At 43.6% G+C, this 72,089-nt stretch overlaps 2 protein-coding genes across 2 annotated transcripts in view; both read left to right on the top strand.

The window, feature by feature from the left end:
* LOC147884081 (putative membrane protein At4g09580) overlaps positions 1-9,941 on the top strand; it is an 18,190-nt gene extending 8,249 nt beyond the window's left edge. Inside the window, exons 3-4 of the mRNA XM_087398952.1 lie at positions 9,213-9,383; positions 9,712-9,941. Coding sequence (XP_087255078.1) covers positions 9,213-9,383; positions 9,712-9,846 — 306 coding nt within the window. The 3' untranslated portion in view covers positions 9,847-9,941. The remainder of the gene's footprint in view (positions 1-9,212; positions 9,384-9,711) is intronic.
* A 14,914-nt stretch (positions 9,942-24,855) lies between these two features.
* Positions 24,856-51,561, top strand: TRO (histone H3K4 methyltransferase TRAUCO). The gene is made up of 2 exons (XM_087398787.1): positions 24,856-26,839; positions 51,015-51,561. Exons 1-2 carry the CDS (start codon positions 25,276-25,278, stop codon positions 51,341-51,343), a joined length of 1,893 nt encoding a protein of 630 aa, XP_087254913.1. The 5' UTR covers positions 24,856-25,275; the 3' UTR covers positions 51,344-51,561.
* Positions 51,562-72,089: the final 20,528 nt, after the last annotated feature.

The raw sequence follows: 72,089 nt of genomic DNA, 5'->3' as shown, positions 1-72,089 counted from the left end.
GAGCAATAGTAGTAGTAGTAGTTTGTATATACTTCGACATGTATATGCTTTTGTATGTCGGCTTGTTTGAGTCATTTTGATTACACCCAGAGGTTTTGGGATGTTCTACTGCCATTGAGCTCTTACAGGCATGTTTCTTTGAAAGAGCAAATAGAGAGGTACTGTTGTGGATTGCCTAGTGAGCTACGTGATTATTGAATCAAAACCAAGGTGGGTTCTATGACTCGATTAATTGCGAATGCAAGGATAGCAGATGCATGGATGTAGGAGAAGAATTTGGGCTTTATGGACAGCAAGAAAGAAGACAGCAATCGGGCTGCCAAACACTAGGATAAGAAGGACATCAAATCTGAAAATAAAAATTATGGCAAACGACTATTTTAAAAGGGAGGAAAAGCCCAATTCAAAGGTTGGTCAAAGGCGTGGACAGCCTAATAAACAGCCCCGTACCAAGTTATCTGATGAAGAGAAAAAGTCACTCATGGAGCAAAACAAATGTTTTATATGCAAAGGAGAGGGACACCGCTCTTATGATTGCCCATCCAAGAAAAGAGACAGGTCACTCATTATAAAGATTGCAATACCCCTTTTTTGGGACTTTTTACCCTTTAGATAAACCATATAAAGGGGATAAGTATTGCACTTCTTTTCAATTAGTACTTACTGATGTGGACAAATGTTGGAAAACTTCTCACATATGCATAAATAAATCATATCATTTCTAGTTTAAAATATAAACATTTTGTTTTTAAATACATTTATAATTTAAAACATAGATATCATTTTTAAAAGTGCTTTCTATTGAGCTACAGACAGGAGATGCTCTAAATGCTCACACCCCCTTTCAGGAGATGCTCTAAATGCTCACACCCCCTCTCAGCTCCTGGACGAAGCAACAATGCACATGCACATGATGAAGAGGAAACGAAAAAGACTGAGATGTGCAGTGCATGGGGAAAAATCAGAAACCATAATTGTTTATTTTTCTTTGATTCTGGAGCAAAGGCGAATTTCATGACTCCTGATAGGGCAGGAAGGCTTGGCATCAAGCCTGAGGAAATGGGGCCATCCGGCATGTGTGATATGGCCAACCCTGAACTCAACATACCTGTCACTCCTATCATTGGCAAGTTGAGGATGCATATCCAGGGATATCAGGATGTAGAGGACTTCTACATTATGCCTTTGCCAGAGTGTGATGCTTTGCTTGGGATGCCTTGGATGTACAGGGTGGGGGCTGATATAGAGAAACGATAGGGTTTGCAGTGGAGCGATCAGAAAATAGACAATACTTAGACACAACTGAAGAACGAAACTCAGAAAACATAGTGCCTGTCGGTAATATGAAAAACTGAATACAAGAACCTCAAGCCGGTGTGTCTCAAGGACCGTGGCTGAGGTGAATCAAAAAGATGATTCTATGTAGAGAAATAGTAGGAAAGATAGCAGCAAAGGGAGCGAAGCGCGGTCCTCCATGTAGCTTGATGATGACAAAGAAGATGAAGGGCTAGAGCTGTCCTAGGAAATGGCTGAAAACCAGCATGCTTTGAGAAAGGAACCTTCAGGCTATCTGGAATAGCAACATGATGAAGAAAAGGACAGATCTGGAGCAGAAGGGACAGAGCTGAAGCAGAGGAGCAGATTTGGAGCAGAGGAGCAGATCTGGAGCAGAAGTTGGGGCAGATCTGGAGGAGAAGATGGAGCAGCCAGGAGGCAAGAAGGAGAGGCAGCAGCCAGGAGGCAGAGAGGAGTAGATCTGAAGAGGAGAGGTAGAAGTGGAGCAGGCGGGGCTGCAGCAAAGCATGGAGGAGAAGAGGAGCAGTTGCAGGTCCTGTCGTGTCTTGTCCTGTCCTGTCAAGAGGAGTGTGGGGGCTTGTGCCTTTATAGGCCAGACCTAGCTGGTCGGCCAGCTGGTCGGTGAGCCTGCCAGCTGGTCGGTGGGCGTGCCAGCTGGTCGGCCAACTGGTCGGCTAGTTCTGGTCGGCGAGACCAGCTGGGCTTTCTGGCCACTTGTTTGGCTGGCCTGTAAGCTGAATTGGCTGATGTTGATAGGCTGGTAGATTGCCCCAGAAATTGGGGATTGTTAGTTGCTTAACACCCCCTCTCAATTGCCAATTTGGAGGGGCAGACATTGTGTGCTTGGAGCTTCGTGTAGGGATGTCGACGATGGTGGTGGCTATCCCTGCGAAATGCCCTAGAGATGAAATGCAAAAAATGCAGAGGTCACAAGAAGAGTGCTCTTGCAAGGGAATTGTTCCTCAAGTGCCTGAGTTACACGTATGATACCATATAGAACTAAGAACACTGTGAAGCTTGAGAGAATAAGCCACCCTCTCTCAACGCCGAAAGGTGGAGGGAAAAACAAATATGTCGTAGCAGCACTGACAATCCAGAGATGGTAGGATTCCGTCAAAGGAAGAGGTCATAGCTGAACAAGGAGCCAGTGTGTGCCCGATCTTGGACCTCGGGAGAGAAGAGTCTATCCCCGCCTCCATGAGTGTAGAAGAATCGAAACAACAGTCATCAAGACACATCTGAACAGAAAAAGGGTCTCGCCTAGGGAGAACTTGTAGATCCTGGAAGTCGATGCTGATGGAGATCTGGTAGAGGTGAAGGATCATGACCTCCTTGTTCGAAGGAATGGGGAGTGTCAAGCCTGAAACCGAAAAAGGAGGGAGGGATGGGTGTAGAAGATGGAGGTAAGAAAGGGAGGGAGGGATGGGAGTAGAAGATGGAGTTCTGAAAGGGAGGGAGGGATGGGAGTAGAAGATGGAGTTCTCTCCCTTAGTGCGCAGCGGAATGAAGAGGAAACTGCTATGTTCATAGGAGTGATGCTTCCCGTACCTATGGCCTCCTTGAAGAAGCAGGATCTTTAGATCACCAGAGATCTGGGGTCTTTAGATCACCATGGCTCTGATACCATATAGAGAAACGATAGGGTTTGCAGTGGAGCGATTAGAAAATAGACAATACTCAGAGACAACTGAAGAACGGAACTCAGAAAACATAGTGCCTGTCGGTAATATGAAAAACTGAATACAAGAACCTCAAGCCGGTGTGTCTCAAGGACCGTGGCTGAGGTGAATCAGAAAGATGATTCTATGTAGAGAAATAGTAGGAAAGATAGCAGCAAAGGGAGCGAAGCGCAGTCCTCTGTGTAGCTTGATGATGACGAAGAAGATGAAGGGCTAGAGCTGCCCTAGGAAATGGCTGAAAACCAGCATGCTCTGAGAAAGGAACCTTCAGGCTATCTGGAATAGCAACATGATGAAGAAAAGGACAGATCAGGAGCAGAAGGGACAGAGCTGAAGCAGAGGAGCAGATCTAGAGCAGAAGTTGGGGCAGATCTGGAGAAGATGGAGCAGCCAGGAGGCAGGAAGGAGAGGCATAGAGGAGGCAGCAGTTAGGAGGTAGAGAGGAGCAGATCTGAAGAGGAGAGGTAGAAGTGGAGCAGACTAGGAAAAAGGCATTGATTAGCCTTGTATCATCTTAACGAGAGCGATTGTTACACACGTTTGTTCTTTTAAAGCTCTCATTGCTCTTATCTTTCTCTCAATCAATCGTGATTCTGTAGCCCTTTCCCTACGATTTCACATCCCTTTTGCAGCTAGAATCACTTGATTTCACATCTTCTACCAATTGGGCAGTTGATACAGACGGGCTCATCGTTATTTCATGAGGTCGCTTGATGACATTCTATGTTTCATCCGAGATACTGAGCTGACAGTATTTCTGCTGTAAACGTGGCATGGTGCCTAGCACATAAGCGTAATTAATCCCTAGGCCCAAAGGCATTCCAAGGAATTAAAAGAGTGGTTGTTGGAAAATGATGACGTGGCATTTTTAATGGGCCCCCTAGAGGGCCATGTACCTTCAGTGGCTCCCCTAGAGTTCCAAGTGACTCTAGTGTCTTCTACATGCTCCTTTGCCATTCGTGGACCTTCTTGGGCCTTCTAAACTTCACATGTGTGGTTTTCTCTCTCATCTTCTCCCTTTGTTGAGATTTTGGACTGGTTTTTCCGCCTCCTTTAGCTGAATTCCGTTTTTCTTCATACTCACCCGTTTGGATTCCTCGACTTCCTTTTGGCCCGATGGCTTCCCCTCTCTCTCCCCTTCGCAGTGATATGCTTTTCCTCCGTGCGTTTGGTAGAACGTGCAGAGCTGAGCACTTCTTTTGCTGGTCAAATTTGCAAAAGTGGCTTTTTTTGGACCTTTTTCAGCCTCTCGGGCTTCTCCTCTTGCAAAGCTACAGCTTTTTGTTGAATTTCGAGTGGTCCCACGCGCTGGTTGACTGGTTTTTCTCAGTTTTGGAGGACTTTTCAGCGATGAAACTTCTCTAAAACCTTCTCAATGCATTCCTCTCTGAAGCGCGCTTCTTTTGAGCCCAAGAACTCCAACTTCTTCGCGACAGAAGTGCTTCTTTTCGCATTTTTCAGTCGGCGATGAAACTTCTCCAAAACCTTCTCAATGCATTCCTCTCTGAAGCACGCTTCTTTTGAGCCCAAGAACTCCAACTTCTTCGCGACAAAAGTGCTTCTTTTCGCATTTTTCAGTCGGTGATGAAACTTCTCCAAAACCTTCTCAATGCATTCCTCTCTGAAGCACGCTTCTCAATGCTGGTCGGCTCTTGTAAATGCTCTTTCTTTATGCCTTTGCACTCCTCTTTGGTTGAGAATGCAATTGGGCATTGGCCACTATGTCCTCTTGGCGATTGAGGACTTAGTTCTAGTTTTTAGGGCTTGGTGAGTTGTGATTTTGCTGTTGTAATTTCTTTTTGCCATAAGCTATTGGTTGGCCTCGTGTGCCGCCTGTTTCTTGGTTCACAGGTGCACGGGCAGTGCTACATGAGTCATTCTTTGGTTGGGTACTTTGCTGATTTAGAAACCCAGTATAGTTGCTTATGCTTGGGCACTAATGACGACATAAGTTCGTTTTGCTTGCTAAGTATGTCTTCCTTTTGTTTTTCATAAAAGTTTTTGTTTACCTCGTTTTTCTTCTCTTTCATTTTCTCTTTTATTTTCTTTGTAGATTTTTGATCTTTAATACAACAAAAATTCTAAATTTGTATGATTGGACTTATTCTAGTCTTACAAAGGTATGCATACTTTGCTGATTTTATTTTGGAGCTTTGAAAAGCTTTGTGAATGCCATCTGGAAACCACTCAAAGAGAGTGCAGTTAGGGTGCAGTGTGATTGCGTTTGGACAGCCAATGGAATTGCACTCGGAAAAGAGAAAGCCTTTGGATTGAGACTATGGGTTAAGTGCACTTATGTGATGGTGTTCTATGCTTGAAAGCCTTGCGAAGGCTCAGTGAATTGGGGCTGCATGCTCAGTTGCAGAGAAGGTCTCCCAGATGCAACTTGTAATCATTTCACTGTTTGGGGCCAATTGGGTGCACTTGTCTATGTTTGTTGAGCAGGGGTATTCTAGCCTCCATCCCTTTGTCAGTGGTTTTGTTTGTGAACAAATGGGTAAATGCCAAATGGTGATCATGCAATGGTTAATGGTTGTGAGATATGTTTTGTGAGCTGTAAATAAGTGCTGAAGTGATTAAAGGTTTAGTTCCACTTCCCTCTGAGTGATTAGAGGCCGGTTTCATCCCCCCTCAGACGATATTGATCGAGCATTCTCGTCTCATTGCACTGATCGAATGTGGGCTGAGGGCATACCTAGAGAGGACCACTTTTGTACTCTATGTGATCACGCTTCGCTTTTAGATTCCTTGTCTACTAGGAGATCCGAGTTTTAACCATTGTCTCTTCAGGGATAGGTTCGGCGGATCCTTGTCCAGTTTCCTATCTTACCCAAACCAGAGATGCCCAGCGACTTTCATTCATGATGCCTTCCGAGTCCCGACACAAAGACCATTTGCTTAGGACACATAGGCGAGATTATGTGCACAGCCAGACTACACTCATAGTATGATCACTGAGTTTTTTCAGCCCAGGCCCTAGGGAGACATGGAGTGAGGCCTGTAGAGCAAGACTCGATAGTCATTGAGCTCCCTTTTGGACTTGACCCCTTTGTTAGCTTCCAGAGGATCATTGAAGTGAGCCACACTACAACTTACGTCCTCTCCATGGGCTTAGAGATTTTGGCGTTTTGTGATTATGTTGTGTTTGTCTTGGGCGCAGATGCCCACTTAGAGGATCATTGTATTTGGCTCTTTTCAGTCTCATGGACCCTTCGGTCTTCCAAAGACTTTAACAAACTCTCTTTCTTTCTTTCTTTGTCTCTATCTTGGTTGGGCTATGTATATACCAGATTGAATCAATTTTGATGGCATTTACGCAGGTTGAAGAGGTTATTAGTCCCACTTTGTGAAAGTAATTTTTATTTTCTACGTAAGATGATGTGGCATTGTTATCGCCCATGTGCTTATGAACGTACTTGACCAGCTTTACCAGTATAGTTGGCTGATGGTGAATGTAGAGAAGATAAAGATTAGGCTTGCTAAAGCTCTAAAGCAAATGAGGAACGGTACTTGCCATTGTTGCATATAGATGACTAGGATACAATTTTTGGATGCTGGATGGAGGATCTGGCAATGCTTAGTCTATCTATGTTTATGGGGGGATGGTAGCTTGGTTGACGAAGGATAGCACCCCCTCTCCTTAGAAAAGGTTCTCCTTGCCTACTTGGTAAGTCATGAGATAGTCATATGCCTAGAGATTCATGAGGCCACGTCACCCTCTAGCTCCTCGAGGGATAGTGTCTTTGAGACTGTTGCTAGCACAACGGCCTGGAAAAAATGGGTAGCAGGCTCTAGCATTTACGAGGGTTCCAAGAAGAGACCATTGACCGTGATGACGCTTGGCTTGCAAGTACCTTTTATATATTTTAAGATTGAGGAATCTATTTGTTGTATATTTCACAACATTGACGGGTGGAACCTACTCCCAGGTTAGGCTCACTAGCCAGGACCTGTTAGAAGCAGTCTGCAAGGCCACCTAGAGCTCCTGCTGATCAGCGGCTTCAGCGCGTATATTTCTCTCACAGACAGTATATTTGATATCCTTTATAGCTTATCTTAGGGCCATTTCTCGATACTTACCGGTCCTCGGATATATCTCTAGAAAAATCTGGGTAAAGTTTCTAAAAAATAGTCCGGTGCATTCGACAGATTGAAACAGTGGCCTGCAATGGTGGAGAATGAAACTGGAAAGAAACTGAAGCTAATCCATTCTGCAGCAGAATCAGGTAGCAGAACTCAAGAACAGGTCAAGTTGGATGGTGAATGGAATCCCAAACGTTTTTGGACTGAAGCAGTACATACTGTAGTGTACTTACTGAACAGCCTTTTGACAGTGACAGTAAAAGGAAAGACTTCACATGAAGCCTATCTGGTGAACTGCCATGTAAACATTTTAAAGCTTTCGGTTTTAAATGCTATGTGCACGACAGGAGGACAAAACTTGATGATAAGAGTCGAGGATGTATCTTCATCGATACAGTGCTGGAGACAAAGGATCCTAGTGAACCAGGTCCAGATGATTACTGATTCTTTATTCTTTGAAGCTCTCGGTATTGGCCCAAAGCAATTGTCAATGTGTGGGCATTGAGAGAGGGAAGGGGTTGGCACAACGCTCCACCCTTGGTTACCCTTGACTATAGCTTAGTTGCTCACCTCTAAGGCCATGAGCATGTAGTTTAGGTGAAGATGAGATGCATGAGCTGATTCAGTATGCAGCCATTCATCATCCTGATGAGATGGGTTGCATGTTTAGGACAGCGTAAGACTGTCCAGAACATCTCCATACATTTAGAAGGATGCGGAGGTGGCACATAGCCTCCCGAGATGATTAGGAGGCATCTTCACCACATGAACAGCTCCCTGAGGTGCTGATGTGGCCCACGGGTTAAGTGGTACTGTACGGAAGAGTACAGTGCGGATGTGGCATCAATCGTAGGCTGTTGATGTCCGCATGGACTGTATTTGTTTGATGTGTCAGCTGACATGACAGCATAGACTGATGTGCCAACAGGTGCTGACATGTCATGCCACTCGTCTCTTCCCTGAAGAGAGCCTTCCTTGTGCAAGGAAGGCTAATGACATCCAGTAGAGAGGAGTGTGGTTTCCAGGATTTGTTCTCTTGGTGGAGCTCCATTTTCACCCTGTTTGAGCTGTGTTAATATAGATCTACTTTCTCTCTCTCTCTCTCTCTCTCACTCATAGACCCATGCGGTCTTCCGAAGACTTTAATAAACTTCTTTCTTCTTTCTCATGTATGAGCTATTCTTGGTGAAGGATTGCTTCTGCTGTTGTGCATTACATGCATGTTCAATTCTCTCTTCAGGCAGATATATTTTAAGTACAATTAATGGAAATTATGTGATTAATTTTGTCCAAAACTGTCTGGAAAGTGAGCCCTCATTATGCTCAATGTTCCGTTGATCATGAAGCGGCTTTTATGGTCTTTGCTCTCCTTGTTAAAGTTGTGCTTATGTGGAACACCTTTCTTCTTTCTGGGCTTGAGCTTTTAGCTTTATGGCTTTATCTTGGCAGTTGAGCTAGCTTTGCAGGTCTCTACCTCAAAGCCTTCCTACCTTCTCTTTCACCCATATAGTATGAGGGCTGGCAGAACTTGCTAAGCTCTGCTCTGTTTTGAAATGCTGACAGCTTTAGTCACCAACACCATAGCATGGGCCTAAGAGTTTGACAGGAGGTTGAGGCTGAATTTGTTGACCTTTTTGTCTGGGTTGCTCTGAAGTCATATTCCACCCCATGGATGTGTGGCGACTCGTCCCTGTGGATGTGTGGTGAGTCGTAAGGCAAGGCCTATACAGACTAGCCTCTGGGCTGTGGAAGGGCGCTGATCTTCAATCCTTGCTTGGTATCCAGTATTCTTTATTTGCTGTACTATTTGTTCTGTTAGGCATAAAGAGCAAACTGTTGAATCTTGTGTCTGGTGTATAAATTTTCAACTGTGAATAACAACAAAGATATTGTATTATGACTTCTTTAAAGCTTTATATGAGTGCAAAATTGGAGGTGTAGTCATTACAAATTTAGCATAACGATGTGCTTGTGGACATGCACACATGAGTGCATAGCATATGGAGGCTAGTATGCGAACCCTCTTTGTCGTGTGATTTCCACAAGCCTTGTGATGCTGTCTTTCAAGCTGCATGATGTAAGAAATATATAATAAGACTGGCCGCTCTTCTATCCACTTTTTGCAGTTCACTGATACATGGGTGTTTTGCACAGGTATCTAAACGGAAGGGGAAATTGCTCAACTATATGCTCTTTTTACGAGTCACACCTACTTTGCCGAATACCTTTATTAATTTTGCATCTCCCATTGTTGGTATACCATATCACATTTTCTTCTTTGCAACACTCTTTGGCCTCATTCCAGCTTCTATTTTGTCAGTTCGAGTAAGTGTCTTACCTCTTACATTTTCAGTTGTGGAATCTGAAAAAAGTTTGATGTTCAAAGCATATTTAATCCATATTCGGGTAAAGTGTGCTTTCTTTGCTTTGCACCTTCGATTTTTAAGAACAATATTGAATCATGGACTGTTCTACAATTTGGCCTTTTTTTGGGGGGCCTAGGGTTAGGGTGGTACTGAAGCTTTTAGTGATACTGATTTTGTTGCAATCTCCAAATTATTGTCTTTTTATTGTTTAATGTCAGTAGAAGAAGTCACCTGTTTGATTTATCCCAATATTGCTGTAGTAAGGATGCTAATGAGAGGGTTTGCAGGCTGGACTCACACTTGGGCAGTTAGAATCGTTGGGAGACCTGTATGATACAAAGACAATACTACTACTTTTTATCATTGGCCTCATTTTTATTCTGCCGACAGTGTTGAATAGGCCTAAGCAAAGGTCTGTGTAACTCGGGGAGATTGCTTTTTTCCCTGAAATAAGCTTTCCTACCACCTGTACATACCTCTGTATATGAAGTATATAACTGATTCCATTATGAATTAATACCACTGCTGTGAACCGTGATTGCTACAACCCATGTTGCGTTGATCTTTGGGGATCAATTGCACATCAAGTCTCTCTTTTGGCATGGCATTATTTGCTGCTGTGAAAGCGCCACACTTGGATAGTTGTATTTTTTATACTCACACATTGCTAAAGAATTATCCTCATAACTTTGAAATCCTGCCACTCTGCACATTACAATGTTGTTTCAGTTTTAGAGGATGGCACCTGATATTGTTATTCACCCGCACATGAGTGAGTTTACGTACAGGCTATTCGGTCTTCTCTAATCTTGAAAGACATGGAGTGGATAATGCTAATATGGTGTGGCCCATATTTAAAGATGTCACTCTCCAAAGAAATTCATACATATGATAAAAACCACTTCATTAAATGAAAATGGCCTGTCAAATAAAAAATAAGTAATTTATTAAGCTCTTTTCTTTTTGACATTTTAATAGATTTTCTTCCCCAAAAGTTTAAAAGCAAGATGAACTGTAGTACAGCCTTATGATGCCACTCATGCATGCATGTACTCACACATGTGATCAATTGCCACAAAAAGTATCTTGTCCATGCTCAATTCTCTTCATGAACATTTCCACGATAGTAAGCATTTTCATAGGCAACTGTGGTCATGCAAAGCTTTGATGATTTGCCAACTTTTTGCATTCATAAACTCTCAAGCGGCAAGATTTTACAAAGTTGGCATTCCCTCCATCCAACAATGCGTGCATGATGTGCTTCCCTTGACACACACACAAGTACTTGTCTTGTTTTCTTGTCGTGTTTAAGATTTCTATTAATCTTGTACTACTCCATTAGTCCTCGTAATATATGTGAAAGATGTGCCCCCCCCCCCCCCCCCCCCCTCTCCCTCTTCTCCATGCTATAATTTGGTGGAGTTCCACGCCAATGTAGAGGTCCTTGCGATTGTTCCTCTTTTTTTGACAGATGAACTAATGAAAAAGGTGCATTCCTTATTTTGCATTACAATAGGCCTTGGGGAGAGTACTTATGAAGTAGAACACAAGTGGGGGTGCTTTTTATTTTGAGCAGATAGTTTTTTATCCTTTGCACCTTCAGTTTCTACCCCATTAGTAACTTAGGGTAACCGTGCAATGGGCAACTTCATGTGACTGCAATACGAAGTCACATTGTTTTAGTGATTGCATCAAGTCTTGCAATGATTATAGAAACATATTATGATGATTGCATTTGAGTGTGTGATCATGAATTAAGTTTTGGCATTTGCAAGGTTACGATATGATGGTTGGAAGAACATGGCATAAGGGAGTGTTGTGGCAAGAGCCCTATGCTTCTTTCTTCTCCATCTGTCCCATTTTTCCTTTTTACGGCAGGCAACCTAGGGGGAAGTTTTGGATTTTTGAGTTGTCCTTGAGCCACTTGTCTTAATTATAGGCCCTTGATTTAACTTTGATCTAAAGGCTTAGAGAGCACCTTCGAAAATTGATCCAAAATCAAATGCTTCTGAGAGTAAAAGCATGCTTTTGTTTGCTTTCTTCTTGTTCTTTCTCAAATATTGGTTTCCCATGGCTTCGTTATCACTTTTGACAACACTATGAGACAACATCTAGACATCTGCATCATTGGAGTCGATGATGGTTTGCCTCTATCAAAGTTCTATGTTACTCAATTATACCTGTTTGGGACAGAGATCGAGAATTTGAGTCCACCCATGACGTAATAGAAGAACCTAGAGATAAGGCAATGTGGCTCCATAACTTATTTGAAACTCCTACGCTTGTAGTCTCTCAGTTTTTGACTTGACAAATGGAGTTATGCGCCATCGAGTTTAGTTTGTAACAAGGCGAGTCTTTTCGCATAAAATTCCACTGAGGGCTAGTCAGCAAACTCGATTCTAGGAATTAGCGTTACGGAACTATCGTGGATATCTCGCCTGAGAGCTTCTTTCCACCAAACTTTTGTGTAGCAGCTCAACTTTCTTTTCCAAGCTATTTGCCTTCGCTTCCGCACCCTAAGAAAACAAAAATGGGATTTTGGTTTGTGAACAAAAAGTGTACTCATCCCCTTTTTGAAAGCAAGTATACACAAGGAACACATACAAAATCTAGTGTATTGAAAGGGGAGCCTTTCGACGGTATTCTTTATTTTGTGTCCAAGACGAGAATAAGTGCTTACATGCCATGGGTCATACAACAGATGCAAATTGGGAGAGTGCCTTTCACTTCAGTTATGGAAACTATTGCCTTTGTGATTGTAAAGATCAACCTTGATAGTTCCTTAGCCCAAAAAATCGTTATTGCGGATGGCCCTAACCTCGAAGACCATGCAATAGTAAGCCTCCCTCCCCTTGAATTGCACCGTTGAAGGAATTATGCCATCCATCTAATCATGGTTTCTTGGTTGTAGTTGTCATGTGTGGCTGATCGATGACACTCTCTCTGATGCTTGATCCAAGGATTTGTTGACGAGGATGTTGTGATGTATGTGGCTAAGAACATCTTGTACATGTGTGCTTGACACTCGCTCGCAATCTTTCACTTCATTGTTCTTGCAACAATTCCAGAAGCGAGGCTCTATGATATTGCATGATGCGTTTGCATGTTAGGCCTGAGGCGCCAACTCAATATATACTATGTTACTACCCCCGTCCAAAATCTAGGGTATGGGGGGACAAGGTCCATATATAATATGCATGGATTTCCTACAAAAATTTTTAAATATGCAAGGGAAAAATATGACAATCTCTACTCCTCCTACTGCAAAGCATAAGGTTTATACTCCAAAAAATATGAAAGACTTTAAGATTTCTATATATTTTTCATAATATGTGAGACCCAAGGGGGGGGTTATTTTGGATGAGGGGAGTTGAAACAAAAAATATACTAAAATATAAAAACCTAACTCCTTTCAAAATCATGTAACTTTTTCATGTGTTACGCAAATTTCAAGCTGTAAAGATGTATTTGAAGCTCTTCTACTGTAGAGCACAAGCATGCTAATTTGACTTACTCTTACTCATGGCATATTGTTAAATTCATCTCATATTCAAAAATTTCATAGATATTCTTACTAAAGGGAGTTGGTGCCCTAGGATGTCAGGTCTCTGACCATGGTTTAACTAGAAGGTATGGTGATTCCAAACCTGTTTTTTACTTAAATTGTCATGCTTTAAGTATATATTTCGTTGTAAATAAATAACCACAACGCTATCTACATCTCCCCCACACAGGTGAATCGAGTCCTTCAATTTGTTGACTTGAACGGACCACTCGTTGAGTACCAGTGCGGCGCATGCGCGCTTCTCATGTCGATCCTGCTTGACCATTTTGCTACATGTGTGCAGCCCAGAAAGCATAGTTCACATCCCTTCGCACAAAGGCCATGTCATGTTGCGTGATGGCTTGTATGTCGAGGTGAAGGTTTGTGGAGCATACATAGATCAGATATTGGGCATGCATTGCTCGTTTATGGAGTACTATACTCATAGCATTGTCGCCACCAGGTTTTTGCTGCTCGATCTTGCTAGCCTGCAGGGGATTTCACTATAGCTACGATTTTATCACAGGATTTGATCCTAGTGCCTAAAATCATTCCCTATTAGCCTCCCCGCCGTGTTGTTCACCAGAGCATAGCTTATTGTACATGGCCTAAAATAAAATTTATTGATTGGACCTTAGGAAGATGAACCAATTTATTGATTAGACTTATCTGTTTCTTGTTCCTTAAGAAAATGAAAGAGTTTATGGCTATGTACCTATATTGCTTCGATAGATCACTCACATAGACTTAATGGTGATAAGTTCTTACTTGCTTATGCTCTATTGAGGTAAAGTTTTACTTGCTTTAAGAGAATATTGGTCTTGTAGATGTTGTCATCTAATAATCTTTCTTGCAAAAGAGTCACTCTCATGATCATACCATTGAGGCTATAGAGGAGGGTTCCAAAGTTTCATGGACTTGTTATGAGGCATGCTTAGCATTCTTATTATTAGCTTGACAACATATTTTCTTTTTGTTTTCATTCTTGTTTAAAACATTTGTGTAATCCTTAGTTATAATGTGACCAAAGGCTCAACGCATCAACAAAGCAAGAGTCTAGCAATGCCTGGCAACAACAATACCATCGATACATCTACGGCCAGTTGACTAAACCAAGCAAACATGCACGATGTCAACAGCCATATACGAGATTAAGCATTTAGGATTGGGTATCCCCCATTGTCATCATGTTGAAGAAGAACAACAAGATTAGAGTGTGCGTCGATCTAAAAAAGGTAAATGTTGCCACTCGTAAGGACCACTATCCGCCGCCATTCACAAAGCATGTATTAGAGCAAGTCGCTAGAAACGAAGCCTACAAATTTTTGGATGGATTCTCTGGTTACAACCAGGTATCCTTAACTCTAGCAATTCAACATCAAATGGCATTTGCCATAGAATGGGGATTCTATGCTTCTAGAGTGATTCTCTTTAGGCTCATGAATGCTCTTGCAACATTGCAAAGGCTAGTGATCATGGCCTTTAAAGAGTATTTAAGGGGATTTTTAGAGGTATTCCTTGATGACCTATGCATACATTTAGCATGGGATGACCACCTCAATATTAAGACTAGTCTTCGAGAGGGGTCACCCTATATGATTTCCCTCAACCCTCTTAAGTGCCAGTTTTGGGTCACACATGCGGTGATCTCGGGGGTTTGTGTCCAAAAACCAAATTTCCACAGACTACAACAACATCAAGCTCATTTTGGAGCTACCACCCCCCACAAACATGAAGGGTGTATAGCGGTTCATTGGGCATATAGACTATTATAGAAGATTTATTTATAGCTATGCCAAGATCGCTCACCCCTTATATAGGCTTTTGATTGTATTTAACTAGATAAAGGCATGCCAAACCTCCTTTGAGACCCTTAAACTTATCCTAAATTCCAACCCTGTTTTGCGAGCACCGAATTGGGATCTAATATTCCATGTGGATATCGATGCTTCAAATTTTGCAATAGGGTGTGTGTTGGCACAACCAAGAGAGTATAATCTGGACTACCCTATATATTTTGCAAGTTGCCAACTCAATGATGTAGAGATGAACCATACAACCACAGAGAGGGAAGGCCTCGCAACAGTCTATGCTGTAAAGAAGTTTAGCCACTATTTGTTGACAAACAAGTTTGTGTTTTTCATAAACCATCAGATGCTTCTCTGAATATGCCTTGTATGACAGGATGCATCACATGGTGGATGCTCATACTATTTGAATTCAATTTCACCATGGCGGTTTGCAAAGGATAAACACATTTTATGGTGGGCCACATGTCTCAAATCCCCAACAGCGAGCTAGCAACAACTGGCATTGATGATAATATCCCAGATGCCCCCCTATTCCTCGTTGACCTAATATCAAAATGGGATTAGGGGGTTGGCCATTTTTTGGCCAATGGGTTTCTATAGGACAAGGCCCTAAATAAGGAATGGGCCTAAAAATTCATCAAGGACATGGCAAATTATCAAAACTAATAGTCAACCACTAATACCGAATGGTTAAGGATGGCATAGTACATTGCTTTGTCTGCAAAGACGAGTTTGTTGAGGTGTTAGAAGAAGCCCATTTGGGTATTGCATGAGAGCTTACGGCTTGCAAGATATTACAAGCTGAATTATGCTGGCCTACTCTCTTTGGAGATGCAGTTAAATTTGCTGAGCGCTATGACCCCTGCCAAAGAGCTTCCATACCCCAAAGGAAGGACTATATTCCCCTTACAAGAATCCTTATAGACCAACCATTTGAGAAATAGGGCATCGATTTTATTAGACATATCAGACCAGTAGCAAAAGGGACACAAGCTTGATATATTATCATGGCGAACCGATTATTTTACCAAGTGAGAAACCAAGGCCACAAGGAAAGCTGACGCTTGAGTAACATCTAAATTCTTGTATGAAAATGTCATATCACACTTTGGCCTCCCACTCTAGCCTCAATGATTTAGAGGCCATCTGTTTGACAAAGAAAGTGCTTGAGGATGTAGATTCAGAGTACCAAATGTCGGAGGAGGAAAACTTGGATTTGCAGAGGTCGTTGTTTTGGGACAAAGATAAAGAAGCTGGCACTTCAAGTAAACAAGAAGTACAAGACCCACCAGAAAAGGGATTTGAGTTGGACACTGTAGTTGATACCCTTCTCAATGAGGCAGAAAAGGTATGTACTTGCATAATATAGCTTAAACATGCCTGGCTGCACCCACATGCACCCTATCACAAACTTTGAGGCATCAATATTGTAAGAAAGGAAACTTTATTACATTTATAGGAGCAAAATACAACATCGAGAATCGCCCAAGGTGATGTACATACACCATCTCTCTAACCATCGCCTAAGGCGTAGTATAAAAAAGAAACCTAACTCTTCTTGGTTCTCCTAATCTGTAAGATGAATTGCATATCCTTCGCAGTAACAATCACCCTACTCCTATGGATGGTAGCCAGCTGGACATCATCCATGAGGTCTATCAAGAAGGCCTTAGATGCATGCTGCAAGGCAAGAAGGGCATCCGATGCTATATGCCAAGGGGCCTCCCCTTCCCCTAACGAACTCCCTCTACAGAACCACCTATTCGTAGGGCCTTGGTTGATGTCTTGCATGACCTCACAAACAACTTTGGCAAAGCTCACCTATGGGATGAGCAGATCGACAAACTTTTGATACCTGTGGATCTCTCGAAGTGCCACGATTCTTGATTTGAACTTATATCGTCTCCCTGGAGTAGGACCTCCTTGGCCTCGACATAGAGGTGGCTTCCCTGCTCTCCCTTGGGGCGCGTGTGGACTATGTGCCTATGGAGAAGGGGGTTGCTGCTGTTGAGGATGACTTTGCTGCTCTTAGTTGTTCTTTGACCTCTGCTCCTGACATTGTTGGAACACCATTCTGCGTTCTTCTTCCATCTCTGTGTCTAATTCTTGCTCTCCTTCTCGCCACTCTGGCTTCCGCATTGGAAGCTTCTCGCATCGAGATTTTTTTCCTGAGGGGGATGGTTGGAGCTCTCCTTGTCTGGAAATACTGCTGCTCCTAGCTTCCTCGCATTCTACTTTTTCCTAGCCATGGGGGATGGAGATAGAGGGAGAGGGGGTGTGAGGGGAGAGGGGGGGATCGGGGATTAGGGGCAACTAGGAGGGTGTGTGGGAGTGTGGGGGTTCTGAAGTGTGAGAGTGTGGGAGCTCTTAAGGCATTGAAATGAAAATGAGCCCCAATTCCTTTATATAGGGCCCCAAAACCCTAATTTTTTTAAATACTTGTTTTCGACATAAACTCCCAGAACATAAACTTGGTGCAAGCTTGAGCTGAAAACTTATAATTTACATCCAACAACTCAAAATTTTCTTTATTTATTGCAATTCCTTTGCTTCATATAGGGCCAAAATCCCTAATTTTCAAAAATACGTGTTTCCAACATAAGCTCCAAAAGCATAGAATTGGCGCAACCTAGAGATAGAAACCTATAATTAACATCAAATAACTAAATTTTTTCCTTTCATAGCCTGATACACTAACTTTACAGCATATCATAGATCTAAATTTACAAATAAATTTTGAAATTTATAATGGACATCCACATTGGAAGAGTCCACACCTTCAATTTCATCTGACCCCACCCATATGCGCCCTTCTCTAGGACGGGTTGCATGCCATCTTGCATGATTTTGTCTTGCATTTGATGAATTGTATATTCTTCTTCTACGTTCAGCGTTGACATCTCACACTGCATGCAATACTTAGGACTCTTTGAATGCTAGTGTGGTAGCTACTCTTATTTCCATATGCCTGTACCACCATTGAACCAATTGAACCATCGGGCTCAACCTAGTTCTATATATGATATAGTATTTTACATCCTTGTGTAAGTTGCTATAGGTTGGCATCAACAAACCCCCAATTGACACAAAGACTAATATACATTTTATCCATATGCAAGAGTCACAAGTCAGCATAAGCTGACCTCCACTAGCACACAAATGTCTCTTTTTAAAATATTTACATATTTAATCATTATTAAAAAAATAGATTATGAATACTAAAAAATTTTTGTTATTACTTGCTTTCATCAAAAGGACTTTGAAAATCCTACCACTATTTTTTCAAAAAATTGCTCTGTTTTGTAATAACAACCTTTTGAAATTTCAAAAAAAATTCATGCCACACAAACTAAAATTCAAATGATAAAGTGTAAAGAGCATTGCTTTTGTACAATTTGCATCCTAGTGTGTGTAGATAGCATCTAGCATAAGCGAACCCACCACCAACACTAGACAATTTCAAAAAGGATAGATAAAAATTACAAATATTTATGGAAGCTTGTTTATTATTTTTGTTATTACTTCTTGTTCTTATCGGGACTCGAAGTAGTGCTAGAATCTTGAGAATGTAAACTGTACAATGAGGACGTCTCATTTATATAGACAATTATACCACACGATAAACTGTTAATACCATGCAGTATCATGATTTACCATCTGGTAATCAAAAACACCTACAGTATATTTCAAGTAATCACATAGTATACTAATTTAACACGTGATAACATCTTGCAACCAATTAGTCCTGGCATTCATGTCATAATACAAAATTTTCTCTACTTGTGTGGCATTATGTGCTATAGTAGGCATTGTTCCATCAACAAATGCCCATAACTTCCACCCCACAAAGAGATCCTTAATCCATCCCTCCTAGACGTGGAAGTTATTCTCAGCAAACATTCGAACAAACAAACAAGAACCTAGGAATGCTGCTTTCTTGATTGAGCCTTGAGTTCACAACATCAACTGGGTTGGTTAGTTTCTAAAATATTATTGCTCAAGGGAGACATATTGCAGTGGTGTACACACACACACACACGCGTGCATGTGCGCGCACACACACACACACACGTATATATTGTCCTCATTGGAGTAATGCTCAAAAGAACACAATGTTACGAATTCTTAAAGCCTCCAAAATGTTACGCATAAGTACAAAGCCATATCCAAAAAGATATAGTATATCTACATAGAGCTCTCCTAATGAAAGGACTATAATATAAGATCCACTAATAAAAAAAGATGGTAGCTATGTCCTGTTTCGAGAGTATGTTGGCGACGTCTATACTCTGGAGTTCCAGTGATGCGACATGTACCTACACAAGTAAAACAACGAATTCAAGAATGATAAATATTGAACAAAAAAGTACTTGCATGTTCATAGATGCAACATTAGGATACTTACTTTCATGCATTGGTGGTCACCTAATAAGCCTCAAAAAGTTATATGTGCACCCACCATTTAAGGCCCTTAAAAAAATATGCCAAGCCACATGTAATATGTTTCCTAAGTAGGCTATAGTGATGGTTTATGAGCCGGCAAGTCTAGCAGCTCTCTAAGCATTAACTCTGTAAAACCCAATGGGAAGATACTCCCCCCCAAAATCAGTCGTGGACATAAAGCCTTAATATAAACGGTCCATTTGGAATGAACCTATAGCAAAAACAATAGCCTTTTTACACATTCGTGTATTAAAAAAATATATTCTTCTTAAAAAAAAAAAGAAATAGCAACAAAAATTACAAAATATTCACTCAAACAAACTAGCCAAGTCTAGCAGATTAACCAATTATTGAGCCAGCACTAGAGCTTCCCCCAGTCTTGGATTTGCACATATATTTCAATGTTATGAATATACTATTATTAAAAATCGATGATGTATGTAAGTAGTTAGGTTACGTACCTCGGACCATTGTAGTAGATTTTGTGGAAAACGTAAAGGATATCACCATCGTTAACTGTATTTCAAAGGTCAAGTTTTAAGATACACATGTGTAAATTTGTATACAAAGGACCAAGATAGAAAATTTTGCTAGCTCCTAAATCGAGGTGAAATTAATAACGAAATAGTATGTTATACTTTATTTTGAATAGTGGCACACTACAAAAAGGCGACAAAGATACATCATATTGTTGCACCTATAAAACTTCCTTGTATACGACTTTTGTAATATAGGTCCTCTCTGAATCCTCAACATTGGTCTCACATGCATTCTATTAAACAAATATCTGGACAACATACGATGATCGTACATGTGAGAAGGCCACATATAATTGCCCGTGACTAAACACCAGTGCTGCCAAGTATAAGCTTATAACAAACATTGTTTGACATTGTGATATGTTTATTGTCATGCCAAATGCTATAGTTGAATAGGAACTTGCCTCCTTCTCATAGCAAAGGGAAGTTGCAAATGACTTAGAATAAATGTTATCCTTGGATTGAGAACTCTATCTTCGATATTAGTTTCAGTAAAATAATTTTTGCCTCTAGCACCTTTATATGATATGAAACTCTTTCCATATTAATCACGTCCCATTGCACAAACCCTTTAAGGATTCACATTATGCAACGACATGATTGGGGCATTCCTTTTCAAAACTAGTCAATGAGATGGGTATCCACCACCAAGATCAAGGCTATTTAGGTATTCTGTTGCATATAAAAACGAGTCTACACATTTACTGAGACTGCACTTAGATACTCTTCGCCATCTTGAGGCATTGCATTTAGTATAGTACAATTGATTACATCAACGTCAAGGTTTCAAGGTGCTAGGATATTGCATATTTCACAACCTTGGAAGTGCTCTATAAACCCACTCAATGAATCCTTCCATGGATTTTAAAAAATGGCTATCCCACTCAAGAAGCCCAAACAAAGGCCACCTTAATCACTCCTGCAATGACATGAAAGTAGATTTCAAAAGCAAGTTCTGGTGGAACTGGCGACAACAACCATATAATGCCAAAAACAAAAGCCCAATAGAACTAGCTGAGATTGTAATATTGCTATTAAATGGCTAACTAAGATGGTAATATTGCTATTAAATGGCTATTACAAGCTCACAACGGCAGAGATGAAATCCAATGGAAGTGCCTAATGCACCGAATGGAAGTGTTATTAAAGTCCCTAATAAAAAACATAAGCAAATAAATTAGTGGGCCAAACTCCCAAAAAAGGATAAGCAAAATAAATCAGTGGCAAACTCCAAAAAAGGATAAACCAAAGCTTCATGATGACAAAATCAAAAGCCCTGCTTGCAAATGAGCTCTAGCCCACTTGTCAACGGTAAACACACAAAGGTATAAGCACAGTTCGGGTTGAAGTGTTTGCAACAACGACCTAGCCAAACCCTTGCTAGATTGTGTGCTATGAAGCCATCAAATCCTAGCTAGATAGTCAATTGAGGGATGCAAACCAATTGTAAGCTCTCATCTCACAGAGCTCTCCATCAGCCTCTCTCTCTCTCTCTCTCTGTGCGTGCGTGTGCATGTGTGTGTGAGTGAATCTCTTTCTCTTCTTAATAACCTACAACTCTTGGGCACCATATTGCCACTCTTTTGGCAAACCCTCTCTAATTCACTCCTCTCTTTCCCATGGTTTCCCCCTAAGCTCACTCACCTCCTCCTCAATTCTTCTCAACCCACCCTGCCCCCCACAAACATGCAAAAATGTAGTACGAAGTGTTGGATGAGTTACAACTTGCGAGGAAGCTTAGAGTTAGTGCAGACTTGCAAACTCGTAAGGTAAGCTCTAGTCAATTGGATGAATAATCTTGATGGGCTCTTAATAAAAGCCTACATGCACACACAATGAGGAATTCTACCCAACCACCACTCTTTCTTTTGCAAAATCTTGAAAAGTTAATCAATAGACAACCTTGAGCATTCTCAATTCTCAAGAAACCATCGTCTGCTTATGCTTATTTACGCCTCAAGACGTGATGAATAATTTAAAAATTTTCAATCTATAATTTTGAGAAATAGCTTCCTAGGCTCATTATTAACAAGAGAATATATCTTGCCTCATCCGCATGAAGTAGTTCATGCTTCCAAAATTTCCATCCTTTCAATAAGCCTGTGGTATTATGTTTCATAGTATAAAACTAAGTGATACTTGGGAATTTTTAAGCAATATAATGTTTCTTTCAAATGGCTATTCAAATTACAATTGATAAAATGAGCTATCCAACCTCTAGTGCCATACATGCCATTTTATAATTCCTAGGTTTGATAGAAGATTCATTATGCATGGTAATAACAAAGGTTTTGTCTTTGGCATCGACTCCAAAAAAATGCCATCATTTGTAAAGAAGCTCCATATCTTATAATCTATATTCATTTTTATATTTTGCTCCATAGTGTCATTGAATATGGAAAGTCTGTATTTGATAGTATGCATGTACAACACAACACATGTCGTTTTGACTAAGCTAACCTTAGGTTGCACATGAAAACCTTCAATACACTTGATTGGAATAGGATTGTGATGATTGAAATAAACCTTTTGCGGAAAGTTCGATGTCCAAGAACATCTTTTTTAGCATCATATGATAAGATGTAACATATTGGATACATGGACAAACATCAAAGGTATCTCAAGGTAGTGTTTAAAATAGGTCCTATGATCTCTTGGCTCATCCAACTTCTAATCATCTTTGGTTTCTAAGTGCAAAGTGCATCCTATCTCTTGAACCGTAATGTATTTGCCTTTCCCTCCAATCATTTATGTCCATTTCCAGTAATAGACCCTTTAAAATCTATTTTGTAGTACCATCTCATTCATTGGTCTTCATTCCATAAATGTACCCTTTTAATATTTTTTTCCATTACCATCTCATAATAACAAATGGTCTATATTGGCTTGCCATTTTGTCTATGTTACATGAAGTGTATGAGCAAGATTATGTGAATGCAGAGCCACACTTTGTCTTAATAATGCAAAGCTACACTTTGTCTTTCTTCATAATGTATAATCTTCACCTTGGACACACGTGGCCTCCTTCAACAAATGATCCACTTAGGATTTACCAAACAAGCTTGCCTAAACTTCAAGAGCATTAATCACGTTCATTAGTGAAGCAAATAGCTCATCTTTGAAACATGTGCCCAAGATTTCCAAGCACGCTGTTTTGTTCTTATTGTGACTTCACGTCTTTGAATTCTAACCATATCGTTTGTATTCCCTAGTTGAACATCTTTTTCCTTTCCTCTAATTGGAACATCATCAAGCCAACGTTTTCCCATATCAAGGGGTTTTGCTAATGTATCTTAAAGGGATGACACGTTTCCCGATGGTAAAATGAATGCAAATGGTTCCTTTTGATGTTAGCTAGTCAAGCTTGTTGCTCCATAGCCTTGGTTGAATTGCACTAAAGTTGCTTTCACTTATCTTACGACAATGTATGAAAATTCCTATAAGAACCTTTAGCTCTAGTGCACCCTTTCAAAATGACTAGTTTTCGTGAGTATACATTTCTCTTTTCCTACTTTTCCTTAGAGACCCTTACAATGGCTATGAGATTTCCATTAAACCTTAGAAAATGGAGAAGTCCCCACAAACTCTCAAAGTAACATATAAATTCAAAACAACCTTTAAAACTTAGGACAACCCCTTAATTGATTTCCTATTGTATTCTTGTTATGTTTAACAATTTGATCTATGTCTAAGAGCATGCCACTCTGGCAAATCTCCCAATCACATGGCACAACCACCTATTTGTTGTGAAAATCACTCATTTGTGAAGCTATGCAAGGCCTAGGAAACAACCCAAGGCTTAGCCTAATGCACGCATTGGCTTAGGACACACCAAGCCCCACCATAAAGCCACAACTTTGCCCCTTTTGGTGGGTTAGGGGTCAATACACACCAAGCATACCCACCAATAGCCCAGCGGAAAGGCTTCCGCCTACATGTCAAGTGCAGAATTTAAGCCCTCTAGTCGCATTGGCAACAAATGATGATCGTTAATAGAGTGCCCACCCATACGCTTGGGGAGGGGTTTTGTTTGGGCGGCAGGCCCAATGATTTTTTTGATGTGTTGTAGCTCGCCTCTGTATTAGAGCCTTGGTGGGCGGGGAACTGCAAAGGCCCTTAAAATGAGGCGATGATCTTTATAAAGTGGTTAGAGGGCATTCCCACGTAAGGGAACGGTATGCCCGAGCTTTACGGATAGGCAAAAGATAGTCTAAATGAGAAGTTTTCGTCTTCCTCATTGGCTAGGAAGGAGCACCTGGTAACATTGAAAAAAATGGCAAAGTTAACAGGAAGTGGATTTCGGGGAGATCTAAGCCACCCTCTTTCCTTCGTCTTGCTACAATGCTCCTACAAAGGAGCATTTGAGTAGCTTCTCTCAACTACTTGGGATTGTTCCCACGAGCCTAATGAGAACATTCAGTCTATTTCTTTGCTCCAGCATGGGAATGTCCTCTTAGAGAGCATTCCCATGTGGTTAGAATGCTTGTCTAGCCTGAGAAAGTAGGAAAATTCTTTGCTATTGCTTGACTATTCCACAAAGGTGTGCAAATGTCAAGGAGCTCCTATTTTCAAGGCCAACATCTTTATGTTAGCCTTGAAAATAAGAGCTTTGGATATGTAGCTTCATCTCCAATAGGAGTTGAAAGACAATATCCTCATGCATCTCCCATAAGCACATGTGTGAAATAGCAGGATGCTAGCACATGTGCTCCTATTTCAAAGCATGAAAAGAAAAATGCTTTGTGAACCCTGTGGGCAATGTGGGAATGATCTCTGAAGGACGGGGGCAGATGCTGCTCACTTGAGAGGGCTATTGATGGATTTGGGCGGGGTAAGAGCACAACGCTCGACCGAAGCAGGGGTGGTGGGAGGTGGAACTAAGTGTTGGGCGTGTCTGGACGCGACAGAAGGGGGGGGGGGGGGTAAACCCAACATCCAATGGAGGGCGACAGAGAATGGTTAAGCGTGCCTAGTTAGCAAGGAGGAAGATGAGGTGGCCGAGTGTCATAAGGATAGAGAATGATTTACACGGACCAATCTATAAATAGGTTTTTTTTTTCCTGTTGAAAAGTGGCCTATAAGTATTAGCTTCAACGTTTCGTTGAGGAAGGAGGACGATAATCTGGGAGCTTCTCACAATTTGAAGCTCCCGCATTCTAAATTCTTGATTCCGGAGCCTCAATTTCCATCTCGCTCTGCAAATTTCCGGCTTTCAGATCCTCCATCCCTGATTATCGCACCTTTTTCGAGCTCTCTCAGCATCATTTCCAGCTTCGCCGCGCAGAATTTCGACCTCCTTCCAACAGCAGAATTTCGACCTGATTTCTTCTCAGTTTTTGCCCTTCTTCCTTCGCATTTGCACAGCCTCTTTGCGACACATCTTCGGCCAGAAGCGATTTTGCAGCACCTGTTGCGATATTGCGCCGCCGCGCACCTCGCATTGCATCCGCTTTTTGAAGCGCTGGGGTTTTGTTTCCCCATGGCTCTTGCTCCCTGATTGGTGTTGCTTCCTCAATGGACCAGTTTCCGTTTCTACCATCCGGCCCCCCAAGGTCTTCCGAGGACCTTCAAGCTGGCTTCGAGGGAGACGCTAACGCCAGCCTCGAGGTCTCTCTCGTGGGTGATGGGCCAGCAGATTTTAGGCCGAATGCTGGCGAGAGTCATGAAGTTATGCGCGTTTCTGCTGGCGGAGGCGACTTATTCTGGAACCCCGGTATTGAGGATGACAGCTGGGGCGTTGGTCAAGGTGGAGAGGACGTCCCCGCTGCAGACGATGGCTTTCAGGAGCAGGATGATCGTGGCCCCCAAGGGCACGCGACAGCTTTGACAAACAGTGATACGAATCAACGGCGTGACATTGAATTCGACGACACGGAAAGGGATTTAGAAGCGGAACCTGACCACGTAGAAACAAGGGAAGATCAAGAGTACAATGTGGTTCCTATGCCCAAAGGAGAAGAAGAAAGAAGGGAAATACAAGCCCAATCAGCCGAACAAGACTGGCAGGGTGGTGCCGAAGAGACGGCAAACATATTGACTATGGAGAGAGGAGATGTGCAAGCAGACGTAGAGGAAGGTTATGAATTTGAGGAGAGTAATCTGGAACCAGTAAGTCCTGACGAAGAGCAAGAATGGAATGTGCGTACTAAAGGGAGAGACGAAGCATTGGGACTGAACGAGAACGATGATAATGTAGCCGATTTGGAAGAGGGCCTTGGTCGTTCGAATGCTGCTCAAATATCTGGCGATGAGGACGATCCACCCGGAAATCTCGGGGCAGATAAACCAGGTGTGTCTGAGGAAGAAAAGACAGGAGCGTCTGATGAGGCAAATACTGGAACCTCTGAAGAAGAGAAGATGGGCAGAGCTGAAATTGAGAAAACAGGAATATCGGTAAAAGCCAGTCAGAAGAGGAAGTCTTCAGTTGGTGGTGCCTCGAATGGATCTGGGCAGGTTGACACTGTGGTCAAGAAAGCCAAGAAAAAGCCTGTGAATGTATGGGCTAAAACATCTTCACGAAAAGGAAGCAAGAAAAACAGTAAGAATGGAGTGCAGCAGAACCCTGCCAAGGAGGATTGTGTTATGCTCACTCCTGTGTATAGGAATCAAGATAAGATTGAAGATGGACCAGACGATCCAATTCTTCTTTCCAAAATTAACAAAGCTGAGAGGATCGAATTGAGTTCAGATAGACTTAGTGCAGGTAGCACCAAAGGTTATAGGATGGTCAGGGCAACTCGGGGTGTGACTGATGGAAGCTGGTATTTCGAAATACTAGTGGAAAAGCTTGGACCAACAGGGCACACAAGGCTTGGATGGTCTACTCAAAAGGGTGATGTCCAGGCTCCTGTGGGGTTTGACAGTAACAGTTATGCTTACAGGGATATGGATGGTAGTAAGGTGCACATGGCTGTTCGAGAGCCTTATGGTGAATTGTATGTGGAGGGCGATGTAATTGGGTTCTACATAAACCTGCCTCATGGTGCAGAACTTGCTCCAAAACCACCACCACTAGTTTCTTACAGGGGACGGCCATACATTGCTGAAATGAAAGAGGAACTGCCAAAGATAGTAACAGGTATGTGAGTTACAACTGCAGTCCTATGATAGCTGCTCTAAATTGCATAAAAATTATGACAACAAAGGTTTATGTCCATCTGATCTGACCAGGTTTTCAAGATTTTTTTTCTGATACTCTGTATTATCTTTAGGTATGACCCAATTTGTTCAGGTGGCTGCTAGTATTTAAAGTCCCTGGCTGTTAAGGTGTGAAAGTTGTGTCTCTCTCTGATGTGCCGATTGCCTATTTCGTCCTTGGGCATAATTAACAATTCTTCACTCTCTTTAGATTTTCTGCTGTCTTTTCTCTTCCGCAGATGTTTATTTCTTTGAGGTGTAGCAAATCCGTCTACAAGAGGCCATGGAAGATCACTACTGAGGAGAAAATAGGTCATCTGTCCACCTATGTGTCGGGTCCTCTGTCTGCTGTCTTGGGGACCAGGTCCCCTGGGTGATGGAGGATATCAGAATAATATCGATGGACAATGGATCTGGGGAGGGTTGACGTCGTCAAGGGATGAAATCAGTGATAGGACGCTGCTGGTGGTCATCATGGGGGGCCTGCGCATGTCCTGTGCTCCTCCTCTGCGGTGCCAAGAAATAGCTCTTTGCTTGGCAATTACCACTGTCATGCCCGTTGTTCATCTTCCCAAGTAGGAAGTAGAGAAGGGATATATCTGGTCCTCATGTTTATGTCAACATGCTGGCGGGTCTTTGCTGCGTTGTCCCCCCCTTGATAGCTGGTGCAGTGAGGGTAGAAACAACATATAGGATCCGAAAAAGAGTATTACAATAGAGCAAAAGTGTGTTTTGTGATGTGACAGCAGTCCTATTGGTTATTGCTGGTGGTGCATGTGTGTCCGTTGTTTTCCAATGTGCATTTTGTGGTTTGGGCAATGTGCCCTTGGCATTTCTATGGCCTTGCCTTTGGAAGAAGTGGACAATGGTGTTGTGGCAGAATCTGCAACACTATTTTGTCTAATGGTATTGTGGCAGAATATGCAACAAAATTTCTAAATTTGTACGATTGCATATATTCTAGTCGTACAAAGGTATATACTATTTCATCTATTGGAAGAGGCTGCATTTCGAGAATGGCGTGTTGATTAGTCTGCAATGATTGTGACTGCAGAGTAGACAGAGCTGCTCCTCCCATGGTATAGACTCTTGTCCTGTTATGTGTGAGTGGGCTGTTTCACATATCAAATGTTGTGTTCCCATTTGGATGGAAGCCACTGCTCAGGATATCTATTTCTGTAGCTGTTCAGGCAAGTATGTCTGTATTCAGACCTCTTGTTTAATACAGAGGGTGGCCTTACATGATGGGTCAATTGCTGAATTTAATATCTGGTTTCCATGTACTTACATGCTTTTGTCCTCCATTCATGCAAACTTGGTTTGTATTATCTTGTGCTTCTCCCAAGCCTCATGAGGATGATTCCATATTGGCATATTTTGCAGCTTATGGAAATATCTAACTACCCTCAAGTTCTAGAGAGGTATGTGGAGAGGAGTGGATTGTAGAGGATGGTGCATCCAAGCAAATGTCCAACAAGATTGAGTGCTTCAAGTCTTATGTCTAGACTCAACACTAATAGTGGGGAATAGCAAGAGTTGCTAAGTGAGCTGGATTGGTCACTATCTCTGAACTGGTTCTGTTAGAATAGTTAGTGTTTTACAGTCTCATGGTGTAGATAGGTGGTGTGGGTTTGAGTTAGTATACTAGAGTGTGGGGATCTAATCTAACCCTATCTTTATATAACCTTACAAACTCCCTTCTTTTTTTTCTTATTTCGATTGTTCTATAAAAATTGTAATTTGTAAGAGTGGATATAAGTGTTGCTTTGCTTGCTAAGTATGTCTTCCTTTTGTTTTTATATGTTACCTCTTTTTTCTTCTCTTTCATTTTCTCTTTTATTTTCTGTGTAGATTTTTGGACTTTATGGATATATTCTAGTCTTACAAAGGTATATTGTCTTGTAGAAGGTATATATGAAAATTCCTATCTTCAATAGATGTACATTTGTAGGTCTCTCCTTGTGTGGTCCACTTTGTCCCCTTTCACTCTCCTTATTTTTACATGGTATTAGAGCCAAGCTTGCACTCTTGCGACTCTTTATACTTGTGAGCACAAAGAGGTCAGCATCTTGAAAGGTGTGGTGTGGTGTTGTAAACATGCAAAGCTTTTTTTGTGAGGGAAGTCACGAGGGCGCGAATTTTTGAACTTGCATGTGGGCAGGACTCTGAACAAAATGAGTGGGCAGGGCCATGGGATGTGGGTGTGCAAATTTTTTCCCTAGGGATTTGTGCCTTGGGGGTGAATTTGGGGATGGGTCCAAAGAGGGGGCAAAGTACCCTTAGAAATCAAGTTGGGGTCCTAAAAATTGCCCCACTGGAGGGGGCAATGGGGGCAAAGGAAGGGGGGGATGCCACGTGGCATTTCCCATGCTTGGGATGCATTTGGCAAGGTTGCTTGTGGAAGGCATGGGAATCACATAAGGCGTGACGGGCTGGTTGTAATGAAGGGGAAAAAGGGGCAATTTAGAGGACCTTTAGAGGCCTCTTAGGTGGGAAATGTGGAGGGAATATATAAGTCCCCATCCACCCCTTATTGTACACTTTTGATGTGACATCTAATCCTATCTACTCCCACCTCCTTCCTCCTACGTGCTGCTTGCACTCTCTCTCCCAATCTCTCTCTTTCCTTCTCCCTTCTCTCCCAATCTCTCTCTCGATATTGGATGATGAGGATTTAATGGATGCTTCTAAGACTTAGGATGCCACTCATGATGAGTCAGAGGGTGCACATGACATGGAAGAAGCTCCAGATACTGGAGCCACGGCCCAGGAAGGGGGTTGATTTTCCCTTTGATCCCGGTGGTGCTATTGAACATAATATGCATGGTATACAATCAAATGACACTCAGCCCACCTGTGGCATGCGAAGCTGTTGGCCTACAGTTTCATGTGGAGCATCAGGTTGCTATGCCTTTTCATGAGTGAGAGGATGCAAATGGAAATGCTCCTGTAGACGAGGAGGAGATCTATTGGGATGCGCAACAAACAATTTATGCTATCTCTTCTCATGCCTTGATGGGTGCCAAAAGTGCTGAAACTATCGGATTGAAAGGGCAAATTAATGGCATGATGCTTGTGGACAACGGTAGCACTCATAGTTTCATCAATTCTAAGACCTTATAGAAGGTGGGACTGTTTGCTACTGAGATTGATCATGGGCTGAGAGTAGAGGTGCAAATCGACAGCATTTGATCAGTAAATTTTGTTGCCAAGATGCAAGGATCAAGCTCTCTGAGGATTATGAATTTGCTGGGGATCTCTTGGCACTGGACATGGGCCCAATAGATGCTGTCCTGGGCTGCGATTGGTTAAAATCTTTGGGTAAACTGCCGTATCACTCAGCTTTGTCTACAGGTGTAGAATTGTAGCTTTGCATGGCATTGCCACTCCTAAATTGCAGGTCATTTCAGCAAGGCAATTGGCCAGAGAGCTCAAGAAGGAGCATGCCCTCTATGCATTGAATGTGTCAGTATATCAGGGGGTAGCATTGCCTGTGTTGAGGATTGTAATATGCAGCAGTTGCTCTCGGAGTTCGCTGATGTATTTGCTGATATGCCATCCCAATTGCCTCCCAAGAGGGATATTGTTCTGGACCCTGGCAGTAAGCCCATAATCAAAGCTCCGTAGGTCTTTCTAAGGTTGAGTGGGAGGAAGTGGCCGTACAGGTGCGGGAATTGCTAAAGGACTTCATCTCTCATAGCACTTCTCCTTTTGCCTCCTCAGAAAGATGGAACGTACCGGATGTGCATTGATTACAAGGATCTAAACAAGACTACTATCAAGAACATGTTTGCAATCCCTAGGATAGATGCCCTGTTGGATGAACTCAAGGGTGCTCAAGGTCTGGTTACCATCAAATCAGGGTGAAAGAAGGAGATGAGCACAAGACGGCCTTCCTCACAGAACGGGGCTTGTATGAATTCAAGGTGATGCCTTTTGGATTGACTAATGCGTCGGCCACCTTCCAGGTGCTTGTCGTTGATGAACAAGATATCTACAGCAGTGGGTACGTTACTCACACCTAGCATTGCTTACCATCCTAAGATTGATGGACAGTCGGAAAGGGTGAACAAATGGGTGGAGAAATATTTGAGGCACTTTTGTCATGATACTCAGAAGTCTTGGGATAAATGGTTGGCACTTGCGGAATTTTGCTACAACAGTACCAAGCATCTCTTCATTGGCATGAGCCTGTTTGAGGCAATGTAGGGATGCAAGGTCGGGATGCCTTCTTCAATTGCTGACATGGCTGTGAAAAATCAGCAAGCACGGAATGACTTGGGGAGGATGGATGCCTCCTTCTGCAGCTAGCAAAAAAGAATATGCAGGATGCCCAAGCCAAGCAGAAGAAATATGCGGATGAACGCAGGAGATATTTTTTTTTTTTTGAAAAAACAGTGCTAATTATATTACTTCAAGAACAAGATACAAGAGGTCAGCTTATAGCTGACGGGCTGCGTTCACAAACCGGACGCAGCCCTAAAAGGTAGCATAATAAATCATACTCTCACGGAGGGATATGCTGAGTGTGAATGAACAGCCATCGGGGTGGTGAGTAGTGCCACCGAAGGCCCTGCGTAGTCTGCTCGAAGAAGAGGCCCTGTGTGTCCCAAGCCCGGAGGAAGCGTCTCCGCTTCTCCTGACCAGCCCGGGAGTCTCCCTGAATCTGGTCCCACTGGCCTCTGAGGGTATGAATAATCTCACTCCAAATCTCCGCCATGATCTGGGCAGTCGATAAGGAGGTGCCACCGAGGATCTGCGCGCAGCGCGAGGTCCAGATGTGCCATCCTGTAATGCTGCTGATAATCTCCCAGACTGGCTGCCTCTCCCGAACTCCTGTATCAGCCTCTGCTATGTGCTGTAGGATACCCTCGAGCGGCCCCCACGTCCCCTATGTGATAAGGAAAGTGGGGTCCTGCTGGCATGCCTCGAATAAGTGATGAAGACCAGGTGCGGTGCTGCACCAACAGAACGCGCCCCAAGTGATCAATCCTAGCTCTGGTGCTGCGTGAGTAAGAAGCCCGAAAGTCCACCTCCACACTTCCTGGGCGCGAGTGCAGCTCCACAGGCAGTGTTTTGGTGACTCCTCATCCGCATGGCAAATCTGACAGCATCCGTCCTGGCCTATCTGCCTCAACCAGCTCCCCACTGGAAGACCTTTGTGGGCAAGAAGCCACAGGAAGTATGAGATCTTCCGCGGCCGCCAGCTCTCCCACAAGGCCTTCCAGAATGCCTGCAAAAAGAACCTGGAAATACCCTGTGCGTACCAGCTGGGTCGCTGGGTGGGGGGGCGGCTCTGCATCCTCCCGAGAACTCGCCTACCCAGAGTCGTGCTGTAGGCGAAGAAGGAAGTCGGCCCCTGTCCTGTCACAATCTCTGGCCACCACCACTCTCCTGGGTCCCAATCAAGCTCTGACAAGGCCCGCCCCTCCCAGAGCCAAAGACGCCAAAGCTGCAGCTGGTCCTGCTCGATACTAGGGTCGGTACGCCAGACCTTCCCCAAAAGGCCTACGACCCTAACCCTCTGCCACGGGAGTAGGGGGTCGATGAGCGCATCCTCTCTCCTGAGTCGTCCATGCCCTGAAACCGCGAAGAAGGAGATAGCGGAGTCATCCATACGTCCTGCGACCACCAGTGGGATGCCACGGGGGGTGAACTGTCCCAGCCAGCGGGTGTCACCAGGCATGAGGACCTGAGGCTCAGGTGGAACCAACCAAGCAGCTGGGATCGCACCGTCGATCTCCGTGCATCTCGCCTGGACTCTGCGTGCACCTCCAGCTGCGTCTGCGAGATCAGCCATCTCCAGATGTCTGTACGTATCCCTCCAAACTCGAAGGGACCGGGCTGGCCCCCTCATCCAGCCGTCCCACCTGATATGTGATCTCTCCCCCAACTGAAGGCCCTCGGCATCTCTGACCTGACCATTCCAGACGAGCGGCTGGCGATCGATCTCCTCCTGACAGCTGGGAGGGGATTGAATGAGACTGAGACGGAGCCGCCTCCAAACCATGAGGAGGCTACGAACGAGTGGGGAGCGGGGCTGAGTGAGCGGGGCGGAAGTGAAGATCCACCTGAGGGACGGTAGCCACTCTCCACCTCGGCGCGGGACACAAGAGCCGACTCCCTGCTGAAGTAACATCTTCCACGTCTGCCCCCCCGGAGTCAAACCGCGGATGATAAGCTTGCCTAACAAGGCCTGACTCTGAAGCTCTGGATCGATAACCCCCAGCCACCCTCAGCCTGCGGAAGAATGACTGTCTGCCAAGCAACCCTGGCTCTGGTATCTCTAAGACCATCCTCCCCAGACCAAAGGAAGTTCCGAACCAACCTCCTGAGCTGTGCCACGTTGGATCTCGAGAAGCACCAGCAGGAAGCCACATACCAAGCCGTGGCTAGGAGGACCTGGTTAACTACCAGGGCACGACCTACAAGAGACAGCTTAGCAGTGCTCCAGAAAGCCAGCTTCCGTCGGATGGAGTCTAGCACCGGGAGAAACTGCTGAGCTGGCGTGATGTCTAGGCCAACCTGGAAGCCAAGGTATCTAGCTGTCTGTCCCCGTGGAATCCATCTGAAACCCAGAAATCGCCCCCACTGAGAACACGCCCCAGGGTCTGTGAGAAAACCAACTGATTTGTTCCAGTTGATTTTCGCACCAGCGGCCGAGCAGAAGACCTCCAGGGCCATCCGCACCCTCTCTAGCATCCTCTCATCGTCCTGGACATAAAGGGCTGTATCATCTGCGTACTCCGAGTCCAAAAGCTCCGTGTCCTCCCGGAATGGAAGGCGAACACCCCTGATCCCGGTAGACCTCGCCCGAAGGTAGTAAGTCATGGCCTCGGCGAAGAAAAGAAACAGGTAAGGAGCAAGGGGGCAGCCCTAACGCACTGATCTCTCCAAGCTAAAGCGCTCACCCATCCTGCCTCCAATGATGACCCTGCTAGACGCTGTCCTGTACAAAGATGAGATACCCTGAATCCAACCTGCCGGGAAACCTAGCCGCTCCAGAGTCCCCTCCAAAAAGGACCAGTCCACGCGATCGTAGGCCTTCTCGAAGTCGAGAAGTAGAATGGCAAGATGTGATCCACTGTGCTGAGCCCACTCCGCCGCCTCTGAAAAGGTGAAGACATTATCCAGGATACTGCGATCCTGGACAAAGCCTGTCTGCGTGTCATGAATGAGGTCTGGGAGTAGAGGCCGAACTCTGGTACTGATCATCTTGGCGAGGATTTTGTAGGCGGTGGTAAGGAGAGTGATCGGACGCCACTGGCGAATCTCCTGTCTATCTCCTCCCTTCGGGATAAGGCAAATCAGTCCTGAAGAGAGGCTCTCTGGCATCTGACCGCTACTGAAAATCCCCTGCAGAGCTGCAAGGAGGGGCTGATGGATCTGGTCCCAGAAGGAGGTGAAGAATGCTCGGGATAGCCCATCCTCTCCTGGGCATTTCTGTCCGTCGATAGCCATCAAGGCCTCCAGCATCTCATCCGAGGTAAACGGCGCCAACGTCGCCTGCATGCTAGGCTGGACCAGGGGTGGAATGTGCCTCCACACCTCCTCACGGGCACGACTAGCACGAGGGGCAAGCGGCTCCTGCTGGAAGAGGGTCCTGTAGAAGTCAGTGGCCAACCCCAGGACCTCCCCCGGATCCGTAACGATGTGACCATCCGCTGTCCTGAGACTCCGAAGCTGATCACCTGCAGCTCTCTGGCCATGCGTCCTGAAGAACTCCCTGCACATCCGGTCACCCTTCCGGGCCCAGAAGGAGAGAGAGGCGTGATAGGAAAACTTTGAGTGGCGCTAGAGTGCCTCCTCCAGGAGGGCTCTGGCTCGAAGGGCCTGGATCCGAAGCTCCTCCGAGCCCGGGGAAGCCTGCTGGAGTCGCTGAATGGAGGTGAGGTCCCTCCGAAGAGCTCTCTCTCTACTCCACCAATCCTGTCGAACCTGTAGGGCTGCTAGCTGGCAGATCTGGCTGGACTCCTGCAGAGCCTGAGCAACTGAGTCCACCAAATCCACGCACTCCCCCCAGTCTCTGTCCCAAAGACTGCAAATACTGCTGCGCACGTCCTCCCTCGAGAAAATGGAGTCGGGAATCCTGCAAGACCGGGGGGGAAGGGTCTGGGCTGCCGAATCTAATGAAAGGAGCACCGGCGCATGGTCGGAAAGTGTCGTCCCTGGAACTATACCCGCCTGACCGCCTCTACTGATGGCCCAATCACTGACATAAAATCTATCAAGCCTCTCCAGGAGTCTGCCTCCTTCCCTGCGGAAGCCCCAAGAGAAGTCCAGGCTCCCGTGCCACCGCCGGAAGTACGGGTCTCTCCAACTGTCCCTACCTCCTGTCGCGAAGATGAAAGAGTCCCAAGCTGACTGCTCTGCCTGAGCCATACCTGTGAACTCCGGACCTCTGCCCTGCTGGTCCTCCAAGGTCTCCAGATTGTTGAAGTCACCTCCAACAATCCAGGAATCCATGTCTGGAAGAATCCCTGTAAGTGTCCTCCAGAAGGTGGCTCTGCATCGGAGGTCTGTAGGAGCATAAATGTTGAGGATTCCAATTTTGGATCCCTCCAAATCCAGGCCTACCCAAAGGGCTCGGCCTGGGATCAACGTGCCATGACCGAAAACTCCCTGGGCTAACTGCTCGCACACGGAGGTACAGACACCCCCATTCCTCCCCTGTGCGCCGATCGAGGGCTCCCAGTAAGTGTAGGAACGTCCAGGGAGAACCTTCCCGCAGCTACGGGAATGAGCCGCAGAGAGCTTGTGCTCCTGGAGCAGAAGTACATCCAAACGACCAATCACTGCAGGCTGAAGTTCCTGTCGCAAAATGAGCTTCCTGGGACCACGGGTGCCAGAAGAGTGAAACCCGTTCACATTCCAGGATACGAGGTGTAGGCTCATGGAGAGGGATGGGGGGCTGCGAACAACTGTCTGCTCGCGGTCGAAGTCGATGAAGAATCAGACATGTCGGAATGGAGGCGCTGCCGCTTATGAGAAGGTTTGGAGGGGGAGACGGGGTCGTCCTGCCCATTCTTCAACACCTTCAGCAAAGGCGAGAGGCCTTTGGTGCCATGAATAAATGCTTTCTCGAGCCAGCTCGAGATCTCTGAAGTGGTCATCCCATAGAAGGTTCGGAGTTTCTGATGGGACCAAGCTCTGACATCCTGGGGGAGGGGCCATGACAGGGGAGGTCTGAGGATCACAATCAGTCGGAAGCGTTTGGCGGCGCAACGCCACCGTAGGCGCACATCGCCCTCGGACCACTGAGTCTCGAGAAGCTGCCCACCGGACGGGCCTATCCAGGAACAGACCTGGGCGTGTGTCTGCTCTCTGAGCGCCTCCCAAACCGAGTCCTCTGTCCAGGCCTCGGTGCCATCGCTGAGGAACGTGAAGGCGAAACTAGGGCCATCCCTAGGGGCCAAGGCGACAATCTTCCCATCCGCCCCTTTGCGGAGCAGGAAGATACTGATGTCGAGATAAGCCGGGAAGGTCCCAAGGTCGGCCACGTCCAAGTAGTCCCAGGGGCCAGATCTGTAAAAGTCTCGAGGAAGCTCTCTCTCCTGAAGCTGAGACCCATGAGAGTCTGCCACTGAAGGGCTAGCGGCCATGGGAGCCTGCTCCAGTGGTGGTGTAGACTCCGGGTGTCCTGCCAGCGGGGGGGGAGGGGGAGGAGGCGGAGGGGTAGGCGACTCGGACTCCACGGAGGCGACTGGCGGAGAAGGTGGAGGAGGCGGATCGGGGGCTGCCCTCGGCTGGGAAGCCGAAGGTGCAGCTAACACTGTAGGGGAGTCGAGGGGAACGGAGGGAGGGGGGGGATGGGGATGCCTCTGGAACTGGGGCTGAGAGGGAGGAGGAGGAGACTGAGGAAGAGACGGGGGCTGAGGCTGCGGGTCGGGCGAAGGGAGGGGAAACTGGGGAAGGGGCTGGGACTGAGTGGAAAGGGGCGGGGGAGCGGGAGAGAGGGGGATCTGAGGCTGTGAAGGGCGGGCTGCCGTCGAAGAAGAAGCTCTCCCAGGTCCCGGGGGCGGCTGCCTGTCAGGTCTCTGGGGTGCTGCTGCAGGAAGGGTAACCTCTGCCTCCTTGCCTTTATCCGAGATCTTCTTGTTCTTTCCTCTTTTCCTTCTAACCTCGGTCCAACCACCCACTAACTCTGGACCGGGCTCCGACTGCCTCGGCTCCTCCTGACGTGGCTGTCCGGGGGGGGGCGGGGGCGGAGGGGGCGAGGGCCGGGGGGGTCGAGATGAGCTGGCGAAGCGTGGACAAGCAGCCGCCAAGTGCCCAAAGCCGTGGCACCTCAGGCACTGACCTGCTGGCTGTCCGGTGACTATCATGCTCTGGGTGATGCTGCCGACACCTGTCACAATCTCGATCACTGCAGGGAGAGTCGCAGGATCTGCCACAGCCACACGGACTCGGGGGGCTCCTGCTGTGGTCACCGCGTCGGCGAAAGTGTCGTGCATAACCCAGCCAAAATGGGAGCCCAAGTCCCTGACAATCGGCCGCAGCTCAGCAGCAAGACCTGGAAAAACTAGTGTCACTGGGTGGCGAGGTATACGGAACCGAACATCAAAATCTGCTGCGCTGAATCCACGGTACCACGGGACTATCATGATAATCTTTCCATCCACCGATGTGGGGGAACCGGCAATCAGGTTGCTCGCAGCTTTCTCATTGGAGAGTTTGAGCCAGAAGATGCCCCTTCCCATAAGGGCCACCTCCTCAATATGGCCATCCTCTAGCAGGAGAGTGGACTCGAGCCAGTCCCTGATGGCTGATCTGGAGGGAGAGTGTCCAATGACTCTACCGTAAACAGAGGTACGGGCAAAGTCAATGGCAACCTCCCGAACTCGAGATGATTGTTGCTCTGTCAGGATAACGCGGTAGGCATCTGGAGAGGGAGGGTCCGACTGGGCCTTTGGATCCGGGCAGGGGGCCGCCATACCGCCAAGACTAACTGCAAGCTTCCAAAAAGGAACAGGCTGCCACCCCAAAAGGGAGGCGAAGCGGGAGGGTGGCGCCTGGGTGTGGAAAGGACGGTTGCGGAGGCGGAGGGTGGAGGCGGGGTGGAGAAGTGGAGGCGGGGGGGGGCGGAAAGGGCGGGTGGAGCGGAATGGAGGCGAGGGGGAGCGGAATGGAGGCGGGGGGGGCGGAATGGGGCGGAATGAGGGCGGGCGGAGGCGGAATGGGGCGGAATGGAGGCGGGGGGGGCGGAATGGAGGCGGGGGGGGCGGAATGGAGGCGGGGGGGCGGAATGGGGGCGGAATGGAGGCGGGGGGCGGAATGGGGCGGAATGGAGGCGGGGGGGGCGGAATGGGGGCGGGCGGAGGCGCGGGGGGCGGGGGGAGTGGGATGGGAGGCGGGTGAGCGAGGGGGTCGGGCGGGAGAGGCGGAGCGGCGAGAGGGGGGGGTGAGGTGAAGCGAGGGGGGGGTGAGGTGAAACGAGGGAAGGGGGGGTGAGGTGAAGCGAGGGGGGCGGCGAGGAGAGGCGAGGTGGAGGGCGAGATGGAGAGGCGGAACGAAGGAGAGGCGGCGGGTGAGGGGGAGGGCGGGCGGGGGGCGAGGGCGGAGAGGCAGGGGGCGGGGGTGGTCGCGGCGAGGGGGGGGGCTAGGGAGGGGAGGTAGAGCTAGCAGTGGGGGGAGGAGGGAAGCTCGCAGGAGCGCAACAGAAGGATACGCAGGAGATATTTGTCTTTCAAAGAGGGAGATTATGTGCATTTGCATCTCCATAAGAACCGTTATGCCTCGCTGAAAGATAATACCAACAGAAAGCTTGCTCATAGGTATTACGGTCCTTACAAGATTATCCGCAAGGTTGGAGAGGTAGCATATCAGTTGGAGCTACCCAGTACCTCTAGGATCGGTGATGTTTTCTAGTGTCTTTGCTGAAACCACATGTAGGACAGCATGCCCATGTTCTTCCTGAGATGAGGAGGGCCACATCCTCTATGTTCTGGAGCGTATCGTGGGTTTCAAAGACCATGTACTCCAAAACAAGGTCTACAATACTCTTATCAAGTGGTGGGGACTAACAGAAAGGTAATACCAACAGAAAGCTTGCTCATAGGTATTACGGTCCTTACAAGATCATCTGTAAGGTTGGAGAGGTAGCATATCAGTTGGAGCTACCCAGTACCTCTAGGATCCATGATGTTTTACATGTGTCTTTGCTGAAACCACATGTAGGACAGCATGCCCATGTTCTTGAGATGAGGAGGGCCACATCCTCTATGTTCTAGAGCATATCATGGGTTTCAAAGACCATGTACTTTAAAACAAGGTCTACATAGAGTATCTTATCAAGTGGCAGGGACTCCCTGAGGATGAAAATTCATGTCAGGCAGAGACCCTTGTCCAGGCCACCCCTATCTCCTACCAGGCTGATTAGTAGTTGCTGTTTGCTGCACTTTTTGAACAGCCATGCTGTGAAATTTTGAGGGCAAAATTCTATGGGAAGGGATGGTTATAATGAAGGGGAAAAAGGGGCAATTTAGAGGACCTTATGAGGCCTCTTAGGTGGGAAATGTGGAGGGACTATATAAGTCCCCATCCACCCCTTATTGTACACTTTTGATGTGACATCTAAACCTATCTACTCCCATATCCTTCCTCCTACGTGCTGCCTACACACACACACTCTCTCTCTTTCCTTCTCCTTTCTCCCCCAATTTCTCTCTTACTCTCCCTCTTTCCCCTTTCCACACTTCCCTCCTTCTCCCTCTTCCTATCTCTCCCTCCTCCACTCTTCCCCTTGTCTCCTTTATTGCACTGGTCAATGGAAGGAGGGAAGAAGGCAGAATCGTGGTAGTGCTTCAAGTAGATGAGAAGCCATGGCATACAACGTGGTTGAGCATCTTTGCTAGAATCGGAGCCAAGACCTCTTGCCCATGTGCAAAATGCTCCATCTGTAGTCCCTCGTGATCCTGAGCTCTCCAGTCATGGAGCCTGCGGAGTGCGCCTTGTATATTTTGTGTAGTGAACAAGTGACATGTGGTGGATCTGGGTGTGGAGGACATGTCAAGTGGTGTGTGCATTGGGATGCCATAGAGTGAGCTCGCATAATTGTGCCAAACGCCTGGGTCGGTGCACACAATGCTACACACTCATAGAGCCCACAGCCATATATCCAACCATGTAGGACTAGATGATGGTATGTGTAGCCTGTGTGCACCATCTATACGATTTTATTCATGTTAGCATTAGGTGCACCATGAGATGCAGGGATGATTTTTTCATGCTAGTTTCATTAAGAAGTGAAACTTTTATATTGGTGTTGAAAGTTTGTATGCCCTAACAAAAATAAATGTTTATAAAATTCGCCAAGATTTGAAACTTTTATGTGAATTTTTTAAATTTTTGCTAGAATTCATATATTTTATGTGAAAATTCAAAAGAAACTATACAAACGTGTACTATATTCTATCAATATACTGAAACTAAAAAAACTAGCTCGATAAGTTTCACCAAGATTTTATATTAGTATATAAATATACCTTTGATAAAAACATCTCCTCGTGCAGCTATCTGAGTTGTCTCAGTAGTGTCTCTCTATGCTATCGAATCTCAATCAGATAGAGCCCAACACAGACTTGCTCGTGGAAGGGATTCGGGAATAAGTCGTGAGAGGGGACCAAAGCTGTGCCTCTCCTAAAAGAGATAGTGATAACGTCTCTGGATCTCATAGTAGGCTGGGCAAGCATAGAAGAGGTACTCCTTCGTCTCGACCTCCCCCAGCATGCATAACGTACAGATCCGCTGCTCTCTGGGTGTGCCTATTGCTCTCCCTGCCTCAATCCTCAACTGGTGGGACGAGACCCACATACGCCCAATGGCTATCCTCAGTGCATGTGAGACTCCTCTATCCTCTAGGTATTGCGGTCGAATGATGAGTCCATCCTCTGATAACCTGAAGAAGCGGCTGCGATAGAACTGGATCTTGATAGGGAACTCCCGCGCACGCCCCCCCCCGGCACCCCTTTCCAAAAAAAAACAAAAAAACAAAAGTGGTACTTTGGTAGGTTTTTAACTAGCTTTGTACTTTGTACCTTAGTCTTTTAAATTGATGCCGCTACAATCCCATCCCATAACTAAAGTGGTAAATCAGCGTCCCCTAGTTTGTATAAGAGGCATGGCCTCCCCATTTGTACTCAGCTTATGATAAATACACTGTTACTCTGCCAAATTGGATTCTCACAGCATGAGCTCTTAGCTCTAGCTGAATTCAATAAGGACCTAACCGTTTTCTGACCTTGTGCAGCCCCTCACGAGGCCTTCTGTAAGTCCAGCCCTTGACTTACTCCCTCTTCCTCTCTTCCCCAATTCGAAAAGGTACTGCCCTGCTCATTACTGCATTGTACTTTCTGCCTACTTCAGTAAGTGAATTACCTGCTTCTAAATGGATTGTATTTAGCCTAGTAGGCATATGCAAAGTGATCATTTCTATCCTAGGGCTTGAAAGGGTTAGTCTAGGGCTGGGAAGCTAGTCCTGTTGCATTGGTATCAGAGCCCTTTGGAAAAATGATGCCATTCCAGTTTGAAATTGGAGTATCCTATATTGAGCCCAAGGGCTACTCCTGTGCAAAATTTCATTGCTAGAAGTGCCCTAGATTCTGTTCTGCCACGTGTCAGGCTGCTAGAGGGCGAAAATTTTGATTTCTCAGAAGTGCAACTTTTCTACATCAATGTGAGCGCAATGACCTCCTGATCACAAGCCCTAAGCTACTGAAATGAAAATATAAGTTTGGGGGCAGAATTACATCAGTTTGTTTGATGCATGCAGAAGTGCCAATCTGCATCTATCTGGCAAATTACAGCTTTAATTCTGGATTTTCCTGCATATACATTCTCGTCCCAGCTGCTACAAGCCCTTTTCCAAGTTTAGATGGGATTTGAGTTCATTTGCCCCTTCAATCACTGCGAAATTGGTTCCAACAGAAGCATTTCTGAACATCAGCAGTTATAGTTTCACTAAAATTTGGGGCTTTTGAGTTTTTCCTGCTAATCTGCCCTATTCTATTCGATTGATACCTAATCTGAACATTTGGTTTAAGAAATGACCCCTAAATTGGTCAATTTGGGCAATCTGTGGACTGTCCACCAGTCATCAAATTGCCACATGGACAGCGAATCTGCTGATTACTGGCAGTGCTAATTGATGACCAGACTGAACGTTTGCAAACATTGAATCTATAGTGTTCAGGCAGTGTCTCTACACATTGATTTGGCAGAGAATTCACTGCTCAAACAGTGTGTTTCTATAATGCCTACAAGGAAGCTGCAAATCAGATAAGAAGGCAGGCATTAAGTGACCTAGACCCCAGGTTGGATGTTGAGGAAATTGAGGACTCCATAAAGACTCGGGGCATGGCTATTCAGGGATTGGGAACATCAGTTGATGAACAGGTTGAGGCTTCTCTTCATAGGGAAGAGCTTGATCCAGTTCTTGCAGAGACTAATCATCAAGATCAGGCCCAAGTTTGTCAGGAGCAATTAAGTCAGAACTTTCTGGGGCCAATGCTCTAAGTATTTAAGGACTTGACTAATGAAATTAAGTCGAATAATCAGAGGATGGACCAGAGATTGCAGAATCTGTCTCTCCTGTGAATAGGGGGTTCGATCAACTTAAGAGGAGCCAAATCTAGGAGGGAAAGAGGCCCATGGAGGCTGTAGCAGACCTTGATTCTGATGATGATCCTGTGGAAGCTGATCCAGTGGGCTTCATGTCCTCTGCTAGGAAGGCCTATCACTCAAATGGTTTGGCAGCTCACGAGGCTAAGGATCCTCCCAATGCTGATATTCCTAGATGTAACAGTCCAGTTGCTGATGGCTTATATCAGAAATTCATGGAACCTTAAGGCAGTGTTGACTTTTTAACAATACATCTAGATTATGAAGTCAACTGACCCTAAAGGGACCTTGCATCTCAGGAAAGACGTTAAGGATACGATTAGCCTGTCCAAATTCAAAGGAGAATCATGCACCCGCCAGTGACTTGGAGGAGTGGCTCAGTAAGATGGATGATTATTTTCTACTCTACCCAAAAGGGGATCAGATTTGCTCTCCTACACCTTGAGGATTTTGCCCACTCATGGTGGAGGCATCTACAAAGAGAAGGCACAATTATTGACACATGGGATGAATTTAAGGCAGAGATGTTCAGGACTTTTGTTTTACCACTGGCTAGAGACCAATATATTTGTCAGTGGTATGATCTGTCCCAGCAGGGAATGGTGAAAGATTACATTTAACAATTTTGGAAACTATCCCTATTTACTCAAGGGATTGATGAAAAGGGTGAAATGCTCCAGTTCATTCATGGTCTTCACCCTAGCCTAGCCTCTGATGTTTCTGCTCAGAGGCCCCGCTATTTGAAGGAGGCCATGCAGCTTGCTGAACATTATGAGCCGGCATTTTGGCAACAAGTCCGTAAGTAAGGTTAGTACTTCCTTGGATCAGAAATCAGTGGTATCATCTTCAGTTTGCTCTATCCCTAGATTCCCCACTGTGTATGGCAGTAGCATGGGGCATCCTAAAGCCTACAAGGCTGATGATGCTAAGGCCCTGCCTAAGCCACCAAGCAAGGAGGAAATGGGGGACAAGAAGGAAAGACTAGTTAAGCATCTCTCTCAAGCTCTCATAGAGGAAACTTCTGTGGAGAGAAATGGTCCCTGGACCATAGGAGCAAATGCAAGGCTAAATCAGGAGCAAAACTTAGCATGATACTTGAGATTGAAGATTTACCCTTTCAGAATCCAGAAGCAGAATCTGAATTTCATGATTGTGAATGATGACCAAGATGATGATGTGGTTAACCATGGTTCCAAAGAGGATCCCTCCTTCCCATATGACCCTGGTGGGTCCACTTCTTGTGATACCATGGTAGATGGTGACTGCCAGTCTAAGCCTAATAGGATACCTTAAAGTTGACGTGGCTCATGGTGAGCACTCAATCAGCAAACAATGTTGCCAAGCCCTTTGAAGACTATTTCTTTATTGGTGATCTACCTGCTCTAGATATGGGACCTATTGATATTGTATTGGGCTGTGGATGGCTCAAGACCCTAGGAGAGTTCTCTATGGAGATGTGTATGAAGTTTCTGCAGGTGACACTTGTGGGCTTTAAACCTCCTAGGTTTACATGCATATGGACTATTGCAGAAGTTGCTGCAGCAGTTTTCAGATGTTTGTGCTGATCTTCCTCATCACTTATCTCCCAAGAGAGATGTGGATCATGCAATCAACCTTGAGCCAGGGTCAAAACCGGTATATAAACCATCTTATAGGCTTTCAAGGGCTAAAAGGGAGGAGGTAGCCAAGCAAGTCCAGGAGCTTTTGGACAGGGATTTCATCACACACAGTCAGTCTCCTTTTCCTTCCCCTGTTCTCTTGGTTAAGAAGAAGGATGGCTCATACAGGATGTGCATCGATTATAGGGACTTGAACAAAATGACAGTGAAGGACATGAACAAAAGGACAGTGAAGGACATGTTTCCTATCCCTAGAGTGGAAATTTACTCGGTGAGCTGAGAGGAGCCAAGTATTTACAAAGATTGATCTAAGGTCAGGCTACGGCCGAATAAGGATGGAGGAGGAGGACAAGCAGAAAACTGCCTTCAGAACTGAATGTGGTTTATATCAGTTAAAGTGACAGCATTTAGGCTCAATAATGATCCGGCAACCTTCCAAGCACTCGTGTTAAGGGGATTTCTTGGATTAGCATCCTTCTATAGAAGGTTCATTAAACAATTTACAAAAATAGCAGCGCCCAAATAGCAACACCTCTTACTAACCAGCTCAAGAAGGAGCCCTTTTTTTGGACAGCTACTGCAAAGGAAAGTTTCCAGGAACTGAAGGATGGGTAGAGAAATTTGGGCAGTGCTCAAGCAAAGCCATGGATTAATAGCCTATGAGAGCCACAAGGTGGATGACAAAGAGCTGACCTACCACATTTATGACAAGGAAATGCTAGCCATATTGCATGCTATCAAGAAATGGCCTCACTGTATATATGGGAGTCATCTTAAGGTAAGAACTGATCATAGAACTCTCAGATATGTCTTACCTCAGTCCAACCTATCTATCCATTGTGCAAAAGTTACATTGAATACAAGATAGGGAAGGAGAATGTGGTGCCTGATTCACTCTCTAGGATGTGGGCATGCACTCTATTCTCTATTACAGAAGTTTACAAGGATTGAATCCATGGAGTTCAGGAGGAATACCGTTCAGACCCAGCAGCTGCAACTCTATTTCATGACCTGCAGGATCCCAACTGCCTTGATCATCCACATTACAAGCTAAATCAGTGTACAAGCTGCTGGTGCTTCACTAGCTGCATTCATCCCCAATGGCTGGTCACACAGGGTTATTCAAAACCTATGAGAGAGTGAAACATAGTTTTTAGGAAGGAACTTTGGAAAGATGTGTGCAGTGCTCTAAGCATTGCCAGCAAAACAGAGAATTAAATCTCAGCCCAGCTGGTCTGCTCTAACCTCTATCTATTCCTAAGGGTATTTAAATGGACACGTATCTCCATGGACTTTATTACGGGTCTACCTGTGACTCCTAGAGGCTGCATGTCATTCCTATTCAGCTTCCATGATTGCTTCCCAATGTATGGAGAATGTCTTCAAGTTACATGGGTTGCGACAGGAGATTGTGAGTGACCGTGATGCCCAATTCATGGGGCATTTTTGGCAGGAGTTGCGTAAGTCTACCTGTGACTCCTAGAGGCTGGAACATCATTTTTGTTGTGGTTGATAGGCTCACAAAGGCTGCACGTTTCATTCCTACCAAAACTCAGTATTCTGCTTCCATGATTGTTTCTCAATTTACGGAGAATGTCTTCCAGTTACATTGGTTGGGCAGCCAGGATTTCAGAGGCAACACTCCAGCCTAGACCACATCTTCACTATGAGGGCTATCATGGAGGAGGCGAGGTACATTATAACATAAAGGTTCCTCATTGTAGGCTGTAGCAATCAAAGCAACATGAAGCAAATAAGCATCCACCTCAAGTGCGGGCAGCCAAGGGCTCAGCTTGCTTGCTGTCCTGTAGAGTATCCAAGAGCCACCTTGGAACTCGTTTTTGTTGTCTAATGACACCACGTTCATCTGAAACTGCCTGTCAAATAGCATGATCATCATGTGGCAGCAAATCAGGCTGAACATGGGCAATAGGAGGCGGCTGTGAACTGCTAGAACCATTTGGAGCCGGACCCCACAAAGTGTCATCTGAAGCTGTGACGTGCAGTATGGCATCAAATACATCAGAGGCTTCAACTGATGGCCTTTTTTAACAATCCAGCCAAGGTAAAGGGGCATGCTCAGCAAAAACCATGTCTCTACTAACAATCACCTTGCCTGTGCTAGGCTGAAACAACCAGTATCCTTTACTATGTGAGTTGTAGCCAATGAAAATGCATTTGATGGCCTTATCATCAAGCTTATGCCTCAGTTGAGAGAGTACATGTGCATATGCAATAGATCCAAACACTCGCATGTGTGAAATTATAGGCTTGCATCCTGTCCATGCTTCATAAAGGATCATGGTCTTCAATGCCTGAGTGGGTGCTCGATTGATCACATAGTTGGCACACATGACAGCGTCTAACCAGAATTTATTGGGCAAAGACTTCCCCTTAAGCATCCACCAGCCCATTTCCATTTTTGTTAGATTTTTCCGCTCTACAAGTCCATTTTGTTGCAGAGTGTATGGTGTTGTGCACTAATGTATGAGACCCCAGGCTGCTAAACATCAAAAAATTCCGAAGATAAGTACCCTCCTGTCAGTGTGGAGGGTCAAGAGTGTTTCCCCACTCCCATCCTCTGCTAAGGCAAGAAAATGATAGTGTTTCCCCACGCATTTTGCTAAGGCAAGAAAATTCTTGAAGCTAGAGAAAACATCTAACTTCAATTTCATGGGATAAATCCAAGTGAACTTGGTGAAGTCATCCCCAAAAGTAACAAAGTAGTAGTATCCTCCACATGATGTTGTTCGCATCAGCTCACATACATCACTATGTACAAGATGCAACTTCTTGGATGCACCAAAGCATCCCGTTATTTGGAAATGGGAACCAATGCATTTTCCCCATAATCTCTCATGCCATAAGTGAGCATCAGAAATTACAGATTCAGCAATGGCATTAGCTGCTATAACAGCCTGTTTTTCAAAGGTATCAAGGCGATACAGCCCGATGCCAATTATCATATCGGTTATCATACAAGGCACAATGATGATAGTCAAAAAACTCAAAAAGAACTCTGAAGCCATTTGTGGAGATGGCTGAAATAGAAAACAGATTCTTCTTGAAACCTGTAACATACATAACTTCCACAAGTGCCACTGTATCACCTGACACTGATGTGACCAGCACCTTACCGATTAATCCCTTTCACAGGATAAGCTGCATTGTTTGCACAGGTGACAATGCCCCCATGTGGAGCATCACTCAAGGACTGAAATGAAGATTTGCAGGAGGTAATGTGCTAAGAAGCACCGCTGTCAAAATACCAGGCTGACTTTGAATCTGAAATAGATAAAGCTGAAGCATGCATCTCCGGATTGTAGTGGCAGGTCACAACAAATGCCCACTCTTCTTGAGCCAAGTTTGCTGCCTCATGAGGATGATCATGGGCAGCAGGAGCATTTGCAATGCAAGACCTTGTTGCTGATTTTTCTTCTCCGAAGCAATGCAGTTGCAGCTTTCAGAGATGTCATGGCCAGGCTTCCTGCAATAATTACAACGCTGCTTCTTCTTCCCATAAGCAGGAGAAGAAGATGATGAGGTAACAGATGAAGGTTGGGCTTCCTGTAATATTCTCCCCCCTTTGTGCCTTTGTCCCGATGATCAGTGGCAAAGGCCTGATCTGCATTAATAGAAGCAAAGCCCTGTTTTGACAACTTTTATCCTCCTGCAGTAGGACAACAAGCTGATTGAAGCTATAGTGGTTGGACTTACCCATGGGTGGCCCCCCCTCCACCTCTCTCCCACCTCTCTCTCCCACCCACCCCTCTCTCTCTCTCTCTCTCTCTCTCTCTCTCCCACCCCACCCCTACCCCTTCTCTTTCCTTCTCTCCCTTCCTCTCTCTCCCTTCCTCTCCTCAATCCCCCTTTCTATAATCTGTCCCCTACCCCTTTCTACACAAGATATGAGCTTGGAAGCTCTTGCTACGCACACATCAGGAGGGCACAGTGGAATAGTGGTCAGGGAGATCCGAGGACAGGTTAAAGGCTAATCCACCTCAGAGGAGCCAAGAGCAAAGGCACGATTCAAGAGATTTAGAAGACATCCCAAAAGTATGGCAGGAGGGGCATGGTAGGTCCCCAAATGCCACAGACCCTCTGCATTGGTTTGAAAAATTATCTAGGACAGGAGTTCCTCTCAAAGTCTTCAATGCAATAGGACCATGACAAGCCCTACACGATTTCCTTTAGCATCAGTTCAAGCGGGTTACTCCGATTAAATTGAGCACAAGGATCGAGACCCAAGAGGTGACGAGGTCTTAAGACTCAGTTGAGTGGCAGAGGATCTGAGAATTGGCCGACTGGGGCAAGCAATTTTGAACCACCCACCCCACACCATTTTGATATAAGCACGATTACTCAAGCTAGAGCCTCTGGTAATGGGAAGGCAGACCCTTGTTCGAGTTGCAGTGGGATCTAGGCTAGTGGTTTTGGACGTCCAGGGTAGTGCACTCCCATAAGGATACAAACCCAAGAGGCGACAGACAGAAAGTCTACGCTTGCTTTGTAAACTCCGTGAATGCCTCCGACGCTGCCCCATGATCTCATATGATCAGGAGGCTACAAGAGATGTAGATTCCAGAGGTTATGTTTTGGGGGTGATGAGTCTATACGAGTTTGTTAGAGGGAGAGCAAGAGGCCTATCAGATTGGGTTGAGAGCACCATCGGAATAAAGCAGGGATGCCCCCTTTCACCGACTCTATTCGGGCTCTACATTGATGAGATCACATCCTTTATTAACCGCCTAGGAGGTGAGGGATCACTCTTGGCTGACTTGATGATATAGATATTGCTATATGTAGATGACATAGTCCTCATATCATCTTCAGCAAAGGGATTACAGAGACATCTGGAGGCCCTAGAGGTGTTTTGTAGAGATAGACTTGACAGTTAACCTTAGGAAGACCAAGGTTATGATTGTCAACACCTCACGCACTATGCTACACCAACATAACTTCACTTACCGAGGTGAGCTAGTGGAGATGGTGCAGTCCTACACATACTTGGGGGCAATCTTCAGAAGACCAGTTTTTAGGATGGCTCATGCAGCCAGGGCACGACTCACACGAGGTTCATGTAGCCATGGTGACTCACACAAGAACATGGAGCTTAGGCCCGCCAACTAGAGAGGTAGTGCTTTTAAGCGCACTTTCAGGATCCGCGAATGAAGGATTGGCTTTTCGACACCCTAGTGAGGCCGACTACTATGTATGCAGCACCTTCTAGGGGAGTGATCTCTCAGCCACAGATTGGAGGAGATTTGAGTGGATATAGGTGATCATGGGGTCTAGGATGATTTGACAGTCCCTCATTAGGTATTACAGGCAGAGTTCGCCATGATAGTGCTTCAGATTGATGTCCTCTTCCAAACGGTGACATTCCTCCACAGAGTTTGGGCCTTAAACCCTTGAGCCCTCCAGATGGTCAGAAGTGTGGGGTCAGCAAAACATGGTATGCATGCGTGTCCACATATATGGTTTGCCGATCAGGGTATTCAGATGGACTGGCTTTCCCCTGTTCAGTACAAATTGGATGCACCGCCCGAGTTGATCCCACGAGATGCAATTAACTGTATCATACCGTTAGATCTCCTCCATCTCTATACATCTCAGAATTTTCGGGGGGGGGGGGGGCAACAGAATTGCCTCTAACTTTGACTAACTCCCTACTAGAATAGCCTAATTAGACAGCCCTAGACTAACCCTTTCAAGGGCACAATGCAGTAATGAGCAGGAAAGTACCTTTTAGAATTGGGGAAGAGAGGAAGAGGGAGTAAGTCAAGGCCTAGACTTAGAACAGGACTTGTGAGGGGCTGCACAAGGACAAAAAAGGGTTAATTGCTTATTGAATTCAGCTAGAGCTAAGATGAACATACATCGTCGCATGCGTGCAAACTCCAAACCCACCCAACACACACACACACACACACACACACACACACACACCCCTTATCTGTTACACACATGCATGCGTGTGTAGTGTGGACACACATGGAAATTTTATATTTGTGTGCCCAAGAGACTCCGCGGGTCTTTAGAAACCCAGTATAGCTGCTTATGCTTGGGCACTGATGACGACATAAGTGTTGCTTTGCTTGCTTAGTATGTCTTCCTTTTGTTTTTTATAAAAGTTTTTGTTTACCTCTTTTTTTCTTCTCTTTCATTTTCTCTTTTATTTTCTGTGTAGATTTTTGATCTTTAGAACAACAAAAAATCTAAATTTGTATGATTGGACTTATTCTAGTCTTACAAAGGTATATATCAATATGTATGTACATATTTATATTTATATATATGTATGTGCATGTATATGGATATGTTTGTACGCACGCTCGCGCGCGCACACACACACATTCTCTCTCTCTCTCTATATATATATATATATGTGTGTGTGTGTGTGTGTGTGTGTGCGCACGCACTGTGTTTTCAGGTTGCTCCAGTGCTTAGAACAATAAGGAGACGGTTAACAAGCACATAATTATGCTACAACCTGTGTGCGTGTGCGTGTGTGCCTGTTCATGTTCTTGTGTGTCGGCGCGCGTGTGCACCTGCATGTGCATGCACTCCAATTCAATTATTAGTAGCTATATAATTTATAGTAGTGGAAATATTATGCCTTATGAATAGTTGAAGTAAAAGGTATGTAATTTGGGGTGGGTGGGTGATGGGATCACTTTTAAATTTGAAGTCATGTGATCGCTTATCTTCATGTGGAAAAGTTCTACCTGCTATATATGTGAGACATGTTAGTCTGCCCAACCTTCCAACAGTTTTTTGGATCATGTTTATTACAGAGTATCAAAGATTATATCTGTTTCATGGAGAGAGAGAGAGAGAGAGAGAGAGAGAGTAACTAGCTCTGGCATGATCATGCAGGGAGTGAGATAGCTTTCTTCCGAAATGGGGTCTGTCAAGGTACAGCTTTCAAGGACATAAATGCAGGCAGATACTTTCCAGCTGCCTCTATGTACACTATTCCCAATGAACCCAATTGCACTGTGAGATTTAACTTTGGGCCAGAATTCAAGTTCCCACCACAAGACATTGGTGAGCGCCCACCACCTCAGGCTATGTGCTTTGCACCTTCCTCCGGACTGGATGGTCAGGAGGCTAGATCTGTGGCCTGGGGCAGTGAGTCCCATGCAGTAAATGTTACCCAAACTGCAGAAGTTCAGAAACTAGGAGAGGCAAGGTTAATGTCCTGATTACTGCAGCATTCATTTAATCTGCTCATTTTCATATGCAAACACTTTAAAAAGAAAGGATTGACTCAATTCCAAATCCCTTTAGTGCCTTCTTTGGGTTAATCGTTGTGAGATCTTTTAGAAGACTACGAATTTTTGGTGATCGGACTGTTGTCTCTCCAGAGTTTGCTTGTAACCTTGACATTCTGGTAAGTTTTGAATTTTTACCCAAGATGTAGCAAGTGATTTGGTAAAGGATTCTTTTTATTCTTCGTTGTGTGTTCCTTCTTTAGGTCTTCATATGGGATTTTTGAGCAACCATGTGATGGGGGTGGAAATAGCGCCTCCAGTTGTTCATATGCAATTTTATGGACTGCATCTGAATAGCTCAGCTCTTGTGCTAGCCTTCACATCATGGGTGAGTCTGCCTTTGCATCTGGAGGAGTGATTAAATTGAGCATCGTGGTCTCTATACAAATGCATGCATAGTACTGTCGAACTGCATGTGATTGGGCATCTATGATAAAAGTAGGGATAATATTATACTATATACTCTGCTTTAGAAATGGTTCAAAACTTGGTGAAATGATTTTTTTCTTGTGCGGATGTTTAGTATGGGAATGAGCCAAGGCCCTTCACAAATCACATGCACGTGGTTCTATTGATCAGGGTTGACATGGCTGCACTCCATATGAAACACTCCATGTGAAAAGTTGTGTTAAGTCTTGGTGATAATTTCCTCTTTGTTGCCCCTGCCATAGTCAATATTAATTACTCGATTTGTGGTGCGTTGCCCTATCAGCTAGATTTACGTGCTCGTCTGGGAGAGACTAAAATGAAATCGTTTAGTCTTCACAAGAAGTTGCAGCTTCAATGAAGAGATTTTGGACTACTTTTTGATTAGCCATCTCCTTTAGTGCTAGCTTTCTTCATGCTGAGTCTGCCCTTCACCTCCGGAGTGCCCACAGAAACTCAGCATGAAGACTTTGTATAAATGGATGCTCAAGTATGTGTGGGTGTGAGAGCACATGTTTATACCATGGTCTACACCCACTGTTGGGCGCTGATGACGTCAGTGTGAATGTCATAGTAGCTAGTCCCTGCTATGCGTGGAGTTTATGGTTTTCAACCTTATGAGTGACTATCATGAGACTATATTGTGTTTTTAAAGGATGAGTTTGGGCATGTTCTTGGATTCATCTAGATATATACTCGATCTGTGGTGCTTAATGTACTATTGCCTATTGTTATGACCACCTGTTTTTGGAAGGGGCTGCTTAACGTTTGCAGACATCTCCTTCATTGCTCTCACAAGCAGATGCTCTTATGGCACGTATTCTCCAAAAGTGGCTTGCCTTGAATTTAATTCCTTAATTTTGCATTCGATACCTGACCTAATGTGCATATAGTGGGCAAGCAGGTATGCTAGCTGATTACTCTTCTCTGAGTTTTGTGTGAGCTGTGGTCGTGCTTGCAGCACAAAAGTGTTGGTTGAACCTCACATGCTAATAAGCTACAATTTTCTACTTGGTTGGTTACCTGCGGGTTGTTACGTTTGATGCTGTGATATACAGTTGTAAAAACCGCTTGAAACTATTGGAAACTTTGTGCTCTTATTTGTATGCTCACTACATCATAAGGGTACCCCAATGGTGACCACTTGATAGTGAAATGTTAGACTAGTTGATTACTGAACGCCTTCTCATTACTCAATTTCTGCATGCTGGGTGCCCCATCCGATCTTGCATTTGTTTGTGAAAGCTTGCCTAGATTCATCGTTGTAGCTCTAAGTGTTGCATATGACACTTGTTGCTGTGTTCAGGGGTTTAGAGATATTGCGTATTCCAAGGGACCAGAAAATTGCACACTCTAGAAGAAGTTACAAGTTGAAAGTTTACTTTTCTTTGGTTAGTACTACAAATACTGAGTACTCTTCTCAAGTTGTCTAAAGTTTGTTTTGCTTTGGTTCTATTGTACAATGTGTATTCCACTATGTCTCCTATGTATTGAGCAATTGATCAAATCAACCAATACTAAGCCTTCTTGTTGCTTTGTATTGTTCCCATATGTTACACATGGTCTTTTTCAATAAATTTGCAAGACACACACATCAAGGTCATCAAGATGTGCCCTCTTTAGAAGATTTACTTGATAGGAAAGCTCATTTTTCTCATTGTTTGGCCATCTTGCCTATCTGTCTGCTTGTAGCACTTAGTCTTGGGTTTGGTATGTTAAATGGTGAATGTCGCTTGCATTTGTACAAAAGTAAAAGATGAAGCTTGTCATCAAAAGGCTAATAAAGATATCATAAGATTTTTCTTTGGGGAAGAAAGTTGACTAGTCGTTTTGAAGATTCATGTGAAAGATACACATGACGAATCCTAATATCAAAATTGTGATACATAGTTTGTAAAGATTAGGTTCCCATTTATTTAGAAAAGTGGATAGAGGACTCGAGCTTAATTTAACTAAGTGTTGGATTGGTTGAAATGTAATATTTCTTGTGTAGTAGTTTGAGCGTACACACCTGAACTCGTGCACGTGCTTGCTTGCCCATGAGTATCTCTCTCTCTCTCTCTCTCTCTCTCTCTCTCTCTCTCTCTCCCCCCCCCCCCCCCCAACCTCCCCTGTCCCCCCCTAAAATAAAATAAAAAAGGAAGTTTCCCTCCTTTCATCTTATCTTTTCACTCTCGCCCTCCTTCCCCTCTCTTTCTCTTTATTAGTAGCTCCCTCATCATCTAATTGCACCTCACCTCCACCCCTCAATTTCTCTCCACAGTAGGAACTCTATGTCTTACCACCTTGTTAAACTTGGGAGGATAACAAATTGAGGCTATAAGCAAAGGATCAATCGGTTTAAGATATCTATTTTCCTTTTGAGGTTTGTTAAAAGGGTCATCTATGGTCTTTAAGCCATATAGCATCCTTCTAAAAAAATTTAGAGCAATTGATTATGTTTGCATTATTTTCTTTTAATGTTGCTTATGTTTGATTTGTCTTCTTTTAGTTAGTGATTTCATAAGTTTGGACACGGACTTTTATAAAGGACTTTAATTCATTTGTATTGTGAAATCCTTTATTGAAAGATGTTTTTTTAAATAAATAGAGAGTCAAAGAAAACTCTTATGGTTGCTTCATTTTGAGTTACATAGGGGCAAGTGGAATCCCTCAGGAGATGGTGCATGTGAGATCCTATTGAATTGCATGTCTTCTTCATGATTATCCTCAGTTATGGCTTGATTTAGACCAATATGTTGACCCCCATGCCGGTAGTGTCTGGCCAAGCATGTTGTTGCTTGGTATGGCTCACTTGGCTCTCGCTAAAGAGCTCTGGTATTACCCGGCCTACATTTTCACGTCGTCGAAGACTTCGATGAGCTTTCCAACCAAGCTTGAGATTGGGCTTGAGTGCACCTAGCTTAGTATGCCTATGATGCCAATCTTATATCGTTGTTGAATGAACTATTGTGACCAAGCTCAATAAATTGGAAGGCCATTCTACTAGGAGATTCTGCAAAGACAAAACAGGACACTTGGTCACCCTTCAGAGCACATGCACTTTGGTTTATATGGATAATTAGGAATAATCTCCAGTTTAATCAACTTGTATTGCAAGTTGATCTATTGTTTGTAAACTGGCTGAACAGGACCAGAAGAAAATCATAGAAATGATACACAATTTCAAAGCAAAGGGTGTCCTCTTCAATGCAGACCTGCAAGAACACACTCGAAGCTGTTTTGGGATTGACAACACCTTTTGAAATCTCTGCTGAGATCACAATTTTCTTAAACAGGTACCCTCCACAACTGTTAAAGAGAAGTCAGACTCACCATGTGAAGCCCAAGCAGATGGCACTGATAGCTCTGGGGACTTAGAGAGTTTCAACTACTCTGACTATTTCAATGATGATAATACAAATGACACAAATGACTCCTATGTTCCTCTCTTTTGATTCTGCTGCTACTATGTTGACTCCATGACTATTTCTTAGAAATGTTTTGATGATGAAACTCTCCCCTTGGGGGTTGGCTGTTCTTTGCCAAAGAACATGTAAATATTTATGTTGATGATGATGATATTTCAATATAACACAAACTTTTTTCTGCAAAAAAATAATAATCTTGTGACCAAGCTTCTCGGATTCAAAGTTAATTCAATTCCGTGAATTGTTGTAGGCGTTTATTGATTGCTTCTGGCTCTCTGAGCTGATGCTCAATGGCTACTCCAAGACTCATTAGGAACCAACTTGCTAAAAAGCCTAGTTGGTAGACCCATGCGTGCAATAGAAGATGAACTTTTCTCTTATCTTACATGCGGCAATGGTTCGTCGAAACAGATCCACAGTTGTTTTTGAATCTATTATGAAGCTTCTATGCATTTTCTTGTTGCTTTAAACTTGATTTTAGTACATTGTCACTATGTCCAACAAAGGAGTAAGGTGTTCCTTGTACGTGTCCACCATAGACTAGTCAAATGCCAATGGTGCATTCTTAAGCCCAAATGGCATCACCTTATAGGAATAATCTTCCCATCATTAAAGATGTTTTAATTTCATGTTCAAGTTTGATGTATAGATTCGTTAGACTCCAACTTTATCAAATTCTATTGAGCAAGTTATATCGAGGAAGTTACCCAATGCAATATATTACCTGAACCTCACAAAAATGGCTACACCCAATCTCCAGACTAGTTAGTTCATCTCATGTAGTTAGCATACAAATTGGTGGTCAAAACCACTACTTCGCATGGCTTTGGTGGGAAAAAGTCATGGTTTTGGCTCATGGTTTGATAAGCCATGGTTTTGGTTTATGGTGTCGGCAATGGTCTAGCTACATATATTTAGCAATCCATTGTTTTCCATGCAATGTACTTGAATGGAGAGCTTTAATGTAACCAAACTAGCTTATTTCCCATCCAATTGAACTAGGTGAACTCACTTCCATTGTAACCAAACTAATGGTATTGTATAGGCTTCATCTCATAAACTAACGGTTTATGAGATTGAACTCACTTCCATTGTAACCAAACTAACGGTATTGTATGGGCTTCATCTCATAAACTAACGGTTTTCCTCCAAGTTCAACCTTCCCTTAGTTATCCATTCACATCTAATTATGTGAATTGTCAATGGTTTTGATTTTTCATTATGTTGTCCATTGGTAAGCTAGATTATCAGTGTCTCCCAAAGCTTTCAAGGCACATATTTATTGAAACATTAAAGAAAGGTATTTCCTAGGATTTGACTTAGTAGTCTTTATATCAAATCCTTCTTCTTACTAGGGGTATGGCAATTACCTACCTTCCCCTAGGCATTGCATGTCCTAACCTAGATCATGCCTTATGTAATATGATGAGCTAAAGCCTATTTATCACTCTTCTCATTCTCTATATGGAAGATTTAATATAGGGTATATCCATTATATCCCTTAGTCTCCAATCATCAAGTACAAATCATGGCACTACATAACATTTTTTTATTGCACATATAGATGCCCATACTGGTTCCATATGGTTTGGTCATCCTAGCAACTCAATAGATCAAAGATGCCTAATCCTATTTACAATATAGTAACTTTGATCCATGGTCGATATTTGCATATTTATTCTACATGTAAGGTTTAAGTAGGCCTAAAAAGGTATGGTCATGAAACCACACACATAATAGAGCCTTCCCTGCCTTCCCCCTCTTTTTTCACCTCTTTTCACCATGCAAACGTGCGCGCGCGTGTACACACGCACGCATGCACATGCACACATGCACGTACACGCGTGCGCGTGCACACACACACACACACACACACACACACACACACACACATGCCTTACATTCTTCTTATGGGAGGTGCACTAAGAGCTGATGTTTTCTCATCATTGCAAGACTTCCACGGGAGCCTATTCTACTCATAGTTTGACCTTGGAACAACTTTTTGTTCATGATCTTTGAGATTTGCTCAAACCTTCTTTGTACAAGATGCACAAACTCCTCATCTTTGAGAAGGTTTGTTAGTAGGCGGCTAGGATGTGCTTTACTTCTTGCATGAAACTAGGTAAAACCTTTGCAAATATGTAGGATGTATATAAAATTCATGTCAAAGATGTAATATTATTACAAAGATGTATATAAAACTCATGTCAAATATATAAGAATATTCAAAGCATATAATGAGCTTTGATAAAAGAATATCAACAAACACCTACTTTGTAAGTTGATACTAAAGAAACAAAGCTTACTTCTTTGAGTTCATGCTACACACTCCAAGATGATCCCACTATTCAAAATCTTTGGGATTAGGGAGTCCAAGCATGCTGAAGATCAATATGTTGTACATGTTACAATTACTTGTTGCATTGTCATGATGGTTTTCTCATAATACAATTCCAATTGCAATTTTAAAAGTGGGTCACTACCAAAATCCATGAAACCTACATTAGGTTTTATCTTGTATCATCACAACTTTGTATTTATTATGACCCAAAAGCAATCTAGTGACTACTTGAGCCTATTGGTATAGTCATGTTTCTCTTATAGCATCTCAAGAAACTAAGAGCACCTCCCAGCATTGCCTCTAACAATGTTAAGGAGGTGCTAGCATTTGCAAGGTAGGGATGTGACTTCTTTGAAGGTATTAACTGCAAAGCATGGCTAGGTTTAGTAGATATTTGCAAGATTTGAAAGGATATGTTGAACTTGAAAGTGGTTTCATCATCGGGAAGAAAGTCTCTTGAACCTAACCAAAATGGATCTTGAAGCTGAGGATTGACCAAATAAAAGTGCAAGAACTAGCTTTGTACAATGATTTATGTTTTGTTAGATCTTCTTCTTGGATGTTGGAATAGTTAAGCTTTTCACAATAAGCTCAATTCCTATTGAGTTTTGGACAAGCTATTATAGGTGGTACTGTGAGTAAGCTTTGGCTATTACGGAAGCTAATAGAAGAAATCCATTCCATTATTTTATATGTCCCATTTTGATTCGTAAGTAAGAAGTGGTTCAAGAAAGCCATTATTGATAGTTATCACGTGATGTATAATGTAGTAGCAATGAGAGGTCAATTCCTTCATTCACTAGAGTGTTGTCTTTGTGCTAAAGATAGCTTGATAGCAAGAAAGTTGAGTTTATTTGTGTGGTATTGTACAACTTACCAAGACTCATTGTAGGAAGTGGCCTTGGCTGAGAGAATGACTTTGCTCTATAGAAGCCCACAAGTAATCTTCCTTGAGTTCGTGTTACGTTTTAGCTCTTGCCAGGCTCTTGAAGCAAGGTAGCTATTACGTGAGTAGGAAGTGGATCTTTAGGCTCCCCCCAATTCTCAATGATTGGAAAAAGGCTATCAACATTTGGAATCATGGTGGGATTGCAAAGAAGAAGCTTATTGTAATTTTGAGGTCGGAAGTGTTACAAAGTTTGGGAATTATAAGTCATTTTGCTCGATACAGCTTAAAATGATAGTTTGTTAGCAAGATGGAGCTTTGGAATATCTTATAATATTTTTCCATGGATGAACAATGAGCGAGTTGGCAGAATGTGCCGCCTTGTTGGAGCATAATCGAGAAGCTGTGTACCAAGAAGCCAAAGTGATACTCCCTTAAGGATGTATTTAGCTTTGAGCTAGAGCTTAAGTTGAAACAAGGACTAACCACGTACTAAGGCACTACCTAGACCCCTCGAAAGAAGCTACAAGAGGAGGATTCGGCCAAGGGTAATATACCCATGAATCCCTACTAAACAAAACTTTGCTCAAGACATAGGAGCCTAGTAGGAGAAGATTCCAAAGGAGTCTAGGACTTTGAGGTACAATTAGATGTGTTGGAAGAGGAAGAGATTCCCCCACAGTAGCTCATCATGTGATAAGAGAAATAAGAGGACCGTGGGTGACCTTTATGATAGTCCCTAACACACATACATACACTGAACACTAGAAAAGGGCCGATAACTCATATATTTCATCAACACATCTTGCAACGATCATGACTTCTACAACCCATACTATTAATTTTTGCTTTTGCAAATAAGAACAACGATCAAAGAAGCCCATCATATAGAAGTAAGACTCTGATCTAGCACAAAGTAGGAGTACCATAGAAGTAAGACTCTGATCTAGCACAAAGTAGGAGTACCACCCTTCTTCCAATCTCAAGACACTCACAACCTTCATCCGCTGCTCAAAAACATCAGCTTTCCTACGCCTTTCTTCACAAAAACATGTCACTTGTCATATTCTAAATCTTTGATCCCCTTTCTTATGGATTTGGACTGCAACTTTCTTCTACAAAGTCCTAGATCTTGATCTCATCTTTGCAACGATGACAAAAGATCCTAAATCTGAGTTAGGGACCAAAAGTTATCGCAAAGATAGTGACTTTTACCTTTTTTAGGGAGGTGTGACTGATTTTCTTATTTGCATGCTTTTTTACCCATGCCTCCACTGGCCTAACTACCACTATCAACACTCAGTTTCTATCTTCATGCAAATAAACATCTAGTCCTAGCATGCAAAACATGACCTAAGATATACGATAGTATCAGTTTCACGAGTTCCTATCACTAGAAGTTCAAAATCATGGTCCTCAAATTCTGCCTATCATTTTTGCCCACGCTCAGCGGACATTCATGTCCAACAGTGTCATTTTGCTTTGCCTAGTGCATCCTTCTGGGTCAAAACAAAATAAACCCTTCCTTCCATACTAGTCACATTGCTTCAAGCTTTCCAGACTTTGCAAGCTGCATAAAATCCATGTTTCCTATGCCACTTGCAATGTAGGATCAATTACTAGGGTACCTGTATCCAAACACAACCAAGTCTCTTGTTTCTATGGCTTCAAAGTTTGTAGCCCATGTTTTAATCTCTCCAATATGCATGCCATCTTCAAATCCAATTCTTCAATTGATCCCTCAAAGTCCCAATCAAGAACTTCCCGATTGTTAGTGGTTTGTGCATACAAGTCTCTATTTGGGAACTCTCCATAAGATGAATCATGCATTGAGCCATGTGGCAAAACATCACGTGCTACCTTTACCTAGTCATCCAAGATTCCTTCATTGCACATGATCTAGAAATATATATTTCTGTTGAAGGCATCCAACTCACAGGCTTGCACTTGCAGTACATCTATAGCATCAAGAGGCATATCCCTACAAGAACCTTTAACCCTCCTGCATTGGAGTTGCTACAAAAGGCTCTGCTACATCATATTGACATAAAAAATCATGGCTCGAAGAAGGATAAGCAAAGATAGAAAGAGAAGAAAAATGGTTATTTCTGTCAAACATATCATCATCCTAGAGTAATAAGGCCTCGTTATCCCCTACTCTTCATTATCATCCTCATTGCCTTCACACCTTGTTTGCATTGGCACTATCCCTTCATTAATATGGGGTTGATATGGCTTATGCCCATCCTCTTGTCTACGTTTAGCTTGTGTGGAGAATTCTTCTTGTAAACTGGCTATCATTTTCTTTGCCTCATGGACTACCTATATAAATGCATCCCAAGCATCTACCTCTCCATCATGCTAAACATCTATCACATTCAAATGATCTTCTTTTTGGTTAGAAATATAAATCCCCTGCTTCTCCTCTTCTTCAACATACACATGTTGAGATATCGAGCTCCACTCTTGATATGCTAGGGTGACTGTTGTGCATTTATGTCACCGACTTGTTAGCTACAGATGCGGTTGGTACTCGCCCATGAATAATAGCTGGATGACAGCTATCTTAATGTACCCTAGTTAGTGGCTCAGTTAGTATGCCACCTTAGTTAGCTGAGTTTGGTTTGAGACCCACATATAGGGTTCATCTATTCCTTTTGTACTTAGAGAGAGTTCTTTTGGCTTTCACAACTAAGAAGAGGAAAACTGTTTTCAGCCTCCACCTTTGTGTATATTCCCCCATTGTGTATGTGAGAAAGCTGCAAGTGAGACCCCTTACTTCTCTCCCACTCTCTTCACATGGTATCAGAGTTCGGTTCGTGGTAAGGAGCTCAAGAAAGCAAACCAAGTTTGTGGTGTCTTGGTAAGAGGATCAATGTTGCTTTTCTTTTTCGAGTTTGGGAGGAAATCTTTGCAGGTAGCATAGCCAGAAAGTGCAAGCGTGCATTGTCTTAGATTGGGATGCCCTTTGAGGTGCGGTAAGAGGTGACATTATTTTTTTGATTCGAGGCCATTTCGAGGCCCGTTTTAGTGGTGGAATTTTTCTGCAGGCACTCAAAAAAGTGCCCTGTTTTTGCTGTGCGACCACTGTTCTGCAGATCGATGAAAAGTTACCGTAGAAATTGCATCGTATGCCTATGTGTGGAGATATTGGGAGTGACAGAATCATTCTTATTGCTTGTTGATGCAAAATTGTCACTAGGAAGTGACTGTGTGGTCAAATACCACTTTCGTCAGTTTTGCAGATTTGCCCTTGTGAGATAGAAGTTGTGTTTTTTGTAGTGACAGAATATTTTTGCAGCATTCTATAATGGCGTCTGATGCTCTTTCACAGATAGTCACTGAAAAGCTTGACAAGAACAACTTCCAAGCATGGAAGTTTAGAATGATGAATTTCGTTAAGGGTAAAAGCTATGGGAGTTCATTACTGGAGCTGAACAAGAACCAGTTATTCCTAGTGTTCCCAATCAATAGGAGTTGCAAGCATTTAAAGGATGGCATGAGAGAGCCAGAAAAGTTATTTACTGGTTGCCTATCAATACTTCAGATTCTATGATTGTGCATATTCAGGATGCAAGCATGCCGAAGGAGGCATGGGATAGTTTGACAAAAATGTATAGCACAAATACGCAAGCCAGGAAAATGTAGCTCAAACAGGAGTTGCATAATGTGCAGAGAGAAAATATGAGCATCAATGACTACCACATGAAGGTGAAGAAGATTGTAGATGCACTTGTTTCCATTAAGTTGCCAGTGGAAGATGATGATTTAGTTTCTGTGACCTTGAACGGTCTAGGAAAGGATTATGCACAATTCCGGACATCCATTTCCGGCCATGAGAATTTTCCTAATTTTGAGGAGTTGATTGCTCTTCTAATTTCTGAAGAGCAGAGAAATTGTGGTACATCTTCTTCAGGAGGAACTTCAAAAGAAGCTGTCTTCTACTCAAATGCTGGAAGAGGTAGAGGCAGAGGTAGAGCAGGCCGATTTGGAGGCCGTGGCAGAAATTAGAATATGCAGTAAATTCAAGAAAACCAGTCCTATGGAGAAGGACGTGGTAACTTTAGAGGCAGGGGGAGCCAAAGAGGTCGTGGTGGATGGCAGAGAGGCCAAAATGCAAACAGCAATGTTGAATGCTACTACTATGGTAAAATGGGTCATATGGTTAAAGACTGCTATAAAAAGCAGAATGACATCATGACTAGAAAATTGCAACAAGGCAATTATGCATCCTCTAGTAGACAGGGTGATGATTGAAATGAGCATCTGTTTATGGTACAACACATGACCAATTCTGTGACAAGTGCAGAAGAACGCAATGATGTGTGATATGTTGACTCGGGTGCATCAAACCACATGACAGGTCATGCAGAATGGATGCAGGATGCAAGGAAAATGGAAAGACCAGGATTTATGGAGACTGGTGATGATACTACAGATCTTATTGTGCAGATTGGTAAAATTTCTTTGTCTATGTAGGATGGGAAAAAGAAATACCTGTCTGATGTATTTCATGTCCCAAATATTACCAAGAACCTGGTTTCTGTTGGTCAAATGGTTGAGTAGGGCTTGCAGGTTAGATTTAATCCTCATGGATGCTTTGTTGAGGATATGAAAAATAAAGGTCGCTTGATAGCAAAAGGGAAGAAGAAGGGCAGGATGTTTACGTTGGATGCAGACATGCTTGAATTGAGTGCAGCAATGTTTACACATGGGACCGGTGTAGTTGCAGATATTGATATCTGGCATAAACACATTGGTCATGTTAATGTACATCGACTTAAATTAATGCAGGCCCAAAATATTGTTATAGGATTGCCTAAGTTCAAGGTTGCAGAAATGCATAAGGTATGTGAAGCCTGTCAATTTGGAAAACAGGCAAGGAAACCATTTCCTAGACATGTTCAAGAGAGTAAGAGGCCATTGGAATTAATCCACTCTGATGTGTGGACTACTAAAGCTGCATCTATTAGAGGCTATCATTATTTTGTTAGTTTTATTGATGACTACAGCAGAAAAGTTTGGGTGTATTTTATGAAAAAGAAAAGTGAAGTGTTTGGGCATTTCAAAGCTTTTAAAGCTATGGTTAAAAAAGAAACAGGCCTACAAATAAAATGCCTAAGGTCAGATGGAGGGGGAGAGTACCTCTCAAATGAGTTTGCAAGGTTCCTACAGGAGCATGGCATAAAGCAGCAATATTCATGCAGTCATACCCACAGCAAAATGGACTTGCAGAAAGGAAAAACAGGCATATTGGAGAGGTATCTTGTGCCATGCTCAATGAAAAAGACCTGCCAAATTATTATTGGGCTGAAGCAGTTGCTACAGCAGTCTACGTAATGAACAGGACTCCCACTGCAGCAATACATGGCATGACGCTAGAGGAGAGGTATACTAGTAGGAAACTAGATATTTCTCATTTGAAAGTTTTTGGTTGCATTGCCTATGTTCATCTGCCAGATGAGTTGAGATCCAAGTTGGATCCAAAAGCTGAGAAGTGCATCTTTATTGGTTATTCTTTGCAGCAGAAAGGGTATAGATGCTATAACCCTTCTACTTGTAAGTTTACAGTGAGCAGAGATGTTGTTTTTGATGAGATGAGCAGCTGGTATAAACCAGTAAATGTGATTGATGATGTAGATGCACAAAATGGTAACGCTGCACATAATTCATAGCAACAATCACAAAATATTCGTGGACCTGTAGTGTCCTCTAGCAGTGGTTCACATACTTCGCCATGGACAGGCAGATTGAGATCAGGAGAATCTCATCAAAGCAATGCAAAAAGTGGTATGCAAGTATCACGAAAGGAAAAAGAGAAAGTAGATCAGCCCATGGTTGATGTGAATGCATGTCACTCTTATGTGGATGGTGAATCCAGTGGCTCAGAACAGAGCCTTGATGATGAGTTGGGTATTCCTTCTATTGTTACACTTGGAGTAAGGAAGACAAGGGATGTTTTGAGAGCACCTGGTAGTGAGCCTATTTTGCGCAGGTCTACTAGAGCTAGGTATCTTGTGGATAGGCTGAAATATGATGGATTTACAGCCATTCACTATGCCTATATGGTCAAAGTGATACATGAACCAGAACCCACTTCTTTTGAGCAAGCCATGGATCCTGAGTTTGTTTGCAGGTTGAAGAAATGTTTGTATGGCTTGAAGCAAGCACCCAGAGCATGGTCTGACAAGATAGCATAGTATCTTGTCACTATTGGCTTTCAAATTTCCAAGGCATATTTCTCACTTTATGTGAGAAAAACAGAGAAAGGCATTATGTTGCTTGTCATTTATGTTGATGATTTGATCATCACAGGTGATAGTGATGAAGATATCCTTCATGTGAAAATGCTATTGAAACAGAAGTTTGAGATGAAGGATTTGGGAGAGCTGCGTTACTTTTTGGGCATTGAGGTGATTAGATCCACAAGTGGGATATGGCTCTTGTAGAGGCAATATGGATTGGACATGCTATCTAAATATGGGATGACAGGCTGTAAGCCTATTTCAGTTCCTTTGGAGCAAAATGTGAAGTTGAGCGCAGATGCAGGTGAGCTTCTGGAAGACCCTACTATGTACAGACGCATAGTAGGAAGTTTGATTTATATGACTATTACCAGGCCAGATTTGAGCTATGCTATTGGGTTGGTAAGTCAATTTATGCAAGCTCCAAGGAAACCATATTTGGATGCAACTAGATGCATACTAAGGTATGTGAAGTCCACATTGCAGTATGGACTATTTTATGAGACTGGGGTTTAGATACAGTTGCATGGATACATTGATGCTGATTAGGCTGGTAGTATTTCTGATAGACGATCTACCAGTGGATATGTGTTCTCTTTTGGGAGTGCTGCAGTCACTTGGAGCAGCAAGAAACAACCTACAATTGCCTTATCGAGCAGAAAGGCTAAGTACAGGGGTGCAGCAATGGCTGCATGTGAAGTAGCTTGGCTGCATAAGCTACTTTATGATATGCATCAGTCTACAGATGGGCCAATTGTCATTTATTGTGACAACATGAGCAGTATACACTTGGCAAATAATCCAGTCTATCATGCTAGAACAAAGCACATTGAGGTGCATTATCACTATGTGCGGGAGAAGGTTCTAGTAGGTTTTATTGATCTAGTTTATGTTAGCACAGAGGATCAGGTAGCTGACATATTCATGAAGGCATTGGGTGTAAAGAAGCTACGCAAGTTCAAAGACCTGCTTAGTGTTGTGCAGGAATTAAGATTGAGCTCGAGGGGTAGTGTTGAGATATCAAGCTCCACTCGTGATATGCCAGGGTGACCATTGTGCATTTATGTCACCGACTTGTTAGCTACAAATGCGGTTGGTACATTGCCCATGAATAATAGCTAGATGATAGCTATCTTTATGTACTGTAGTTAGTGGTTAGTATGCCACCTTAGTTAGTTGAGTTTGGTTTGAGACCCACATATAGGATTCATCTATTCCTTTGTACTTAGAGAGAGAGTTCTTTTGGCTTTCACAACTAAGAAGAGGAAAACTGTTTTCAGCCGCCACCTTTGTGTATATTCCCCCATTGTGTATGTGAGAAAGCTGCAAGTAAGACTCCTTACTTCTCTCCCACTCTCTTCACAACACATCCACCTCACTTTTAGCATGCGTAACATCTTGCTTTTGGGTTCCTAACACACCTTGAACAAAACTTTGAAACCATAAGAAGAAGATTCATCTTTCAAACAATAGCCTAGGATTTGTAAAAGGACTCCTAGCCTATCTTTGCCTTGCTGTGAACTCTAGGTCTTTGATGAATTGAGAAGCATCCTCATTAGGCAACCCAAGAAAGTTAGGGCCATCTCCCTCTTGTAAGAATAGGTACGTATGTTATTGAGTACTAATGCTGACCTAAATGGCAACAATAAAGCAAAAACAAATGGCTGCAAATATGTCGTGATTATTTCAAGTCTAGCTATCATGAATATAGTTTAGACAAAGGAGATTTTCATTGCTATGTGAATTGGAAAAGCAAGCTTGCTTCCCCCATGTGTCCTACACACATCTCGTGTAGGCATTGTGTAGAGTAGTCATGTAGTTCCCTGCAATTTGATAAAATTTGGATAAATATTTTCTTACATATTTGTGCTTGTTTGCACCCAAGGGTGGTCCACAATGTAGGTTGTCTCCTCCCTTCCTTCCTCAATAGCTTCTAGAGTTTGGAGGGGCTAGAATTAGTCCATGATAGAATCTTCATAGTTTGGGTGTGGCCCTAGAGCTAGTCTTTGATAGGGTCTTTGCCCTCCATCTGTAGTGAGGGATTATTTTGTCATGAGTTGCAAAGTGTGAGGCTTAGAGACCGTGTCCCAGCTTGTGAATTTCCCATTAAAGCTCACTTTTTCTTTGATAGAAAGATTGACAAGAGCTATTTGTAACTCAATTGGCCCATGGTGAGGTATAGACTTCAACTTTCTCATTATTGTTCTTGTCCTTTTTGGTTGATTTGGTCTTCAAGCCGAGTCTTCGAGCACAATGGCTTAGTGGAGCACATCCTTCTAAGTTCAAGTTCTTGATAGATTATAAGACAATTTGACCTAATTAATAGCCTTATGCACATGGTGGTGCCGCCTATCTCATTGCTGATTTGCTAGTCCCCTCATTCATAGCATGAATTTGTAAGCATAATAGCTCTTCTACTTTAGGTTGGTAGGCCAAGTTTTAATATATTTCCCATTAATCTCCTTCTAATATCTACTCAAAAATGAATCCTCCATTTGGTTCTAGCTCTTGAAATAGCTTATTGGTGGATACTAATTAAAGTTGCTTCATGTGTAGTGTAAGAGAAGTAATTCATATAGTCTTCTTCATGTTGCATCCATTCACCTAGTAGAATCTATAAAAACTCTAGAAATATCTTTATCTTCTAAACACTTAAAATCCTTAAATTCTGATTTGATCCTTGAGATCAACGTCTCTTATGCTATAGGTTAATTGAGTGTTGATTGTATTTAGGGATAGAGCTAAGTCTATACTTGTCAAAGATCATCTTTACTATTTTGATACTTTTCTTTGTTTGTATGCTAGGAGCCATTTTCTTATGGAGCCTTCTTGCCCTTCTTTTTCTCGTCGGTAAGTTCACACCTTAAGGTCTTTCTTATCCTCTTAGCATCCATCCTCATCCTTGGATATCATTGCAAAGTCTTTGCATCACTTATAATGGGTAGGTTTTCTTGCTTAGTGTCTTCTATGCTTCTTTTGAGAAAATGTTCTTGAGCCCTGACTCATGGTGATACCACTGATAGGTAGATTTCAAGGAACCTATCTCAACGACCTCAATTTTGAATTGCTAGTGATAGGAACTAGGTGAACTGATACTATTATATATCTTAGGTCATGTTTTACATGCTAGGACAAGATGTTTCTTTGCATGAAGATAGAAACTGATTGTTCATTATGGAACTAATGGTAGATAGACTAGTGTAGGCGTAGATAAAAAGCATGCATATAAAAAAAGAAATCACACCAACTTTTGATCCTAAATTTAGATTTAGGAGTTGTTATTGTTGCAAAGCTGAGATTGAGCTCTATGAATTTGTAGAAAAAGTCGTGGCTCCAATCCGTAGGAAAATAGGTTGAAAATTCAAAATACAACAAGCAAGCTATTTTTGTGGTGAAAGGCATAAGGAAGTTAGCATTTTTGAGTAGTGGATGAGGGTTGTGAGTGTCTTGGGATTAGAAGAAGGGTGGTACCCCTACTTTGCACCAAACCGGGGTCTTCCTTGTATATGAGATCCTTCTTTCATCACGTTGTTCTTGTTTGTAGAAGCAGAAATTAATATTGTGGGTTGTAGAAGTCATGATCATTGCAAGATCTATTGACGATATATATGAGTTGCCGACCTTGTTCTAGTGTTCAATGTATGTTTGTGTATTGGAGGCCTATCATAAAGGTCTCCCATGGTCCTCTGGTTTCTTTTATCATCATCACTATTTTAGAGCTCCAAGCAAGGAGTTTCCTAAGGAATTTATTATGATTGAGGAACCCTACCTTTTCACTTAAGAAATAAATTCAAGCTCTCAATTGAGAAATAAAGCTCTTTTCAAATACCTTTCTCCTTAGGCGAGGTTATATGCATAGAATAATTTGTTAAGATTAAAAAAACTTTCAAAATAGGTATATCAAAAGCATAGATGAACAAATTAATGGAGGAATTAAAATGTTGAAACTTTGGTTTGATCACCCTTGACATACTAACTTTACAGTGCTTGGTGCTCAGAAATAACCCAACTCTATGCGGTGCTTAGGTGGAGATGCTTGCTCTTGCAATCCTTAGTGAAGTGCTCATGGTGACAAAATAGTGGCCAACATTAAATACACAAGTTTGGGGTTAGCTGTTGAGGGGAAAACCATATGATGATGAGAGAACCAAGTTAACAACACTTAGGAATCAACAATATACTAAGTGGACAATACTTTATTGAAACAAATAAAGAAATCAACTTGTATTGATGCAAACTGTTTGTACAACCAAGTCACCTTCGCTTGTAGTAAACACTCAATATGAAGCTTCCGAACCTAGCAAGCTCAAGTGAGAGTGTGCTCGTACTAACACCTCTCTCTCTCTTCTCCCTGTTACAATGCCTTTTCTAGACTAAGCAAAACCACCTTCTAAAAGATGGTGTGATTGGCTTGCCACATCATTGCTCACCATTTGTTGATCACCCCAAATCATCTTCTTAACTGTGTACTTCTATTGGTGCTTGATTCAAAAAACCAAGCCACACCTTTGCTCATTCCAGCCAATGTGGCACTTGGTACTGCCTGTAGAACCATGCTCACTCCTGTGGACTTAGCCTTCACCTGAGGGCCAACATTTTGCCTTGGATAAACTTCAAATGGGTCCTCATGGTTGAATAGTATGTACCAACCACCACTACTCAAATGCTGAGGCTTGGGGGTTGAAGCCATGGGGTTATTGTGCAAGATTGTGACATCATTGAGGAGGTGCAGCAGAAGGTCTTGGTGGTGCAGATGATGGTCTACCTTCATCTGTGGTGGAAGCTCAAGGGGACAAGGTTGAAGTGGTTGGGTTGGAGACAAAAACTTCAACGTTACTCATGGGGAGGCCATGGATATAGCAAGCTAATATCAAGCGATGGCCTATCTAGGTAGGTCAAGTAATCCATCATTTAGATTTCAACAATGGGGTCTTCAATCAGATTAGAAATGCCCAACGCCGATTCAAAATGAGTCGCATACTTGCAAACAAGTGAGACTCACTCCTGCCACTTGGTGTGGGGGTTAAAGGCCATTGTGCCTTAACCCCAGTTATGTACAATACTCAAACACACACACACACACACACACACACACACACACACACACACACACACACACACATATGGATGACATAGAAGATTAGGGTGTTCTGTACCCACCAGAACTTGTGTGGCTCTCTCTCTCTCTCTCTCTCTCTCTCTCTCTCACCCTCTTCTATTTCGCTTTCATTTGAGAGCACTCTCAACTAGTATTAGAGCTGGGTGGTCTATTTGCTACTTATGGGTGGTCTAGCTGAGCCCGTGTGTGTGCCTGGAGCCTGGAGTGTGCTGCTGCAGCTCTCTGGGAGTATGGAGCAAGCTACGGGTGCTTGTTTGAGCTACTTAGGTGGTATTGGAACCTTTAGAAGCCTGCAAGTGGTTTTTGGAAGTCTTGGAGTGGTTTTGCAAGCCCGTAGGTGGTTTTGGAAGCAAAGAAACGTTTTTTGAGTAGGAAAGACGAAATTTTCTTTTGGTGGCTTCTTTTTTCCCTATGTGAACCTTGTGGGTGTTGCTGCTCTATATTTTGGACCAGCTTGGCTCATTTTGTGAGCATTTTGGAGACTTTGACGGCATTTTAAAGTTATTTCGTAAGTCCTTCTCCTGACGCTATTTTTTGTGAACCGTGAGCTTGAGTCCAGCTATCACTTCCAAAGCTCTTCCAGACCTCCATCTAGCTTCTAAGAAGCCTAAGAGAAGTAGAAGTGGCAAGAAAAACTTGTTGGAAGCAATCATTTCACATTCTTTGAGCTCCTGTAAGTTCCGGAGGCTTGCAATTCGGATACACTCCCATAGACCACCATTTTTCATTCCGTCTGTTTTGGTGGATCGGGGATGAACCAGAAGGGCTACTTGCAAATTTTGGGGCGATTTGATGAAGGGTTTCTTAAATTTTGATGCTCTCTGTTATCGATCTACATCTTTGTTGCAGAATTCTTCAATTTTTCACACTGGTGACACGTGGCATTTTTGCTAAGGTCTAAGTTACCTAAGGTTTTTTAAATGCTGGTAAACTGCAAGGATTGAGTCCCTGGTTCGCATCCATTGGTTGGGATTTTGGAGTTCTAGCAGAAGAGAGATATTTGTAGATTGTCTTATTGTGTCCAATTATATAGTAACACCCATGGTTTGAGGCATCTTAGGTTCTGTTTTCAATAGCGTTCATTGCTGGGGGGTCGTGATTTTTGGGACACACCTTATGCAGATCTCTCTAGTTGTAGTTTGAGCAATGTGTGCTCATTTGTGGTTTGCATTGGGTTACAGTGGATGCTTCACAGGCCATTTGAATGCATTGCGATCTGCCCAGATTGTCTTGTGGGATGCTTTATTGATGGACGTTTAGCACACACATGCTATTTTATGCTGAGGGACAGCTTTGACACATTGTAGTTGATGCACTGATAGTGATATGCTCTCTTGGATGACACATTATTGATGCTTATGCCCATGGATGATGTTTATGCTTGAGCCATTGGCTCTTATTGGCATTGGGTTTGCCATTGTTTTGTCGTTGCAGGTTGACATTTTCTTTTGGGCCATATTGTGGAAATACAGGTTGTGTGCATTTTGGAAATAACAATACATGTGACATAGTGTGAGCAGGTGACATAAAGTTTTCTTTCGCAAATGGGTTTGCTTTTGTTTTGAAAAATGTGAGACATGTGCCTAAGCTGACCAAGAGTCTCAATTCAGTGGGTCAGCTAGATGATGCTAGTTTTCACACCACCTTTGGCTTTCAAAGTAGGAAAATTTAGATGGGCTCTATGGTTTTGGAAAGGGGTGCCAAATTGTATCCCTTACATGTAGTAGGGGTGTCTGAACATGTTGTTGCAATAACCGAGCATCCAAGTACTTCTTTGTGGCATTAATGGTTGGGACAGATGAGCCAGAATGGAATGAAACTCTTATGCCATTTGGATTATGTACTGCATTTGAGTTTTTTTGATTTTAAATTTTCTGAGCACTGTCTCTATGGGAAGCTGACTAAATCAACCCATAAAAGAAGGGGAAAGAAAGAGCTTGAAAAGATTTATTTGGTGCATTCAGACATATGTGGTCCGATGCCTACACGATCATTAGGTAGGGCTAACTACTAAGTGACATTCATAGATGATGCAACTAGGAAAGTGTGGGCTTATGCTATAGCTCATAATAACGATGTATTGGATCCATTTATTTCAGAAATGGTTGGATTTGGTTGAAAATTAGTCAGGTAGAATGCTTAAATGCCTATGAATTGACATTGGTGGAGAGTATCTCTCTCATAACTTTCAGCATTTCTTTGATACATGTGGGATCAAGAGGGAGTTCATGTCCCCTCGTACTCCATAGC

Source organism: Dipteris shenzhenensis, chromosome 27 (genome assembly GCF_047967505.1).
Source record: "Dipteris shenzhenensis isolate YYH24624 ecotype China chromosome 27, Dip_SZ_1.0, whole genome shotgun sequence".
NCBI lineage: Eukaryota > Viridiplantae > Streptophyta > Polypodiopsida > Gleicheniales > Dipteridaceae > Dipteris > Dipteris shenzhenensis.
The sequence above is the reverse complement of the archived record's forward strand: the minus strand, read 5'-3'. Positions and strand labels throughout refer to the sequence as shown.

Excerpts from the sequence above, each read along its gene's own strand:
- TRO (XM_087398787.1), top strand. The coding sequence starts at position 25,276 with ATGGACCAGTTTCCGTTTCTACCATCCGGCCCCCCAAGGTCTTCCGAG. Across the intron at positions 26,840-51,014 it reads ACTGCCAAAGATAGTAACAG|GGAGTGAGATAGCTTTCTTC; the intron begins GTATGTGAGTTA and ends ATGATCATGCAG.